The following is a 72089-nucleotide window of genomic DNA, read 5'->3' as shown; positions in this document are numbered from 1 at the left end:
CCTGACCACTGACCACCCGATCCCGACAAGCATAGTCGCCTTTAAAGGCAATCATGTGTTGTGCAGTAGTCCGATTTACCCCCAGATCTTCACGTGCCAGGTGTGTGAGTGTGTGTGAGTGTGTGTGTGTGTGTGGGGGGGGGGGGGGGGGGGGGGGGTGTGACTGCTTGTACTATGCCGATTTTATAGTGCTTGCCCACTGAGATACCATGCCACAGTTCAACATGAATATAATACCTCACTCATACCCCGAGCGGACCAGTCCTTGCTTTGGCCCCTAAATGCCGAGTGCCAGGCAGGGTAACACAAGAATCTTACAAACAAATAACGCATGTTCTTAAAACTGAGAAACGATCAGTGAAAAATTAAAACAGTTTTCACTAATTTAAAGACATAGATCATTAAGAAAGAGAACGGTTGCTTTGTCGAGTACTGTTCAAACAAAACAAAACACCTTCCTTAATCACATGCAAACGTTTTCTGCGAAAAGAAAGAAAAGAAAATGAAATATTTCATAAGCTGTTTTAAAGGACACCAATTTCTGAACCCCTTTCGAACAGTACAAACTATTTGAAAAAATATTTCCTAAATAGCAATTGGAGAACCTGACGGACATGTCCCCTTCCATATTTTCTTAACTGGCCTACATTTCTAAATGCTAAAAATTCAGTTTTTTCGAGATTCACGTTTAACCTCATTTATAACATGTTTGTAAGATATATATTTTCCTCTGCAGTTCGAGAACCTTACTGATAAAAAACCCCGCATTAATCGCCAACATAATTTTTTTAAAAATATTTCCAGTAAATAATGATGAACAAAGATTCCTCTACCTCCCAACTGTTGGATATCATTCTCTACCTGATAAAGAAATAGTGAAAACAAAAGAGGACTTAAAATGCAGCCTTGTCTAACACCACTAAAACACTTGAAATAAGCCGATATGCTGGTTTTCGAAATTTTGACCGAAGATAAAGTTTGGAATAAATTAATATCCTTTATAATGGAATAATGATATAAGAATAGGCAGTCACGTGACTACGAGAAGTCATATATCCCCAGCGTGTGCAGCGTCCGTAAATCACTAGCATGAACACGGGAAAACCTGACTGCCGATTCTTACCGGGATTGTAACCACGTGATCACAACTCAATGACCAAATGTATTGCAAGCAAAATGGATATTTCTTGAAAAGCACACTTTGCAATTTTTGTCATTACTGTAAGCAGGATGGCTTCTTTTCTATTTATAAGAATTAGCACACATGCAGCTATCTTACTTAATTTCGTGATTCTGTTTCAAGTGGCGAGGCCTGAAGTTGCTTCAATCCAAGACACAAAGGGCACAAGCTAAGAATGGAACCACCCTGCCACGTGACAGGACATGTCCAGTTTTCGTATCCCCGCTTGGTGCATTCGAAGAAGACTCGTCCCCCTATCGATGAATGTTATGTGCGAAAATACGACAAACCAATCAAAATGCACGTATGATTTCAAAGAATCCCTCAGAAATAGTTTTTGAATTTACATACGTCTTGCATCTAAAAATATACCCAAGACACAGTTAAATGTGTTCAATCATACTGTATAATTCCGCATGTCCCGATTGCTTTAAATTGCACCTGAAATATATATAATATATGTGGAAATATATGTGAACCATTACGCAAAGAGTTGACAATTGTTTTAGGTATGCCCGTTTGCGCTGAGACGGAACCGGGTCACAAAAATGGCCACGAGAGGGGCACGAGTCGCTATTCGGCTTGTCCCGGAATAACACGAGTTGGTCACGAATGCGCTTGGTGTTGCTTCGCTCTCGTCCCGTCAACGCAGGAGTGTACGGAACCAGTCCAATGTAAGCCTTTTGACCCGCGGCGACAATCATCAAGCGACTGACTTTCTATTATTTTACGCACGCTTCAGTCAACCATCACCTGTGCTTCACCAATACTTGTCGCTGCTTGCGTTCGATTTCAAAACCCTTGACAACCCAGGTGAACGTGACAAAGGTTTAACCCAAGTTAACCTTGGTTGACCAATGTTAGCACACGTTAACTCAGTGTCGTCATACGTCGGTTGACCTACGCTGCCCATACCTACTGAACCCCTGGGTTGCGGTACTCTGGTTAGCCGCCTCCATGTGACGTCATCGTTGTTGGTAATTGGTTTCATTTATTGATTCAATCATGAACATGAACATTAAATAATAATTAAGTAGGTGTTGATAGTACATACGTATTCTGATAGGCTTGAGGGAATTTAACTTTCGATTGTTGATATCGATACTTTAGAATCAATACTGCAACTTTGATGATGTTATTCCATCTGTTTGATGTTCTACGTCTGAATATATCATTACACATGGCTGTTGGGTGTCTCATTTGCAGGCATCCATTATTATTATATCTAAGGTTGTATTTTATTCGTTTTATTTCGAGTACGGTCAATCAATTAATCATTCATTCATTCATTCATTCATTCATTCATTCATTCATTCATTCATTCATTCATTCATTCATTCAATTAATCAATCAATCAATCAATCAATCAATATATCAAAAGATATATACAATTTAGTTTCACATCAAGTGCTGCATGAAATAATATTTACAGGTAAGAAGAACGAAGACAGATAGCATCTTTAACATAATTGGCTAAGTTCGCAAGACAGCTTACATCAGAAGAGTTTAACATTCTAACTAGTGTGTCTTTACGATTATTTCCAGTAATGAAGTCTAAACATGGGACATATTTTGCGCGAATATCTTCATAAATACGGCAAAAAAGAATGAAATGAATTTTATTTTCAACTGCCCTCAACTTGCACAATTGACAAAACCGGAGTGTCTTATCGATGCAATCCCTCCTTCCATAATTCCCAGTTCTCCAATACGTAAAAGGGTAAGCATACGTCACTTTTCTTTTGATATTACATTTAATAGACAGGAATGATAATGGTGTCTTAAATAATGAATACAGTTCTGATTTCGAGCATCCAGACACTTCAGAATACCATGTTTGTGCATGACAGTCCTTAACCCTCAGTATAAACTAGCTTATAAAATATTCAGGATCACCAGCACCTTGAAATTCCCACACATGTCCGAAGCCATGAGAATATAACATATTCTTAATAGCAGAAACCCATGTATTCCTGCCAACGGCATCAAACCAAACTAACATATCGTAACACCGTTGTGGAAATTACGCAATTATTCAACATTACGAAATGCCACGCCTGTCCGAAAATGAGCGTCTGCGAGCCAATGGTATGCTTGAAGCAGGATCGAGTCAACGTGATGTTACAAGACAATTTAAAGGGGCACTGATCTAACGCAATTCCCCGGGACTGGTTGTTGCCTTTGTTATTGTTTTTTCCCAATGAGTACCCGGATGTATAGCAGAAATCTAGACTAGTTCGCGACCTCTGCTGAGCCATTCGTAAGCGCATTATTCACTTTTATGGATACCGGTAGTAATAAGGGCGTATGGTCACATTGATCAACAAAATGAAACACAGTTTTCGAGATAATAAGGAAATGTAGGTATCTTTGTGGGTAGCATCGGTAATGGTGACGAAGTTTTGATAAGTCACTTGCTTGGTAATTTTGCAATTTTCGTTTACACTATTTTGACTTGCAACACAAAGTAAATATTTCACCTGAGCATTGCTTTTTTTATAACGTGTATATTTTTGTACTGTCAAAATGTGTAACATATTTATTAAACGTCTAAATATTCAGTTATTTTACAAAGTGACTGAAAAACATTTCCATCTGTATTATTATGATAACGAATTCCAAATATTTTGATGTTTAATGTCATCACCAAGAGACTGAAAAGGTTACGTTGAAAAGTACATTTCTATGTTGTTTGGCTTCTAATCCTACATAATAATCTGTTGTGATGTCTGTAGGCTCTTTTGATCGTCTTAATCAATCTGAACAGATTTTTTAGTCAAAATGACTGAAATATTTACACATTTTATAAATTGCCTGAGAGAATCACATTTTACCAATTGACGGTAATATATACACGCTTACAAAGGAAAAGACCTGTGAAAACAACGTCTATCGCGCATTGAAAAAAATCCCAACCAAGACGTAGAGAAACAAGAACGAATCGTTTCAAATGAAGGAAAACAAAATGCAAATACCATAATTACAACCTACCAAATTTATGTGTATACATTTTAGGCAGGTTCCTTGTTCGAGGAATGTATCCGTGAATATCCACACAACGGAATAATATCCCACTCGTCTGCAGCTATACAAAGAAACTTATTCGATGTCACGTGTCTCTGTAACAATCAAATATTCTAAAAGATATATATCGTTTCGGGATATTATAACCCGTGTTCGTTTCTCAACTGATCACTTGGATTGTTTCAGGTGTTTCACATAGGTGTCAAGTCTCAAGGGTCGGCTGAGAAAGGCCACGTGACAACTATTTTCATAACGTCCACGGTTCCTAAAAAATCCATTGAGTGATAGATAACAATGATCAATCAATCAACATAGTATTAGTTAACCCTTTGAACAAAGTATGTTGTTTTTACATCGGCACTTCACGCCATGATATGAGTGTATTCCCTTTGTTTTAGTAAACCTAGACATGTAAACACTCACTTTTGACATATCCACTGTGCAATATAACAGTGATTAATCAATCAACGTATTTTCTGTTAATCCTTTGATGACTAGGAACGATCCGTTGATTTACAAAAAAAAGTAAATCAACTGATCATTCATCTCTTGCTGGGCTGCCACGTGCATATTACATAAACACACATTTCATCTCACTTCAAACCTGGATTTAGATTGAATAATTACCCCAGACACAATAAATGCCAAATGGGAACCTTTGTCAGGTAATCTAAGTGGTGCTACCACTAATTGTGCCTGTAATACATTCATTAACTGAGCATCAAGTGCATGACGACAAATACACAAGTGTAGGGTTATACGAGAAAACGTGGATGACAACAAGGGAGTAGTAATCGTATTATCGACGCACTCCGAAATCCGAAAATGCTTTCACTGCATGGATACTTTTTCTTAGTATCAAACTATAACCATCAGGGGTATTTCCAAATGACGACTTCCGATGAGCTCTGCCGCTCTTTTTGTCTGTTTGTTTAGGCTGAAGAAATTAATTAACATGCGCCCTTTGTCGAAATCTTTATAGATCACAGTTAACCAATCAGTGTTTATGCAAAAATGCGTAAAACAAATATTGCCTCCAGCCTCCAAGTTTATTTAGCTGCCCTTGCAGACGGTAGCCCAGTCTCTGGTCACGCTCAGTTGCGTTGCGTATCATCCGGGTACTCACGGGGGAAAAAAACAATAACAAAGGCAACAACCAGTCCGGGGAATTGCGTTAGATCAGTGCCCCTTTAACGTCCACAGAAACACCATTTGGTGTTTATGGCAACGTTGGCAACAGACGATTGCAGCCAGAGACCATCCTCGGAGTGGCAGGCCACGCGTAACTAATAATCGACCAGACAACTGGATTCGAACGACACACCTACGAAATAGATTCCATCCAGCAACAGTGACTGCAAGAAGCATATCTGGCCTTCGACGAATATCTTCACAAACCGTACGTCGTCGCCTCAGATGTGCAGGGATTGTCGCCAGACGTCCCATGTTGACAGGGCACCACCGTCAAGCACGTCTACGGTGGTGCAGTACCAGCTGCTTTACCACATTTGAGGGAATTTATGGCTTCTGAAACCTCTTTAGCAGTTATATCTTGATTTATCAAACTGTCAACACCCTCATCGTTACACACACGACAATTCATGCTATTAACTGGATGCTCTGTGATGACAACTTTGCAGAACGCAACAAAATCCATATCAGTTACATTATCAGTAATTTTCAAAACAGTTTTAAAGTAATTAATCAACTGAGAAACACCAATACTGGGTGCTGTTACGGGTGGCTTTCGTAGGTGAAATTTCCGTTCGGACCAAAATGTTTGTGAATTTCTCCTATTACAGGAGTTAAGAATATTTACAATAGCAGATTCTTCAAATACATCCTTTTTTCGCCGGCATATATCTATGAATCTATTGCGGACTACATGGAGGATTTTTAAAGTATCTATATTTCCATTAATTCTAAACCTGTCTTACAGTTTGTATTTGTAGCGTTTCATATTTTCACATTCTGCAGCAAACCACGGCGAAGAAGCACACCTGCTAATGTTAGTGTTACGACTGTTGCTTACAGCCATACCACTGTCCTGAGCACACTCTTGAATTATAGATGTCAAATGTTCTGCTTTTTGAGAAGAGGTAGTGCACTAGGATATATCTCCAACTGGCATCTCAAGTAATCTGTCTTTCTGAGATAAATAAAAAAGTTCAACGTTCTGAGAACACCATATATATTTCGGTATTGAAACACTTTTTTCTATTAGATCTGCAGGTTCTATCACATTAGGTCTACACTTAAGACTACAAGTAACTGGGAAATGGTCTGATTCAGTACATGTCTGAACAGTAAAGTCTGATGACGAATAAAATATATCAGTTGAAGCAACAAAATAGTCGACAAGGCTGGCCTCAGTGTTTGCAAAACACGTGAATGAACCCTGTGCATCGCTGGTAAAACGCCCATTAAGAAAGTGAATATGGTATGTGAAACAGAGAGCGATATGCTGTTTTCCAAAGTCATTAACATAAGCGTCTCTCGATTTCCTTAGAATTGAGAAGAGGTTACTTTCATAGTTAATGTCACGTAAACATGGAATGTAATCAATATCGTCATCACATAATATATAGTCAGGCAGTAAACCAATGCGTGCGTTAAAGTCTCCTGCCATCATAACATGAACGTCTGGGTAATCTCTTAGTCGCAACCGACACCTCTCACCACGTTCTCTAGCGTCATCCATCAGCACTTGTTGCGTTGCGTTTGCGTTGCTGTCGGACAGCACAGGAAAAGTCCCCGGATACCGAATAGCCAGTGTCTTTATAGAGTTTTGTTTTGCCAAGTACAGCTGATTTTACATTAAAATCCAGAAATTTGACAATAATTGATTTGCCCCAGTTAACACGATGAGTTCTTTCAATAACCACGTCAGCATCAATCTCCATAGTGTTTTTCAGAATTTCTCGCACACAATCCTCACAATCTCTCCAGGTTTCTTGCGGTTTAACTTTCGGTATACCGTAAACAAGAGATTGTTTCGTCGACTTTGATTTTCGAGGTAGTCCAGTTTCGTAGTCAGTGTTTCCACTTCTTTTCTCAAGGATGTATTTTGTTTCTCCAAATGACCTGCAAGTGAAGTTAGCTTTGCAGTCATCGTTGATAATTTGGAAGACAAATCAGTCTGAACTTTTATCAACTTTAGTAGAAACCAACTTTATTTCAGACCGCAGTCTTTCAAAGTCAGATTTATCAATATCTGTCATACCTGTGGACGTTGACTTTCCTTGTTTAGCACCACTGTTTGTTCTTGTCTCAGGACCAGGATTAGGTTCTCCCAGAACACAATAACAGTATCTGGACAACACATTGTAGACACATCTGGGTCAAGTTCAAGTTGTCATTGACGTGGAGTGAAGAAAAGGTGTCGCAAGATGATTCTCCATGTAGAGTTAAACTTCTGTCTGCTAAGGGTTTGTCTGTATATAGTTGAGTAGTTGAGATGTATACATCATCACATGTCCTTCCACAGAGGTGGTTGCGGATGTGGCTCCTGATTTAGTTGTATGTAAAAAAAGGGACTTATAACAGATCCATACATTTTCCTGACACAAAAAGCTTCAAAAGCATCACAGAAAGATAGTGGCGGATAAAAAACACTTCACCCATGATGTAACCGTAACACCTGAAGATCATATAGTTAGCGATAACCTTGTACAGATTACCATGTGGTAAGACAGGTCAATCAATGGCGTCCATTTTGAAGACGGGGAGTAAGGCAAAACTTTGCCTATCTGTTTCACACCTCTAGGTTGGGTGAAGGTTCCAATTCTTCCTCGCCAAATGTCAATCGATATACCCATGTTATGTTTGTATGTTCTGTATAACGTCAAACTTTGTGTATTATAATAATATTCACAAGTCTTGCCCACAACCAGAAACGCCGACCTGTCTCACTCACGCATGTGTACGGTCCTAAGTTATCCTTAAATAACACTGGTTGTATAAAGTCAACCCTGGTTGCCAGAAATGCGGAAAACTCGGTTGCCCCGGCTCACTCGAATTTTAAAATCTAACGTGCGTACTGCGTAGTTGACACACCCAAACCAGTCCATTCTGGACAGGGGTCCACAGTATAGAAAAAATTACGCGTTTCATTTTTCAAATATGTTGTTGAAGTACTGGTGAGTATTGCTGCCCACCTGGCAACCCCATGTGAAAGAATAGACTCGCCCGTACAAGGAGCTGCGCACATATTCCCAAAATGCGATTCCCTACATGCTATTAAATGTTACCAAAACGTGAAAACACACATGTCGTTAGGCATAAACAGTTAAACATCAGGGTACGTATTCATTAAGGTGTTTGAGAGTGTTATACCAATACTTACCCTCGAATCTCAAAAAATCATATTCATAACACATCTTTAATTAACGGTACTCTTAGAAATGGCGTAGATATAACAGCAGTCCCTGTTGGTGACCTTCGTAATCCTTTAAAATGGCTACCATTCACAGGTTCGGATATTTGTAGGGCGACTAAGATTTCGAATTAACAACGGTATGTTTCTTAATTCTGAATCTACGCTTACTGACATTACTTGTCCTGTTTATCGGAGGAAGTTGCTGAAGACCAATTCTAACCCGGATCATCACGGGTGGAGAAAGACGAGTTAATATAATTTATCAGTGATCAAAATGATGTCTGATGCAGTCTTATTTGACTTGTACCATATGTCCACGTGTTCTCGTTTCCACATTGGTGGGTCGGGTAGCCTGGTGGTTAAAGCGTTCGCTCGTCACGCCGAACACCCGGGTTCGATTCCCGACATAGGTAGCCAAATTCTGGTGTCCCCCGCCGTGATATCGCTGGAATATTGCCCAAAGCGGCGTAAAACCATACTCACTCACTCACTCGTTTCCACATTATCGGTTGTCTTGCCTTTGCATGTGTTTGTGACAGGTGCCACCGGTGGGGCAGGATAGGGTCGCATTTATTGCAAACACTGGCATCATCAGTATTTGATAGTGGTTCATAAACACATGTTATTGATGTTATAGGAATTGTAGTATGGATTCCGCTGTCCTCAGAGATTTGTTTTGATAATAGACAGTGTTTTGTCAGTTTAATTATAGGCACGACAACATACTCATACATATACCCCTTACATACACAGACGCACGCACACACAAAAACACACATCCACACACAGACTCACATACGACCTCACACTACCCAGTCACACATACCCATCCAGCTGTTAACTGTTACATCACCTGACATGCTTACAATATGCAATTGGCCGCGACGAAAGATATGAATGAATGAATAGATCACAAAACCATTAATGTCCTTTCAGCTGAAGTTATATCTCTTGGATCGGGCTTTAAATGAAAAATAACATTCATACAATTGTGCATGACATTAACCTAGGAAACAAGGATGTGTTTACCGCCCGCCAGCCAATCACTAACTGCCTGTTAACGGTGCTGTAAGAAACACACACGTGGGTAGACACACCCACCAACATTGGCAATGTGTTAATACCTGATGGCCAAAGTTGCTCCCATGACTCCTTCGGTTTGCAGATCATGTAGTCCTTTCCCAGCAGTCCCAGTTTACGTTACACGTTGTGTCATAGCTAAAATGGATAGAATTATCATTAATCCGCCCGCATGTTATCAGAATTGAGCGTGACACTGTAACTTGATAGTGTCATCATAGTGCTTGACGAGCCACGATCACGCCCGTTGTTAGGTGACGTCCTACTAATGTTGAACACTGACGTCATCTGGTTTATTCTATGACGTTTCCATATTTGTAAAATTGGGTCAGTGACATTTGTTGTGTGGTGATTGCAGTTAATGTTTCAAAACCGATATTGTTGTCTTTGTGTTTTTTATAACAAATTCTATCCAAATTTTGCAATGATAACGGTAATGCTATTTTTCAGGGCATTATCATTTGCAGAAGCCCTCGGTCTTTTCAGGTAATGGAAGACCTCGGGTTTCTGCAAATGATAATGCCCTGAAGAATAGCGTTACCCTTGTATCATATGTTACCGTATTGACATTATTAATCCTACATCCCATGACCCTTTTATCTCTCGTTATTATCCCATCTCGTATTATTTAGCAACTATGACGAATTATTATGTTCTGCGGGCTGTCACGATGAAAATGGTAAAGACATTGGAGATAATTGTGTACTCGTTATTTTCATAACTGATAGACACGTAACTATTGATTAATGTCATTCGGTTCACGGTAACTGTCTTAAAGCCACAAAACCATTTCCAAATTCATGGGAGATCTCTGCCAAATGCAGTCAAGACAATTTGACTAATATTCTTTGGAAATGATGTGTTTTAATGGAACTGAGTGGTTTGTTATAATGATGACAGGAAACGAGGGAAGGTATTTCCGGTCACGTGACGGACTGGTCAGAGCAGCACCATGTACACTCCTTGCCGGGCGCAAGCAACCATATCACAATACCTTCCTGTCAGGAGAAAACATCCTACCAAGCACCGGATTTCCTATTTCGCGGCCTGGCACTCTGTTGTTACTCGTGGTTATCATGGAATTGTCACTGACGCCCCATATTTGTCATTAGACTGTGGTTACAGAACGACCGAAATCACCATGGTGTTAATGACAACGTTCATATATTGATTTCCATTACATGATTGCATTTAAAAGCATTTCATGAAATGTTATGTCGAATTTGTTTACCATATTTAAGGAATTCGTCCAGAGATCTCAGTGCACAAACATCTAGGAATCACTCAAAATCTCTTTCTACCATTTATGTCTGCAATCGGTTTGGCCTAAATATATTCTGTTAAAATCTCGTTCCATATAGATACACTATACTCTTTTCGTGGTCGTCTATTATTGCTTGCAAGGTGGTGCTTAAGTTCAGAGACTTGCGATGACCTGTTCATCGTCAGAAAACCATCCCATTCAGTCTCATGAGGATAACATAATTGCATTGACCATAAATCTATATTCTTCTGACATCATATGTCATTTGAGGAGACCGTCCATCACGGCTTATAAGTGGGAATGGCAATAGGTGAGGTGAAATGGGGCTAAACGTCGCGTCCAGGATTATTGCACTTATATAGTGATGTGCATGCTCGTGTGTGTGTGTGTGCGTGCGTACGCGCGTGCGTGCGTGCGTGCGCGTGTGTGTGTATGTGTGCGCGTGTGTGCGTGTGTGTGCGTGTGTGGCTGCTTTAACTAGTCCGGACTGACGTCGATTTATAGTGCTAGCTCACTGAGATACCGTAGTTTAACATGAATACCCCACTAAGCCACAGAATACTGACTCCGAGCCCACCAGTCCTTTTTTTTGCCCCTTAATGCCGAGCGCCAGACAAGGTAACAACAAGTACCATTTTTTCAACGTCTTTTGGTGTGACGCGGCCGGGTGGAAGCTCAACCACTAGACCACGGAGGCGGTCTGGGAATGGCAACAACCTTAAGACATCACTGTACCAGTACATGTAGCTAGGGTACACACGTTCTCTGACGGCTTATACCACAAATAAAACTTTACGTATTTTGTGAATAGTTCCGGTTACTTAACCTTTGAAATGTTTTTGCAAAATATTCGACATGAAAATAAAACCAATTATTTTGAATGGCTCTGAAACTTGGTGTAGTCCAAATTTTGAGGCCTTAAAACGACTACAATATACTACTTGTAAAAGATTTTGGGGCATTTCACATTTTGGACATTTTACAAAGTACACCTAATGTAATGGCGAATGGTGAATGTGGACGATATCCATCATTTAATGATTCTGTACTCAAATGTATGAAATATTGGTTAACACTTTTTCGCATGCCCGATTTCCGTCTTCCCCCCCAAAAGCCGATGACATGCTATACCTTCAGATGTGCAAAACATATATTTCTGGCCAACATTGGTTTAACAGTCATTATGTTTTAAACCTGGGTTCGGTAATGCTTATAAATGTCATTTTTAAATGAATTAAAACTCAGGCTTTAAGTCATTTCTTCTCAAGAATGGAAAACTACAACAACTGAATGTGAACAAAACATGCATATATACTAAATAAATCATCATTTCACGACAGGAGATTAAGAACGGTAGGGGCAGGACTGCAAATAGATATTGCACGCTGTATAACAATAGGGGTGAGTGAGTGAATTGGATTTTACGCCGATTTTAGCAACATTCCAGCAATATCACTGTGGGGGACACCAGACATATTCTTCAAACATTGTACCCATGCTGGGAATCGAACCTGGGTCTTCGTTTCGACGAGCGAACGCTTTAACCACTAGGCTAATACACCGCCGCTATAACTTGAAGAAAGAAAATAGAATATGCACATTCTACAAATTAAATAGCATCCAAGATGAATTCCATGCTGTCATAACATGTCCACTGTATATAGAGGTAAGCAAAAAATATGTTCCTAAGAAATATTTGGATAACGGTACCTTCGAATCGTTTTGTAATCCGATGTGCGAAAAGCGAACAATTGTGGTAGAAAACTTAGTGAAATTCTGTAAAAATTAGTATTATTACGTAAATATAAATATATAAGACAAATTGCTCATTTACAGCTGCACTTCCTTTGCCTTTTAGCTTGTTTGGTTTGAAAGCTGCATGTAGACCAGTGGCCTTGAATACAATCAACAGAATTGAATTGAAAAATAATTCGTATAATATATAATTCGTAATCCTAATATAATAAATGGAAAAATAATTGTAAAATGATAATAATATTTGTGAAAATTTCGGTCATTTTACACACTGACTGATTTTGCAAATTAACTGCAATTGCAATTATATACCTCTTAATGTTTTTACTGTATAACCACTGGACGTGCTGTCATTGAAGTGTTTATATGGCAGTCTATTTTATTGTTGTACAATGATTGAAATTGTGTTACACTGTTTCTGGTGGGATTCGGTAGACGCTCATTGTTTTAAGTTTTGACAATGATTAGTTGTCAGGCATGTTGTACTGTTTAATGTAAGCAGTTTTGAGGAAGTTACTATATTTAGATGCTAGAGTCATGTGTAAACTTCCTGAATGCAGTGGACTGATGTGGAATATTCTGTAATGTTTAAAGCTGTTAGACTGGTTATAGCAATGTGTAGACATTTATAGAAGCTAGTTAGACTGTATATAAGCGGACAAAAGCACGCCTGCCGTGTATATCACACATTTCGTCTCTCAAGGTTCATAACATCAAGATCAGCTTTCGTGTGAAGATCACTCATCACCCTGGATTCCCTGCCTGGGCCTTTATCGGAAGCTTGACAACTGTCGCCGCTGGGTGAATATACTATTATCACTGACTATTGCTATCAACACTGTATTTTTATATTTGATACTGACCACTGCAATACTATCATATACCTACATTGAACATTGTACTACCACTCTACTTTGTACTGCATATTGTGATTACTGTGCAGTAATTTGTATTGATTAGTACACCTACTTAATTTTATAATAAACTTGTTAATTGTATACCATTTGTTGGATGTTTGTTGGTTTCTTGTTCTTTTTCTTTTAAGGACAGATTTGTGGGTTAATATATTATTTCAATTTGGGAATCGACGCGTAAAACAAGACATATGCTGGATATTGATAAATAAAATGAAAAAGGTTATGATTAACACTATTGATTAGAGACCGATTGTTGTGCATGTCAACGTCACGTCCACGGCAACCATGTCTTGCATCAATCTGTCCCATCTTCTGCCCTGATGTCTCTGTGACAAACATGCTGTCGAACACTCGCAGATCGACAAGGCTGTTGGGACCAGCTGCATCACCACTCTCCACACCGCGACCTCGCTCCTTCATATGACATTATCTATTACACTGCAGGCACGTAACGAACACGAGGTATTGACATTGTCATGCACGAGATGCAGCTGTACAAGCTGTGTATATGCTATGTGCTGATACAGATTTATCAAGACATGTTCATGTATTGAGAAACATTAAGATGCATCGCTATATCAGTTATAATAGAGGGGGCACGGGTGGCCCAGTCCTCTAAGGCACCGCGATTCGCTGTGCAGAGTTGCGTCCCTTGGGTAAGCCAGAAACCTATGATTGTGGGTTCGAATCCCGGTTCGCCCCGATTATGTTTCTAGGTTTATCAGCACCATACCGTTGCTCGTGGGTTTCACCGAAGTGGTAAACGTCAGAGACCTGCATCACTTCGGGCTTTCCTCACACATTAAGCTCACACGCCGCGATATAACTGGAACACTGTTAAAAGCGGCGTTAAACCAAACTCACTCACTCAGTTATAAAAGAACATTTAAGAAAATTTCATGCAATTGGGACAACAAATACCTTCTTAAAACAATATGTTTGTCATTCTGAAGTCGTGTTATAAAGAATTATAACTCATTGAAAACTCACAAACGTTGTCGTCATATGGAGCGTGTTCGAACCCATACATCGTCATGGAGAACATGGTATCGCAACCACCCGATGATGATGGGCGACACCGTTGGTATTTTATGACCAGAGACATCCTGACGACGAGCACATCTCCCGTGGATTGATTCGCTCGCAGTCAATGACGACTCCCATCCCTACCATCGATAAAGACCCAGCACTGATAGAAGATACTGTTGAACATAAACAACATAAATCTCCGTACTCAAGTGTCTGTACTCAAGTGTCTATACTCAAGTGTCAGTAAACTCAAGTGTTCGTACTCAAGTGTCTGTACTCAAGTGTCAGTATACTCAAGTGTCAGTAAACTCAAGTGTTCGTACTCAAGTGTCTGTACTCAAGTTTCAGTAAACTCAAGTGTCTGTACTCAAGTGTCTGTACTCAAGTTTCAGTAAACTCAAGTGTTCGTACTCAAGTGTCAGTAAACTCAAGTGTCAGTAAACTCAAGTGTTCGTACTCAAGTGTCTGTACTCAAGTGTCAGTAAACTCAAGTGTTAGTATACTCAAGTGTCAGTAAACTCAAGTGTTTGTACTCAAGTGTCAGTAAACTCAAGTGTCAGTATACTCAAGTGTCAGTATACTCAAGTGTTCGTACTCAAGTGTCAGTAAACGCAAGTGTCTGTACTCAAGTGTCAGTAAACTCAAGTGTCAGTATACTCAAGTGTCTGTACTCAAGTGTCAGTAAACTCAAGTGTCAGTATACTCAAGTGTCAGTATACTCAAGTGTTCGTACTCCAGTGTCTGTACTCAAGTTTCAGTAAACTCAAGTGTCTGTACTCAAGTGTCTGTACTCAAGTGTCAGTAAACTCAAGTGTTCGTACTCAAGTGTTCGTACTCAAGTGTCAGTATACTCAAGTGTCAGTAAACTCAAGTGTTCGTACTCAAGTGTCTGTATTCAAGTTTCAGTAAACTCAAGTGTTCGTACTCAAGTGTCTGTACTCAAGTGTCAGTAAACTCAAGTGTTCGTACTCAAGTGTTCGTACTCAAGTGTCAGTATACTCAAGTGTCAGTAAACTCAAGTGTTCGTACTCAAGTGTCTGTACTCAAGTTTCAGTAAACTCAAGTGTTCGTACTCAAGTGTCAGTAAACTCAAGTGTTCGTACTCAAGTGTCTGTACTCAAGTTTCAGTTAACTCAAGTGTTCGTACTCAAGTGTCAGTATACTCAAGTGTCAGTAAACTCAAGTGTTCGTACTCAAGTTTCAGTATACTCAAGTGTCAGTAAACTCAAGTGTTCGTACTCAAGTGTCTGTACTCAAGTGTCAGTAAACTCAAGTGTTCGTACTCAAGTGTCTGTACTCAAGTTTCAGTAAACTCAAGTGTTCGTACTCAAGTGTCTGTACTCAAGTGTCAGTAAACTCAAGTGTTCGTACTCAAGTGTCAGTATACTCAAGTGTCAGTAAACTCAAGTGTTCGTACTCAAGTGTCCGTAAACTCAAGTGTTCGTACTCAAGTGTCAGTATACTCAAGTGTCAGTAAACTCAAGTGTTCGTACTCAAGTGTCAGTATACTCAAGTGTCAGTAAACTCAAGTGTTCGTACTCAAGTGTCTGTACTCAAGTGTCCGTAAACTCAAGTGTTCGTACTCAAGTGTCTGTACTCAAGTTTCAGTAAACTCAAGTGTCAGTAAACTCAAGTGTTCGTACTCAAGTGTCTGTACTCAAGTGTCAGTAAACTCAAGTGTTCGTACTCAAGTGTCTGTACTCAAGTTTCAGTAAACTCAAGTGTCAGTAAACTCAAGTGTTCGTACTTAGGTGTCAGAATGTTCAAGTGTCTGTACTCAAGTGTCCGTACTTAGATGTCGGTATACTCAAGTGTCGGTATACACAAGTGTCTGTACTCAAGTGTCGGTAAACTCAAGTGTTCGTACTTAGGTGTCAGAATGCTCAAGTGTCCGTACTCAAGTGTCCGTACTTAGATGTCGGTATACTCAACTGTCGGTATACACAAGTGTCGGTATACACAAGTGTCGGTATACACAAGTGTCCATACTCAAGTGTCGGTATACAGAAGTGTCCTTACTCAAGTGTCAGTATACTCAAATGTCGGTATACACAAGTGTCGGTATACTTAAGTGTCGGTATACACAAGTGTCCATACTCAAGTGTCGGTATACTCAACTGTCGGTATACACAAGTGTCGGTATACTTAAATGTCGGTATACACAAGTGTCCTTACTCAAGTGTCGGTATACACAACTGTCGGTATACACAAGTGTGTTTTCACAAGTGTTGCTATACTGAACTAAAGTGTACCTAGTCAAGTGTCCGCACACAAGTACCCTGACTCAAGTGTGTGTACTCCACTGATGATTAGTTTGCCGAAACACTACAATAGGGCACTCCTCCTCCTCCTCCCCCACCCCCCCCCCCCCCCCCCCCCCCTACTACTACTACAAACGTATACCAGAATCCTATGATTGTGAGTTCGAATCCCGGTTCGCCCCAAAAATGTTTCTAGGTTTGTCAGCACGACATCCCTGCTCATGGGTTTCACCAAAGTGGAAAAACGTTGGAAACCTGCATCACTTCGGCTTACCTCTCACATTCAGCTGACACGCTGCGATATAACTGGAATATTATTCAAAACTCACTCACTTACATATATGTCCAGTACAAACAATGTGTAAATGACAAAAAACATAATCATTTAGTATACTGAAATATAAAATAGGATATTTGATACAAGCAAAAACCAAACGGCTCTGTCCACAGAATATATTATGTTGGAACATGGTTTTGCAATTCAGATTTCGACAGAAAAACGTATTTTGAAACGAATTGACAGACCCGTATCTGAATTTCCACAACACCAGCTGGCGCCACAAGCTAGCGAACCAAAACCATATTGCGGTGCTGTTGAATATTTAATGCCAATAACATTTCCTATGATGCCAGCTTCCGATGAAACAGCCGCGGGTGGACGCAGAAGTTTAACGCCGTAATCAATACACTGTGAGATACTTTCATATCACAGCACTGCCTTCAGCGAACAAGGGTCAGTGTCGACGTTCTGTGACACACATACCTTAGCCAACCGTCAGTGTCACCATGGAAGTAGAACTCACATTCCGTTTGTTTGCTTCTTGGATTCTTCTGTGACGCAAAATCTATTATGTTAAGCGTCTATGAGGAAATATATTTTGCCATGTCGATCCGTGTGATTCTCCCTGTTCCAAGTTTAAACACCACGAAGCTCCACCAACAACACAGATCCATGTTTGTGCAGGTTGTTGAACTAGCTGAATATAATTTTCGTGGAAGCCTTCAAACAGGTTGTTGAACAAGATGGACTTTGTTTGTGTGGAAAACTTACAAAAGGATGTTAAACTTAGCAGGAGCTCCTTCCTGTGAAATCCGTCAAAGAGCGTTATAAATGACGTTCTCGGTCATAACGAATGTTTTCATGAAGGACGTTAAGGGCCTCGCTTTAAGGTAAATCGTTCACTCAACAGGAACTGCGTCCTGTTATGAATCCTTCTTTGGAGAAAAACTATGCGAAACTTCGTTCAAAGGAAATCCTTACCGTGAGACGTTAGAGTAGCAGGGTGTTTTTCCATATGATACGCTTATGATCTCTATAAGCAGCTAGAGATAGTTCTGGAAGGAACACTAAGAGAAACAGAGTCTTAAGGTCTGAGTAACATGATATTGAACGGTGTTGTGACATTCCTGGAACTACAATGTGAGTTTGGTGTTACAACAACGTCTGGAGTATAATGACGGGTTTGTTTCCTCGCCTGTGACCACTCCGCCAGTGGGATGTCGGAGAGCGGATACCTGTGGCTGTTGTTGGTCTGTCTGGAGCTGACGGCACTGTCTGCGACCTGTAGGATGACCTCCTACAACGTCACTATAGGTAGGTACATCACAGGTATTGCCAACACATTTCTATAGTTCGTCATATGTGACATTCTTATGTGGGTGACGTGAAGTAAGTTTGGGTTTAACGTAGTGTTAACTTGAATACCCCACTCAGACACACTTTACTGACTCCGAGCCGACCAGTCCTTGTTTTGTCCCCTTAATGCCGAGTGCCAGACAGGGTAACAGCAGCCACCATATTTTAAGGTCATTTGGCATGACGCAGCCGGGGGTCGAACCAGTGACCTTCCGCTCTCCGGGCAGACACTCAATCTAGACTTGACCACGGAGGTGGGTTTAACGCAAATTGATCTCAGTTATATCATGTTGACGTACTATCTATAAAAATGGTTATGTACGTACGAGCAAAACAACATGTCCCATTTTCCTCGTGGATATGTGTGCAATCAAGCATTGTGAAGAAATTGTCGTGCAACTGCAATAAAGTGAGTGTCTTGTCATTGAGGAGAATAGTGAATGTCTTGTCATAGAGGAAAATAGTCATACTCACAAGCAATAAAGTCTGTTGTGACTGCATACAGTGGACGGGTCTTTTGTCACAGAAGACAGCAGTCAGTGGGTGCCTTTCACAGAAGACAGCAGTCAGTGGGTGTCCTTTCCCAGAAGACAGCAGTCAGTGGGTGTCCTTTCACAGAAGACAGCAGTCAGTGGGTGTCCTTTCACAAAAGACAGCAGTCAGTGGGTGTCCTTTCACAGAAGACAGCAGTCAGTGGGTGTCCTTTCACAGAAGACAGCAGTCAGTGGGTGTCCTTTCACAGAAGACAGCAGTCAGTGGGTGTCCTTTCCCAGAAGACAGCAGTCAGTGGGTGTCCTTTCACAGAAGACAGCAGTCAGTGGGTGTCCTTTCACAAAAGATAGCAGTCAGTGGGTGTCCTTTCACAGAAGACAGCAGTCAGTGGGTGTCCCTTCACAGAAGACAGCAGTCAGTGGGTGTCCTTTCCCAGAAGACAGCAGTCAGTGGGTGTCCTTTCCCAGAAGACAGCAGTCAGTGGGTGTCCTTTCACAGAAGACAGCAGTCAGTGGGTGTCCTTTCACAAAAGATAGCAGTCAGTGGGTGTCCTTTCTCAGAAGACAGCAGTCAGTGGGTGCCTTTCACAAAAGATAGCAGTCAGTGGGTGTCCTTTCCCAGAAGACAGCAGTCAGTGGGTGTCCTTTCACAGAAGACAGCAGTCAGTGGGTGTCCTTTCACAGAAGACAGCAGTCAGTGGGTGTCCTTTCACAGAAGACAGCAGTCAGTGGGTGTCCTTTCACAGAAGACAGCAGTCAGTGGGTGTCCCTTCCCAGAAGACAGCAGTCAGTGGGTGTCCTTTCACAGAAGACAGCAGTCAGTGGGTGTCCTTTCACAGAAGACAGCAGTCAGTGGGTGTCCTTTCCCAGAAGACAGCAGTCAGTGGGTGTCCTTTCACAAAAAGATAGCAGTCAGTAGGTGTCCTTTCACAGAAGACAGCAGTCAGTGGGTGCCTTTCACAAAAGATAGCAGTCAGTGGGTGTCCTTTCCCAGAAGACAGCAGTCAGTGGGTGTCCTTTCCCAGAAGACAGCAGTCAGTGGGTGTCCTTTCCCAGAAGACAGCAGTCAGTGGGTGTCCTTTCACAGAAGACAGCAGTCAGTGGGTGTCCTTTCACAGAAGACAGCAGTCAGTGGGTGCCTTTCACAAAAGATAGCAGTCAGTGGGTGTCCTTTCACAGAAGACAGCAGTCAGTGGGTGTCCTTTCCCAGAAGACAGCAGTCAGTGGGTGTCCTTTCACAGAAGACAGCAGTCAGTGGGTGTCCTTTCACAGAAGACAGCAGTCAGTGGGTGTCCTTTCACAGAAGACAGCAGTCAGTGGGTGTCCTTTCCCAGAAGACAGCAGTCAGTGGGTGTCCTTTCCCAGAAGACAGCAGTCAGTGGGTGTCCTTTCACAGAAGACAGCAGTCAGTGGGTGTCCTTTCACAGAAGACAAGCAGTCAGTGGGTGTCCTTTCCCAGAAGACAGCAGTCAGTGGGTGCCTTTCACAGAAGACAGCAGTCAGTGGGTGGGTGTTCTTTGGAGAAGAAGCACGCAGAGGCCAACTTTTAAAGGACTTCTCATCAGAACATTCTGGCGTTCGTAAATACTGTTCGAAATCATAGCAGGATGTTTCTAATCCACTTGAAAGGGGAGTACTCAAATTACTGCTGAACTAATCTTGATTGAAACCAATGTACCGCGGGACGTCTTGTGCACAATCTTGCAGCAGGAGACAATGCACACATCATTAGTTATCAAGTCTACTTTACAGAGTGGTGGTCTCATTTACAACGTTGCAGAACTCTCTACACGCTGTACTAGTTCTTTGAACAAAATGATTTGAGAAAAAATGCTGAAAGATAGAATATAATTTTCATGTAATTAGTTATGTGCGAAACAATTTTTTTTGTAGAAAGCCACTGGGGGGTGAATGGGCTAAATTTGTTTAAAAGTAAATTCATGTTGCATTTCGCTCAGTGATAAAATACACATGTCTATATGTTTCCGACCACTATTGATGGGCATGTCAAGTGCATTGATCGCTCAAATGATGCACTTAATTCACATGTGGTTTCCTTAATTGCCATAACGCGCCCAACGGGGGAGCCAAAACAATTAATTATAACTTTACAATTATTAGTATTTTATCGATTATTCTAACCTGGCAATATCAAACTGTTGGGTAAATCATATAACTCCTTGATTCCTCACTGGTGGATGTTGAATAGAGGGAAACGCTTTGAATCGTATAGTGGACACAATGTGAGTTGATATTTCTCAAGATACTTTTGCCAAACAAGGGCGGAATTCTCAACCAATTACCACACGCCTCAGCTTGTTTCTATATCCTATATGGACAAATGGCATTTATCACTATCTATCCTTTAATAAAGAGGATAAACCATTCACAAACAAAATATCATCCATACATTTTTGAAGACCCGTGAAGATCCGGGGTAGAATAGGTCTTCAGCATCCGTAAAGACGACTATGCTTGTCGTAAGAGGCGACTAACGTGATCGGGTGGTCAGGTTCGCTAACTTGGTTGATGCATGTCATCGATCCCAATTGCGTGGATCGATGTGCATGATGTCAATCACTGGACTGTCTGGTCCAGACTCGAATATTTACTGACCGCCGTCACATAGCTGGAATAGTGCTGAGTGCGGCGTTAAAAAATAAACAAATAAACAAAATATTAATTTTTTTAAATAATCGGTTATGGTATTACTGACATCATTGAAGATACACTTACAGATCATTTTGAGAAATTGAGCGGATTTCCCTCATCAATGTATATAATGAGCCAAGTTTGGACCAATATCATGGTGTTTATTATATGATGCTTTGTAACATTGTAAGTATGCTGTTCTGTGGTATGTACAAACTAATACCTTTAAGGATTGCATATTATTCTTTAACAGCTGTTTTATTGCATTACGTTGTTTATACCACCTCTGAAAAAACAATAATGTCATTATTGTTGACATTTAAAGGATTATGTCTCAATTTACACAACTATATTGTCGTGACTGACATGTGTCCCAACATGCCCAAGACGACCTAGCAGGAAGTATATTTGCTACCGACAAATAATAAGGGAACTAATTATGCATGCATGAACAGCACGTGATGCACGTGCACACAGAGGCCAAACTGTGTGTATATGGTGGAACTGACAATCACTAAAAATGAATCCAAGGCAGGTTCTCAATGAACAGTCAAAACGGCGAATTGTGGGAACGGTAGAGAGGGGACATCAATATCCAAAGTTGCCCGAATGTTTGGCAAATCAAATGTGTATTTTCCCGACTGCCAGACGGGTACCGTCAAATGTGTCGCCCATCATGGTGGACACACCAGATATGGATCTAGGCGTCCGAAATTTATTTTACATACATTTTTCGTCAATACACGTTCACTATCATGTCCCTTATATTTTGTCGGTAGTATATATCTGATGTTAACGCCTGTGGTTGAATCATTAACCTCATCACATAAATTATTGGAAGCCGTTTTGTTTATATGTATAAAGAACACAATATCGATCCGGTATATGGACTCACAGACATCTCTGGTTCGATCTTATTCTGCTATAAATGTTTTGAGGTCATTAAATCATCTATATACCCAATATTCTTCACATTCGATTAATTATGTTGAGAAATGAACAAAGTGTTTGTATCGTGTTGGTATTGTGTACAAAGGAACCAGCCTCATTAGTGCCACAGGGTTCATCTTTTGTCCCCTCCCCATCTCCACATCGTCCTAAGTACTTGGGTCATTATTGAGATTGCCGGCGGCTCGTTAAGAGTAATGATGTGTTGTAGGGAGAGATAGCGAGCTATTTGTCATCAAGGAAAGCTGTTTTCATCTGTATTAATTTCATGTGCTACAATATTGATTTCAAATATTTTCGTTTAGAATATTACCTCAAAGTTTTGGTCCGAGGTCGTGCTACAAAGTGTGGCATTTGTTATGCGTGGATGAATGGTTATTCGCTGAATCTAACACCTTAATTTTGCATACCATGTATAAAGGGGTAACCTAATGTTAAAAACATAAACCTAATGTTATTTTACAGGCGAACACCCTGAGCATGCGAACACTCCAAAGATATAAGGACTCGTATAAGAAGCTAATATCCATACCGCCGTGTTACAATAAGTGATTGAACGGTTTTGCAATATCTAAGAATATTCGAGAAATACACTTTACTTTGGAGGACCGACCGGTGCATGACAGCTCTAAAGTAACATTATCTGGCCGACAAATACAGCGTGTCTCAATTTCTATTTTTTATGGTCTGATTAACTGTTGTCTGATTAGCTGAGTGTGTAATATGACCCGGTGTGGGCACCAGGTGTAGCGAGTTGACACGTGATACTGTGGTCGAGCACCGCTGTTCAGACAAGCAACATACACTCTTCAAAAAAAGAACGCACCGGTGGTATGTAATTCAATGACACAAAAACATCCGGTATATTTATTGGATGTATTTTATTGGAAAATGTTTCGAATCCCGGTTCGCCCCGATTACGTTTCTAGGTTTGTCAGCACCATACCCATGCTCGTGGGTTTCACTGAAGTGGTAAACGTCTGTGACCTGCATCACTTCGGGCTTTCCTCCCACATTAAGCTGATACGCCGTGATATAACTGGAGAACTGTTCAAAGCGGCTTGTAAACCCAACTCACTCACTCACTCTAAGTTCTTAAGGCAAAATACGGAAGCATCTCATTTACCTCAGAGGAGGAAAGTAGTACGCCACGTTGGTCCTAGACGTTTACGACACGAGCACACAGTTAGGTTTGTAATCGTGGCGATAGGATCCAACATTCGCTGTTGTTTGTTGTTTAACCCAGCAATATTCCAGCTATATAACGGTGGTCTGTAAATGATCGTGTCTGGGCCAGACAATCCAGTGATTGATATCATGAGCATTGATCTACGTGATTGGGATACGATGACATCCAGCAACCAAGTCTGCGGACCTGACCAAGCGATCCCGTTAGTCGCCTTTCACGACAACCATGGGTTGCTGAAGACCAATTCTACCCCGGGTCGTCACGGGGACAACGACATGTAATGCATCACGCCCGGACAGAGAATTGCGGCGCCACTAACCACTGGGGCACACGTGCCCTGTAAGAACCTCGTGTTTTAATAAAGCGATACAACAGCACTCTACAGTGAAACATAGTTTTCAATCATTTTCAGGTGACTCTGAAGTGATGCAGGTCTCAGACGTTGACAACTTTGGTGAAACCCACGAGCACGGGTATGGTGCTGACAAACCTAGAAACATAATCAAGGTGAACCTGATTTCGAACCCACAATCATAGGTTTCTGATGTGCCCAAAGGACGCAACTTTGATGTATACAAGATGTGGGTCTTGTTAATATCATGTCCGCTCAATAATAATTGTACCTGTGCAATCTTAAAGTGTTTTTTCTTTTATTTTCTTTACGGGGGTTTACAAAACAGTCTGGTATTAATCAAATGTGAATAAAATGTGTCGCTAAGAATTTTCAACATCTGGATGCCTTCTAGTATTTTCCAGCCATTAATTGGGTTTTCGGTGATTCATTCATATAATTTTCATCACTTTTTTGCCTGTTACGCCCAATGTAATTTGTTTCGGTGCATAATCGAGACTGATTATTCTCTGGCGTTTAAGTCTTATATTTACTGCTATGAGGGCTAATCAGAGACTCCCTCGTCAGGCATTGGTACATGCGAGAGCCGGACAACATTTACACAGATTAAGGGCCTATCTCAGGAAGATCAACCTCCTCTGCTTAAGTGTATACACAGGTGCGAATAGATTGTGGTGTAAAAGGTTAAGAACAAATGGGACAAATATGTGTAGAGAATTAATAAATGAAGAATACATAAAGGCGATCTTTGGCCCGATGAAGTTATTTTTAAGCCGAACCCTTTAGTTTTAAGGAGGGAAATTGCGCGCTGAAAGTAATGTTTTATCCCCTCAAATGATTAGACTAGATTAACGTATTTTACTTATTTTATTTATTTTACCGTGTTTCCGAACGCGGGTATTAATCTCATATCTCTGCCATTTGATGATAAATCGATTTCGTCAAAATCAAGAGCGATGATATATGATATTCAATGCACGAGAGTGACGATATCTGATTACCCTCTCGAGAGAGTGACGATATCTGATTACCTTCTCGAGAGAGTGACGATATCTGATTACCTTCTCGAGAGAGTGACGATATCTGATTACCGTCTCGAAAAGAGGAAAATATCTGATTACCTTCTCGAGAGAGTGACGATATCTGATTACCATCTCGAGAGAGTGACGATATCTGATTACCCTCTCGAGAAAGTGAAGGTATCTGAACCGTCTCGAGAAAGTGAAGACATCTGACTACCGTCTCGAGAAAGTGACGATATATGTTTACCCTCTCTCTCTCTCTCTCTCTCTCTCTCTCTCTCTCAAGAGAGAGAGAGAGAGAGAGAGAGAGAGTGACGATATCTGATAACCTCCTCTCGATGGCGGCGATATTTGTTATCATCTCTCGGCAGAGATTGGGGATTTATCTCATGCACGTATGAGGATATCTCACTGCATGTAATATAACAAAAGGAATTTATCGCTTATTTAGTTATATCACATTTATCTGACGATATACAATCGCTATTTCACTAGAGGGAAGTTACATGTAACACATGAACCTATCAACCATGTCAATTCCCTTGATGAGATTAACATATTCCATTAACAAATTATTTCTATTTATCTGGTTCTATCAAGTATATGATATCATTGATTCAAGTTCATTTTTATCGTTTTAACCATATATATTAATCAACTAGCCGGCATAATTTCCTTTGATGTTCTCATGGCGATAAATGTCATACTGCAAAATAGGCCTTGATATCTCAGATATTACATATGTTTTATCCGAAATATCACTCCACTTTTGGGGTATCGTTGATTGGTTACTCACCAAATAAACGATAACTATGTCGCCCTCACAAAATATAAATCTAACAATATTTAACAACATTAAAGTCAGGAAAAAATAACAACATTTTAATTGTATTAATACAGTGTATAATAATGTTGACCCAAAATGGTACCTAGTTGATTAGAATCTGCGCCAGAAACATTTAAAGCAAACAGGGCATTGGCTCCAATATATGCTCGTCAGCCATTAGATAAACAAGTTGCATGCGTCACACTCGACAGAGTAGACAACATACCAGCTAGTCCCGCTCGTCGTGCGCGATAACCCGCTGATGTTACAAATTTGTTTAAGTCTTCAATTCATCATCGTAGCCGTGGGGTAGCCTAGTGGTTAAAGCGTTCGCTCGTCACGCCGAAGACCCGGTTCGATTCCCAACAAGGGTACAATGTGTGAAGCTCATTTCTGGTGCCCTTGCCGTCATATTTCTGGAATATTGATAAAACCATACCCACCCACTCTTCAATTCCTCCTCCAGGCACCGTGTTACACCCGTCATGGATGAAAGACAGACCGAGACAGACACAGACCGAGATGACGTCACATCGTAGCAACTGTCGTGTGAATATCACAATTCTCACAGCGATCCTTGACACAGACAACGAATTTCTACTAAGACTAAAAGGTAACAGGGTGCTGTTTGTTTTATTTAAACCAACTAATTAAACATAATAATAATAAATGCTATTGCGACCTCGTAAGGTCAAAAGAAACGTTTCCCACGACATTACAGCCAAGCTTAATAATAGATGTCCTCCTGACAGTCTGATATAGCAGCAAAGTAAATAGGAACATATATGTCGAACTATGTGTCTTCTTGGCCTTACAGTCGATCAGACCCGTGAAGATCGGAGGTAGAATAGGTCCTTAGCAACCCATGCTTGCCGTAAGAGGCGACTAACGGGATCGCTGACTTGGTTGATGCATGTCATCGTATTTCAACTTCGTAGATCGATGCTCTTGATGTCAATCACTGAATTATGTATAGACCGCCATCATAAAACTAACAAACAAAACATCACGCATACAGTGTGGCGACGACATTTTTCAAGTATAACAATACATGTTTTCAAAGATGTTGTGGAGCCAATTCCTTTCCACTGCATATGAATCAGAATTTCTGCTCGGATTGACAAAGTCAAAACAAGGTAATGTAGCCAAGACGTTTAACTTAAGCTGTGTTAAACAACGAAAAGGGATTACAGTAGATCATAAAACTTGATTGTCCTCCTGGCCTTACAGCAGATCATAATATGTGAATATACTCTTGGCCTTACACTCGATCATAATACTTGAATGTCCCCATTGCCTTGCAGTAGATCACAATACTTGATTGTCCTCCGATCCTTTCCTTAAAGTAGTTCATAATACTTGGATGTCCTCCTGGCCTTAAAGACGATCATAATACTTGGATGTCCTCCTGGCCTCACAGATGATCACAATACTTGAATGTCCACCTGGCCTTACAGTAGATCACAATACTTGATTGTCCTCCTTTCCTGAAAGTAGTTCTCAATACTTGGATGGCCCCCTGGCCTTACAGACGATCATAATACTTGGATGTCCCCCTGGCCTTACATACGATCATAATACTTGAATGTCCCCCTGGCCTTACATACGATCATAATACTTGGATGGCCCCCTGGCCTTACAGACGATCATAATACTTGAATGTCCCCCTGGCCTTACATACGATCATAATACTTGGATGGCCCCCTGGCCTTACAGACGATCATAATACTTGAATGTCCCCCTGGCCTTACATACGATCATAATACTTGGATGGCCCCCTGGCCTTACAGACGATCATAATACTTGAATGTCCCCCTGGCCTTACATACGATCATAATACTTGGATGGCCCCCTGGCCTTATAGACGATCATGATACTTGAATGTCCTCCTGGGCTTACAGCAGATCATAATACAAATGTCCATATTTTTATAAAGTGCAGTTCTGTTCTATCGAACATAATACTTGAATGACCTTCTGTGATAACAAGTAACAGTCACACTAGACCCCCCCTCAGCACAGAGTCGGACATAAAACATCCGGTACCATAGCCATAAACGCCGAATGTCTTGTCCCAGCATCACAGTCATGATAATGCATTTTTATGCATTTCCAATCATCTCTGTACCCATATTATATTCCTAGTAACCTCCCTCCGGAGTAACGACCCGCCAGCTGATCTCATCCTCATAGGGCCGTCCTCGACAACGTGCTCACCTCCACGCCTTGGGACAACACTTGGCGACGACGACAGCATCATGACTCTCCCCTGTCCCAGCCAGCACGGCCATGACTCAACAACCTCATCCACGTGGTTGCCGCAGTCGACGTTTCATGACGCATGGGACTTCATGACGTCGTACACAAACGCCATACCACAGGATACCCTGGTGATTCTTTATGAGGAAAACACAGGTAGTGATCACAACAAGTGACTGGTCTCTAACTCTATAGTACATACATCTCCCGGTGCACTCATTAAAAAAACATTAATCAAAGCATTGATGAGTGTTCACTTCCAGCAATTTCTATTGTGAAAATACTTCTCTGTACGTAGTTATTGTTTAGGCGTAGAGGCGCGCCACCCGTTGCAAGATCAGAGCAAACGGTCCCAGCAATCTTCATTATCTTTTACAGCATCATAGATGAAGATCCGGGTACAAGAAATGTCTTCAGCAGACCATGCTTGTCGTAAATGGCGACTAACGGGATCGTGTGGTCAGGTTCGCTGACTTGGTTGATGCATGTCATCGTATTGCGTAGATCGATGCTCATGATGTCAATCACTGGACTGTCTGGCCCTGACTCGATTATTTACAGACCGATGTGCTGCGTTAAACAAAAAACAAACAAACAAAACATAGATACACAGTTCCGAAGTGGTGATAATGTTGGACACACTAACCAGTTTGTTCTTGAAAAGTCGAGCGAATAATCCATTAGTTTGTTCTAGAAAAATCCAGCGAACAATCCATTAGGCCCCGAATCTGAGATCGACAAAACCTTAATTGTGTCATTACAGGAATATAAACTAACGATCCAATACCTTTCAATACGTTCATAAATACAGGATGACCACGTATGTCCAATTAATTTTGAGGCGTTCCTGTCCGTTTGCCATGCATATAACATTCATTATCATCACACCATACGGTTAAAACAGCTATAATATTGTAATGTTTGTTACTGAAATCAAATATGAATAAGGTATTTTCAAATGGGTTCCAATGTTTTTGAACAACTTCTTGGCTCATAAACGATTATTAATCAATAATGAAATAGTCCCGCATCATTAGTGATAATTATTAACTTATATTTTTAGCATATTTTATCAGTAAGATGAGACCATGACAATGTATAAAAATATAAATGATCATATCAACGACTTCCGTGATAATTGCGATAATGATGGCGTTATGATTATAATTATAGTAGTGAGTGAGTGAGTGTGGTTTTACGCCGCTTTTAGCAATATTCCAGCAGTATCACGGCGGGGAACACCAAAAATGGGCTTCACACATTGTACCCATGTCGGGAATCGAACCCGCCCGACGATCGAACACTTTAATCCACTAGGCGACACCCCCCTAGTAGTAGTAGTAGTAGTAGTAGTAGTAGTAGTAGTAGTAGTAGTAGTAGTAGTAGTAGTAGTTATTACCAAGGACACCAATACCCATACAGGAAGACTATCACCGTATCGTATTAAGTTCTTCAAGCTATATATGTTAACCTTTGTTATTTTCCCTAAAAAAGCAGGAAGATTTCTAGGTCAGTTCTTGGAGAAACACCTACCGTCCAGCCTGGATCTGAAGCTGATGATGTACAGCACCGAGACTCTATCCGCAACCACCAGGTGGCGCTCGGAGCTCGCACACATACACAACAGGACCTATGTGAAGGGAATATATGGAATTCTGTTGGGGTCAGAATCTACTCTCCGAGAATATATGCAAGAGGTACTGATGGAGATCACTGAAATATGGCTTTGTATTTCATACACGAGAGCATCAAATAAGAAGATTGTATATTTAATCAATACTCTTAAACAATGCTCGGTGAAACCTTTGGATAACGCAATGACTAAATATACTTATAGAGCAAAACTTGACGATAAATCCAGTGCTTTCTTCCTAACGTCATTGTAATGGCGATACTGTTTGAGACAAACACCCCGGAGAACATTCCACTCTTACACTGTTTAAACTGAATGTAGAAGGGGAAATATAAAAATCGGTTTCCACGTCTATTGAGTTGGCATGTATGCATGTTTATAACCCCCGGGTTGAAGAAATAGGTGGTGAGATGCTAAATCTGTACGTCATATCGGTACAAATCATTAATTCTTAATTCGTTTACCGTATTTCCTCTATAAGGCACCCGGACGTCTTGTATTTTCGCGTATGCCGTTGACCCAGGATCTATTATTGGCCCGTGGTCTGTTCTCTTCATGCTGGCAGAGTGGCACTACTTTACCAAATCCAAAATTTTACAGTTTTACAAAGGGTACATTAGCAGGAAACGGTTATTATTGCGGGTAGAATAGGTCTTCAGCAACCCATGCTTGTCGTAAAAAGCGACTATGCTTGTCGTAAGAGGCGACTAACGGGATCGGGTGGTCAGGCTCGTTGACTTGGTTGATGCATGTCATCGATCCCAATTGCGTGGAACGATGCTCATGATGTCAGACACTGGACTGTCTGGTCGAGTCTCGAACATTTACAGACCGCCGTCATATAGCTGGAATGTTGCTGAGTGCGGCTTTAAACAACAAACAAACAAAAGTTATTATTGAAGGGAGAAATCATTACAAGTTAATGCGATAGGGATAATTGATTACAACAAATAATACACCCGGCCTCTCTTTTGGACAGAGCGTATACCCGGCGTCAATTGGACTGCGTCTTATAGAGTGAGTGAGTGAGTGAGTGAGTTGGATTTAACGCCGCTTTTAACATTATTCCAGTTATATCACGGCGTGTCAGCTTAATGTGGGAGGAAAGCCCGAAGTGATGCAGGTCTCAGACGTTTACCACTTCGGTGAAACCCACGAGCACGGGTATGGTGCTGACAAACCTAGAAACATAATTGGGGCGAACCGGGATTCGAACCCACGCATCTTATAGAGGAAACACGGTATGTCTTATACCTACTATCGCCTACACGATTGTGAACACTATTTCAGATAAACAATTTCGATGCTTTGTTCCCGAGAACCACGGACTTCCGCCACCGGTCATTCTGGTTGGTCATCACACAAACAGTGGACATCCACGTGTTGGAGAAAGTATCTCGTGATCTAGAAAATATGGCCATCATATCACCTGGACTCTCCCCATATGACCATGACATGAATACGTCAATTGAGGTAAGTCCTCATGTACATACCTAGTATGTCTTTAATCATTCATGTTAGTTATGGTGTATTTAATTATGTATATAAATTAAGGTGAACTTTAAAATTTGAACTACGAAAGCTATTCTCTTTTGATTTGATTTATTCCAAACATGTTACGGAATGTTACAGTTTAGTTAATGGCGGTACAATTTCTGTTTCAGTCACTTGTGATGGAAACGACGTTCTCGGGTCTTGGGAAAAACCTCAACGTCTGCGGCAACATGACGTCGGCAGCTGTAGTGTGCGTCATCGCTCATCACTTGGAGTCGGTAAGTCGGTAGTCGGAGGCATTGTGGTAGTCTAGTGGGTAATCATATCAACGACCCGGGTTCGATTCCCACATGGGTACAATGGGTGAAGCCCGTTCTTAGTATACCGAGACGTGATAGGTATGGCATAATGTTAAAATTGGCGAAAAGGCAAATCACGCACTTGCTGACGGTACAACCAAATTCTAAGAGATCCTTACAGTCTAAGTCACAGCGTTATTCCTTAATAATCAATTAACATAACATTTATTTTTTAAATATCGTTAAAAAGCTTTTACTATTTTTGTGATACGAGGGGCGTTCAATACGATTTGCAACTTCAATATAAGACCAAGTCGCAGAATATCTTTTGCACTTTCATTGTGACCACCCTTAGGTGAATGAAGCCATCACATCTAACTTACTGTTGTGTCTGGAACTTGTTATGACACGTGTCAACCTGGTGTTATGACTAAAGTCACACCTGCCACAAGTTGACGTTGCTTGTGTAAACACAAATGCCCAAGTTGCAAAACTTATTGAACGTCCCTCGTCTCTTTGAAGTCGGATATTTGCTCAAATAAATGTACTAAAACTGGCGTGTATTGTATTCTAGGCCTTCCAGACGGCGGAGTCCGAGCGCCTCTACGTGCATGTTGCTGAGGGAGTGGGCGACACCCACCACTACGTCAAACACCCGCTGTCCAAGACACGAGCAGATTTAAACGACTTTCTCTTCCCTAACGTCAAATATGGCTACAACCTACGACATCTGAATATAACGATTCAGCCGGTAAGTGAAGAGTGTTAAAGCCTCCTCAAATAGTATGAGGAGTATTGAACTGAGACTTTATTATGACGTTTACTATTCGTAACAGCGAAACCAACATTTAACTATATTGACATCAGTGTTTACTCTCGGGAAATAATTCAATAACGGAGTCATGTTTATATCTTTAAAAAACCCGACCACATTTGTCTTTTCAACATATTTATGAGAAAGAGAATTTGTGGCTGTCAACTTCTATATTATGAGGAACACAACGTTTCGGAGTATATACTTACTCCTTCATCAGGTGAATTAATACTATATGTAGCAGAGAACAGAATTAACATTTATTCAGGACAAATTTGATGAAATGTTCATGTTGTGATGATACATATGCGCAATATATCAATACATTGATAATATGCTTCGATTTTCACAATGCTGAATGAGCCGTGTTTCTACAAAACGTAAAGACAACTATATATACACACAATAAATATCTAATTGTCACTGAAATTGTAACCAAGTACCTTCACAAATGATAAATGAAGTCATTTCTATTCAAAATCGATAAGGGGCGGTCGGGTAGCCTTGTGGTTAAAGTGTCTCACATCGAAGACCCGGGTTCGATTCCCGACATGGGTACAATGTGTGAAGCCCATTTCTGGTGTCCCCCGCCTGATATTGCTGGAATATTGCTAAAAGCGGCGTAAAACCATACTCACTCAATCCCTCAAAATCCATATATCTATTTTGTAATATTTGATGAAACGTTTAACGTTATTTGACTAGTAGAACATTTAAAAGTGATTTATGATAAAGTAACACTACTCGCACATGTAATGATTTTCACTGCTGTGACATGCTTCGACTTTCCATATAGTTCATCCGTTACTCTATTTTGTTCAATATTTCCTTGGGATGCCCCCTGCATAAAATGGGCATGTGACGTCGACAGGCCTTCTTCTACTTGTGATCATCAACTGTTTACACTGTTCCAATGGCTTTTCCTACACGTTAAACGCAGGACATGCTTACGCTTTTCGCGAACACCTGCAGTCATCACTGATTTTCATTGATCCATGTGTATAATTTTCACCTCTATCTTGCGTTTTACGCCCAATGGAATCTCTTTCGGTGGATAATAGAGACTCATTAATCTCTGGCGTTACCCTTGTATGTTTGTATCGCCAGAGGCCGAACGATACATCCGTCGTTTTAGGCACATGCCTTACTGTCAACCTCAAAGACAACCGGACTGCTCACTATTTTACGGGCCTAAGATATTTTCTGTTGCCGTATTATCAATCTCATTGCATAAGGCCCTCAGACAGACAGTATCGCACGTTTGAAACCCACGTGGTGCCATGCTATTTAATTCAAACATTCTGGGTGTTTAGGTTTAAGAATTTGTCATATTGTTTGCAGGAATATACTTTGTATGTGTAACGGAGGTATGGGTATTGATACCATGATACATTGTCATCATAGTGTACGTGTCTCTTGTGTTATATCACCAGCAGTGATACGAAGAAAGCAAATGCCCTAAATGCTGGCATCTGGGAAAACCAATAAGTTTCACAGATGTCAGATGGACGGTGCTTTGTAGACAGCACCTACTCCATGGTAATGTTCACAGCGTGTGTTTAAAAAAGCACATCATATCTGCCGCGAGACCGTTCCTGGCCCAGTAAGTGTAATATGTGATCTCCCATTGTCAAGTTCTACCAACAGAGTCGGCAGAGGACGAGTTAATTATCGTATTTCCAGGTGGCGAAATTCCCGTTTTCTTGTAAGATTCTTTTGATTTTTATTGGTAATCGTTCCTGAGGAGTGATATAGATTCGCATGGAACGAAGCGTGTTTGGAAGATTTACCTTGCTAATATATGCTTTTGGTAAAAATTGAAAATCGATCCGGCTTTTGTCAACGATGCTGTATCCGGATCAGTGGACATTATACTTATTTCGTCACCCCTGATACACATTATCATTAGCATTGTTCATCAGTCATTAGTTCATTACTACTGCACTTTACATCTATTCCGTGTATTCTGCCATTGTGTAAGGCTTCAAATACCGAAATAATATGAAATGGTAATTAAATACTTGATACATACGAGACTCACATGCCGTGCCTTGCACATGGTGTCTCTGTGTGACTGTGTCTGTGTGTGTATATTTGTGTTTATTTATTTATATAAATGTATATAATTAGTTAGTTCAAAAGGTTTAAAAATACACCACACTTTTATAAAACGTCTTTCAGTACAAATCCGCCGTCAACAAATACAGTAGTGCACGTGTTTATATACATGCACTATATATCGTGACCAAAATAATTAATTGATTGATAATTAAAGACATAACCCTTAACAATAACCCACGAAGTATAGAATCAGGTACATAAAGAACACTCAGCTACATACATGGAAAAACAAACAGCACCGTGCATCTCCACTCTACCTCAGTAACCGTTATAAGAAAAGTAGCGATTAGGCTCTGTATCTACAATTCGCCACTGTAATCAGTTTGGTGTCTCCACTGTTGGTTTTGAATTTATAGAAGCTAGTAAGTAACAGTAAACACAAGATATTTTATGGATGAAAACTTCGTTATTCTCTAATGATGCGACGTTTCGATTTAGATCCTTATACTGTTGTCAATCAAGGGTGACTCTATACCTAAGAGTCGCATGATAAGGGAAAAAGAAGTTGTCATCCATAAAATATTTTCTTTACTGTTGGTGCTTACAGTTTGGCTTAAATCAGCAACGTATTGTCTAGTATCGATCCATAAGCACTCATCCACACACTCGTGTATTATGTTGGGGCAGTGGCCGGGATTCATGGAGCGTGTTGATGATGGGAACGCTACAACCTACCAGGGCATGTGTATTGAGATGCTGAAGGTGCTACAAGAGGCTCTCAACTTCACGTGAGTCTTTGCTTGCCGAGAATGCCTGATTCACAGTACAAACCATTTGTTTGTTGGAAATTGGTATGTCATCGGCCTGTTGAATGTATTTTCAATTTTGCATAAAATATCCCCATAACGAAAGCGACTATCACAGTCAAGGATGATTGATATTTCTATGACTAAATACTATAGAAGTGTCAAGGGTATGTACTGATACATCTTCTCAAACAATCTTTTCGTTTTATCGGTAGATTAAATGCGCAACCCTTGATCAATACGATGACCGAAGTTGTATTTGTTTTCCATCCATTATACATCAATTATGACTTAATCCATAATGCCAATCAATACACGCCTGTGTCTCACCCGTGAGAACAATCATTACGTGACCTAATTCCTGTGAGTGCATTTTCACTACCACTTTTGTGTGGACTTTGTTTCCAACCATCTGTGTGTGTACATTCGTACCTGGCATCTGTGTGTGTACATTCGTACCTGGCATCTGTGTGTGTACATTCTTACCTGGTATCTCTGTGTGTGTACATTGTTACCTTCGATCTCTGTGTGAACATTCTTACCTTCAATCTGTGTGTGTACATTCTTGCCTTCCATCTGTGTGTGTAATTCTTACCTTCCATCTGTGTGTACATTCTTACCTTCAATCTCTGTGTGTACATTCTTACCTTCCATATGTGTGTATACATTCTTACCTTCAATCTGTGTATACATTCTTGCATTCCATCTGTGTGTGTACATTCTTACCTTCCATCTGTGTGTGTACATTCTTACCTTCCATCTGTGTGTGTACATTATTACCTTCCATCTGTGTGTGTACATTCTTACCTTTCATCTGTGTGTGTACATTCTTACCTTCCATCTGTGTGTGTACATTGTTACTTTCCATCTGTGTGTACATTCTTACCTTCCATCTGTGTGTATATTCTTACCTTCCATCTGTGTGTGTACATTGTTACCTTCAATCTGTGTGTGAACATTCTTACTTTCCATCTGTGTGTACATTGTTACCTCTCATCTGTGTGTGTGTACATTATTACCTTCCATCTGTGTATGTACATTGTTACCTTCCATCTGTGTGTGTACATTGTTACTTTCCATCTGTGTGTGTACATTCTTACCTTCAATCTGTGTGTGTACATTGTTTCCTTCCATCTGTGTGTACATTCTTATCTTTCATCTGTGTGTATATTCTTACCTTTAATCTGTGTGTGTACATTGTTACCTTTCATCTGTGTGTATACATTCTTACCTGGCATCTGTGTGTGTACATTGTTACTTTCCATCTGTGTGTGTACATTCTTACCTTCCATCTGTGTGTGTACATTATTACCTTCCATCTGTGTGTACATTCGTACGTTTCATCTGTGTGAGTGTGTACATTATTACCTTCCATCTGTGTGTGTACATTGTTACCTTTCATCTGTGTGTACATTCTTACCTTTCATCTGTGTGTACATTCTTACCTTTAATCTGTGTGTGTACATTCTTACCTTTCATCTGTGTGTGTACATTGTTACTTTCCATCTGTGTGTGTACATTATTACCTTCCATCTGTGTGTGTACATTATTACCTTCCATCTGTGTGTGTACATTCTTACCTTCCATCTGTGTGTGTACATTATTACCTTCCATCTGTGTGTGTACATTCTTACCTTCCATCTGTGTGTGTACATTCTTACCTTCCATCTGTGTGTGTACATTCGTACCTTCCATCTGTGTGTGTACATTCTTACCTTTCATCTGTGTGTGTACATTATTACCTTCCATCTGTGTGTGTACATTATTACCTTTCATCTGTGTGTGTACGTTATTACCTTCCATCTGTGTGTGTACATTATTACCTTCCATCTGTGTGTGTACATTATTACCTTCCATCTGTGTGTACATTCTTACCTTCCATCTGTGTGTGTACATTATTACCTTCCATCTGTGTGTGTACATTATTACCTTCCATCTGTGTGTGTACATTCTTACCTTCCATCTGTGTGTGTACATTATTACCTTCCATCTGTGTGTGTACATTATTACCTTCCATCTGTGTGTGTACATTATTACCTTCCATCTGTGTGTGTACATTCGTACCTTTCATCTGTGTGTGTACATTATTACCTTCCATCTGTGTGTGTACATTCGTACCTTTCATCTGTGTGAGTGTGTACATTATTACCTTCCATCTGTGTGTGTACATTATTACCTTCCATCTGTGTGTGTACATTATTACCTTCCATCTGTGTGTGTACATTCTTACCTTCCATCTGTGTGTGTACATTATTACCTTCCATCTGTGTGAGTACATTCGTACCTTTCATCTGTGTGAGTGTGTACATTATTACCTTCCATCTGTGTGTGTACATTCTTACCTTCCATCTGTGTGTGTACATTCTTACCTTCCATCTGTGTGTGTACATTCTTACCTTCCATCTGTGTGTGTACATTCTTACCTTCCATCTGTGTGTGTACATTATTACCTTCCATCTGTGTGTGTACATTCTTACCTTCCATCTGTGTGTGTACATTCGTACCTTTCATCTGTGTGTGTACATTATTACCTTCCATCTGTGTGTGTACATTCGTACCTTTCATCTGTGTGAGTGTGTACATTATTACCTTCCATCTGTGTGTGTACATTATTACCTTCCATCTGTGTGTGTACATTATTACCTTCCATCTGTGTGTGTACATTCTTACCTTCCATCTGTGTGTGTACATTATTACCTTCCATCTGTGTGAGTACATTCGTACCTTCCATCTGTGTGAGTGTATACATTATTGCCGTCCATCTGTGTGTGTACATTCTTACCTTCAATCTGTGTATGTACATTGTTTCCTTCTATCTGTGTGTACATTCTTACCTTCCATCTGTGTGTACATGCTTACCTTCCATCTGTGTGTGTACATTGTTACCTTTCATCTGTGTGTGTACATTCTTACCTTCCATCTGTGTGTGTACATTCTTACCTTCCATCTGTGTGAGTGTATACATTATTACCGTCCATCTGTGTGAGTACATTATTACCTTCCATCTGTGTGTGTACATTTGTACCTTCAATCTGTGTATGTACATTGTTTCCTTCTATCTGTGTGTACATTCTTACCTTCCATCTGTGTGTACATTATTACCTTCCATCTGTGTGTGTACATTGTTACCTTCCATCTGTGTGTGTACATTCTTACCTTCCATCTGTGTGTGTACATTCTTACCTTCCATCTGTGTGTGTACATTCTTACCTTTCATCTGTGTGAGTGTGTACATTATTACCTTCCATCTGTGTGTGTACATTATTACCTTCCATCTGTGTGTGTACATTCGTACCTTTCATCTGTGAGTGTACATTATTACCTTCCATCTGTGTGTGTACATTCGTACCTTTCATCTGTGTGAGTGTGTACATTATTACCTTCCATCTGTGTGTGTACATTATTACCTTCCATCTGTGTGTGTACATTATTACCTTCCATCTGTGTGTACATTCTTACCTTCCATCTGTGTGTGTACATTATTACCTTCCATCTGTGTGTGTACATTATTACCTTCCATCTGTGTGTGTACATTATTACCTTCAATCTGTGTGTGTACATTCGTACCTTTCATCTGTGTGTGTACATTATTACCTTCCATCTGTGTGTGTACATTCTTACCTTTCATCTGTGTGAGTGTGTACATTATTACCTTCCATCTGTGTGTGTACATTATTACCTTCCATCTGTGTGTGTACATTATTACCTTCCATCTGTGTATGTACATTCTTACCTTCCATCTGTGTGTGTACATTATTACCTTCCATCTGTGTGTGTACATTCGTACCTTTCATCTGTGTGAGTGTATACATTATTACCGTCCATCTGTGTGTGTACATTCCTACCTTCAATCTGTGTATGTACATTGTTTCCTTCTATCTGTGTGTACATTCTTACCTTCCATCTGTGTGTACATTCTTACCTTCCATCTGTGTGTGTACATTGGTACCTTCCATCTGTGTGTGTACATTCTTACCTTCCATCTGTGTGTGTACATTATTACCTTCCATCTGTGTGTGTACATTATTACCTTTCATCTGTGTGTGTACGTTATTACCTTCCATCTGTGTGTGTACATTATTACCTTCCATCTGTGTGTGTACATTATTACCTTCCATCTGTGTGTACATTCTTACCTTCCATCTGTGTGTGTACATTATTACCTTCCATCTGTGTGTGTACATTCGTACCTTTCATCTGTGTGTGTACATTATTACCTTCCATCTGTGTGTGTACATTATTACCTTTCATCTGTGTGTGTACATTATTACCTTCCATCTGTGTGTGTACATTCATACCTGGCATCTGTGTGTGTACATTCTTACCTTCCATCTGTGTGTGTACATTATTACCTTCCATCTGTGTGTGTACATTCTTACCTTCCATCTGTGTGTGTACATTGTTACCCTCCATCTGTGAGGACAATGTTACCTTCCATCTGTGTGTGTACATTATTACCTTCCATCTGTGTGTGTACATTCTTACCTTCCATCTGTGTGTACATTATTACCTTCCATCTGTGTGTGTACATTCTTACCTTCCATCTGTGTGTGTGTGTACATTATTACCTTCCATCTGTGTGTGTACATTGTTACCCTCCATCTGTGAGGACAATGTTATCTACCATTTGTGTGTGTGTGTGTGCAGGTACACGCTGTATGAGAACAAAGACCAGACCTGGGGAGTTGTAGAAAATGGCTCGTGGATCGGCATGGTCGGGGAACTACACCGACGGGTGAGTATTATTAACTGTGTCTTCCCTCTGTTCAACACTGTTGCAGATATAAAACGTTCACTATCCAACGAAAGCTGTTAATACAAATTTCTTCAGTGCATGAAATGAAACAAAATATGCTCCATTCGCCACCTTTCCCCATCTCCCAGGAAGCTGACCTTGCCCTAGCTGACATCACTATCCACTACCAGAGAGACCAGGTCGTTGATTTTGTACTTCCGGCCTTTCGAAGGGAAGTGACTGACATCGTGTACCGGAAGTGGAAGACGGAAGACTTCAACTGGAAGCATCTGACACGTCCTTTCACCCCCCTCGTCGTGCTGTGTATAACAGCAGCACTGGTGTTTGTCATGTTGATGGTGGCGGTCACAGAGAGACTTAACCCTTATTACAGCGGGATGATGGAGAGACAGAGCCCTCTGGACATATCCTGGAAAACCGTCTGGTATCTGCTTGGATCCGTGCTCATGCAAGGTGATGCTACAATAGCCGGCTCTGTACCTTACAACATAATTGTTGTAAATACTACCTAAAACGCACCCCACTCCATATCATTCCCCGCCCCCCTACGCACACAAAAAAAGAAAAGAAAAAAAGAAGATAAAATAAAATGGAATAAAATAAAATAAAATAAATAAATAAATAAATAAATAAATAAATAAATAAATAAATAAATAAATAAATAAATAAATAAATAAATAAATAAATAAGAAGAAAATGTGAAAAAGAAGAGTAAACATAGAAACAACTATACAATGGCGTGGTCCGTATGAATTAAAATCCTATTTAAATAATTATTTCAATACGGGTGTTATAATTTCGTTTATTATTGGGGGTGGGTGCTAGGGTGAAGGGCAGCTTGAGGTAATATGTTGAACACAAACCTACGAAGCAAATAGGTACACGTGTTTTAATTAAGCGTCGTTATTCTTAAAATATCCAAATAATATGTACACCTGCGAAAAAATAATCGTCGGTTTTATGTCAGAAGTTTCTGAGATGATGGTATTATCCTGACAGGTGGAACCCAGGAACCTGGTTCTTGCACCGGCCGAGTCCTCCTGTCGACGTGGTGGATCTTCTGCATCGTGATCGCTGCCACCTACAGTGCCACCCTCATCGTATCCTTCGCCGTGCAGGAGGAAGCAGTCCCGTTCAAGTCGCTGTCGGATCTCGTTGAGAATGAGGAGTACAGATGGGGATTATTTGACGGGTCTATTGCTATGCTAATACTAACCGTAAGTGTAAAACTAATTACAGTGCCTGGTTTCACCAAATTAAGCGACGAATAACAATGAACGTACATAGCTGTTATTTCACACCTGAGACCGCTTCCGGGTTGTCGTGGCCGTGTCAAAAGACGTTAACAGATGGTACTTGTTGTTACCCGGCTTTGTGTTCGGCATCATGGGGATAAACGAGGGACTTTACGGTTCGGATTCAGTACCCACAAAACCTATAATCATGGGTTCGAATCTCTCATCCGTGCCTCTTCATGCTACCTCACCAATACCCCTTAACGGTGCCCCTCTCCATACCCCCCCCCCCCCCCCCCTTACCCCCCTCATCCGTGCCCCCTCACCCATACCTCCTCACCCGTGCCCCTTCACCCATGCCCCCTCACCCGTACCCCCCTTATCAGTGCACCCTCACCCATGTACCCCAATCCGTAACCCTCACCCATGTATCCTCATCCGTGCCCCCTAACATCTGAGACTGACGTCTAAAACGGGAGAATTACAATATATTTATGATGTCCTAGACATTTACACCAGTTAAGATGGATAAGAGCCTCATTTCACCCCTCATTCTGTACATCGAAAATACTTTGGATGGATTTGGATTTGAATAAAAAAGTGTTTTGTAAATAGTTCATTTTTTTTTATATTTTGTATCAGTTAACTCCTCTATCATCTATTGTCTTATATTTCCTGCCAGAACTCAACTCGTCCAGAGTTCCAGAAGGCCCTTGATGGTGTCCGAAAGTTCGCCCAGTCAGACCCGAGTGTCCTCAGTCGAGACATTGAGGTGCAGCTCCACAAGGTCCAGACGGAGAAGTATGCCCTCATCTCGAGCCGGGCAACGCTGGAGTACATGCAGTCGGTGTCACGCCCGCTAGATCTCCGCATAGTCGGGGAGAACCTGTATTCCACCCATGTGGCCCTGGCAGTTCCACCCGACTCCCCATTCCTGCCAGATTTTGAGAGAGTGTGAGTACCCTCCAGGATTAGACACATGTGTCTCCTAGAACCTGAAGTGGTTCTGAATATCAATTGATTGTAATCTTTTAAAGCAAATGATCTGCATAGGTGTTCCTTTGTCATTACATTGATGCACTTATACAGAAATTATTACAAAATAAGGGGCACGGGTGGCCAAGCCGTCTAAGCCGCCGCGATTCGTTGTGCAAAGTTGCGTCCCTTGGGCACGCCAGAAACCTATGATTATGGGTTCGAATCCCGGTTCGCCCCGATAATGTTTCTAGGTTTGTCAGCACCATACCCGTGCTCGTTGGTTTCACCGAAGTGGTAAACGTCTGAGACCTGCATCACTTCGAGCTTCCCTTCGGGCATGCAGCTGACACGCCGTGATATAACTGGAATACTGTTAAAAGCGGCGTCACACCCAACTCACTCACACACTATTACAAAATAAATTATGTCAATACTAAAAAGCACATTAGTCAAAGCATCTCTTTCACTTTTTAGATATAATATAATGTATTGAAGTTCATCCATTTTTATTAAGACGTATTTACAATGTAAGCACACTTCGGGTATTGGTTCCATCGTTTTGTGAATATTTGATAAATTCAAGAAAGAAGATTACTGACAATGAAGAATCTCTATTAGCTCAAATATTATGGAATAATAATTTGGTAACTGTCAATGGAAAATTTCTATATAATGTTTTGTTTGTCAGGGATATATTTTATGACGATGGTAATGTAAAGAGTAAACATGACCTACAAAGTAAGCTTAATTTACAGTCTGATGTAAAGTTCTACAATACAGGATCTATCAAACGAGCAGTAGGTTGTTCATATAGTATGTTCTATCCATTTAGACCTGACTGGGATACGGACAAACTATCTGAAATTGATGGAAAAGAATAAAAGGAGAAATTGGATCTAGGGTTTTTTTAAATCAGGTTTTAAATAGTATTGAAGTTACTTTGCAATATACATTTCTCAACGCTCCTAATACCTGCTAATCTTCGGGCACCCTGCGTCTCCTAACCGTTCCGTTATATTTTGTCATGAGTATATCCTCGTTGATTTCAGGATGTCGACTATGAGTGAGATTGGGTTGCTGGAGACATGGGAAGAACATTGGTGGAACCATAGCTATCTGAAGAACCCGTCAGTCACTCTCGGAGGACAACCTATAACTATTGGCAACTTCCTGAACGCGCTGTGCCTCGTTGCCATCGGTGTGGCTTGTGGCGTTACCGCCCTCCTACTGGAATATGTCATCGAACGGATCAGACGGTGCTACATGGCATCATTTGAAAAGAAAACTGAGGCAGTGACTGCATGTGTGGAAGACCATGTGGTTGATATGACCTAACCACTGCCAATGATGGACGCAGAGACGAACAGACCGACGGAACGGTGTACTTCAGTTATATTGGTTCCTAAATCAGTAATCAACCATTGGAGCCTATTAACCTTAACGGTCTTAACATCTGATTTGACGTGATCAGGAAGGCCCTCGCAAGTGTTGTGGAACTTGGATTTAAACATGTTCCTATTGCCCTAAATGACATACAAAGGTACAACACTATGGTATCAGAAAGATTAGATGACAACAAATTGCGGTTGAGACATTACTCCTTAGTTTATGCTGTCACAAATAGTTGGTGACTGCGAACTGCAAGCACATGGGATTGATATATGAACGATCCTTCAATCATTTAGAAAGCACAAGGACACCTGACATACGTGTGAAGGATTATTTTTATGAAATCCGAAGCTGTTACCCTAAGAATTGGCATAAGGATGACCTGTATATGAAGGCCAAGAGGACTAATTTAAAGATAAACATTTCTCGGAAGGAAGCGGACGGAATATATTTTTATGACATAATTGTTTCTGAAAACATAAACATCTTCTTGTGAGTAACCTGAGGTGGTGAGGTGCGGTGAAATCGGGTGATTGAGTGAGTGAGTATGGTTTTACGCCACTTTTAGTAATATTCCAGCAATATCACGGCGGGGGACACCAGAAATGGGCTTCACACATTGTAGCCACGTCAGGAATCGAACCCGGGTCTTCGGCGTGACTAGCGAACGCTTTAACGACTAGGCTACCCGAACGCCGCGAGGTGAAATCGGGTTTACTGTCAAGATTACTGCACTTACATATCTACGTGCATGCGTGTGTCTGTGTCTGTGTGTATCTGTGAGTGTGTGTACTTGTTCTAGTCCAGACTAATGCCGATTTTTTAGTGCTAGCACACTGATGTACTGTTCCGCAGTTTAACATGAATATCCCACTCAGACAAAGAATACTGACTCCGAGCCGACCAGTCCTTGTTTTAGCCTCTTAATGCAGAGCGCCAGGCAGCGAAACAAGATGTACCATCTTTAAACGTCTTTTCGTATGACGCGGCCGGGCATCGAACCCACGATCTTCCGCCCTCAGGGCAGACGCTCTACCACTAGACCACAGTGGCGGTCATGAGTAACCTGACACCGAAAGGGTCATTTTTAGGATAACCTGCCTGGTCCAGACACGGCATTAAGGTTATCCTGATATCCTGTCATTGAAGCCCGAAGACTGTTACTACTGATACACTGTCATTGAAGAAGCCTGAAGACTGTTTCTACTGATATCCTGTCACTGAAGCCTGGAGAACAGTTTCAACTGATATCCTGTCACTGAAGCCTGAAGACTGTTACTACTGATACACTGTCATTGAAGAAGCCTGAAGAATGTTTCTACTGATATCCTGTCAATGAAGCCCGAAGACAGTTTTTACTGATAAACTGACATTGAAGGCTGAAGAATGTTTTTTACTGATGCATTGTCATTGACGCCTGAAAAATGTTACACTGATACACTGTCATTGGCGCCTGAAGAATGTTACACTGATACACTGTCATTGGCGCCTGAAGAATGTTACACTGATACACTGTCATTGGCGCCTGAAAAATGTAACACTAATACACTGTCATTGGCGCCTGAAGAATGTTACACTGGTGCATTGTCATTGGCGCCTGAAGAATGTTACACTGATATACTGTCATTGGCGCCTGAAGAATGTTACACTGATACACTGTCATTGGCGCCTGAAGAATGTTACACTGGTGCATTGTCATTGGCGCCTGAAGAATGTTACACTGATACACTGTCATTGGCGCCTGAAGAATGTTACACTGATACACTGTCATTGGCGCCTGAAGAATGTTACACTGATACACTGTTATTGGCGCCTGAAGAATGTTACACTGGTGCATTGTCATTGGCGCCTGAAGAATGTTACACTGATATACTGTCATTGGCGCCTGAAGAATGTTGCACTGGTGCATTGTCATTGGCGCCTGAAAAGTGTTACACTGATACACTGTCATTGGCGCCTGAAGAATGTTGCACTGGTGCATTGTCATTGGCGCCTGAAGAATGTTACACTGATACACTGTCATTGGCGCCTGAAGAATGTTACACTGATACACTGTCATTGGCGCCTGAAGAATGTTACACTGATACACTGTTATTGGCGCCTGAAGAATGTTACACTGGTGCATTGTCATTGGCGCCTGAAGAATGTTACACTGATACACTGTCATTGGCGCCTGAAGAATGTTACACTGGTGCATTGTCATTGGCGCCTGAAGAATGTTACACTGATATACTGTCATTGGCGCCTGAAGAATGTTGCACTGGTGCATTGTCATTGGCGCCTGAAAAGTGTTACACTGATACACTGTCATTGGCGCCTGAAGAATGTTACACTGATACACTGTCATTGGCGCCTGAAAAATGTTACACTGATACACTGTCATTGGCGCCTGAAGAATATTACACTGGTGCATTGTCATTGGCGCCTGAAGAATGTTACACTGATACACTGTCATTGGCGCCTGAAGAATGTTACACTGATACACTGTCATTGGCGCCTGAAGAATGTTACACTGATACACTGCCATTGGCGCCTGAAGAATGTTACACTGGTGCATTGTCATTGAGCCCTAGGGCATCACACGAAGTGACTAAACCTACATGGTCTCAAAATGCAATGCCTTTGTATCGACGTGTATTTTCATTAAGAGGACATTGGCTTGGGAAGGACTTGATCAAAAGCCTGATTGAGCCTTGATCAAAGCTTCTATCATATGTAATATCGCACATGTGTTTACATACCCTCTGTGGCCTTCGAATTTATCAATACAAGATCGATTAGGAACATTGATAATGAGAAATTGATCAACATTAGAAATGTCACCAGGAGTGTCTTTCTCATTACAAGATGATATAGCTTATAATGTGAAGGTATTGTTGATGTTATCGTAAAAATAGCCTCGGCTTTATTGGATAGTTAAAAAGAATTAGTAAGTGATCATTCCTTTGCATACAATTACAATGGTATTGATCACAATACAATGCGTCTTATCTGTTTTAGCCCAAGGCTCTGGAATATATGATTCAAGGGAGTGAACAGATTGAATATTGTCGTCTTTGTCGTTGTTTTGTCAGGTGTCGTAAAAAATTCTCGGGAAACAATCGACATAAACAATCGGTCAAAAAAATATATCTCTCAGTTGATTTTATCATATGTTTGATTTTCAGTTAAAAATATCTGAAGGTAGCGACATTATATCAAAGAGATATAACTGTACTGACGCTTAGGCAGACCACAAAGAATGGTTCTACGTGGTTTTATTTTTCAAAATATAATTTGATTTAAAAACTGTATTTTTTATCTTTTTTCACTCAAAATTACCCGGACACGGATACCTTTTTCCAAACAATTGCTGGAATGAGTGATGGTTGAATAGACATGATCAAATTTAACAAACAATTCGTTTTCAATTTCACAAAAAAAATATCAGTGTTCTTTTGCCAGTGGGTATATTTTGGACTTATATAATAGAAAATTGAGTTGTGCACGGTCGGAACTTTGTACAAGTTTAGTTAGTGCAGGACCACATGTCAGGACAGGTCATGCAGGTCGCAAAGCGATTTTAGATAAGACTATCGTAAGCGTGTGTTGACGTATTGAGTTACGATAATTTTATCGCTCAGATCGCTTTGTTGAACGGGTCCCTGATGTCCTCATTTTAATCTTATCATGGTGTTTTGTAATAAATTTCTATAAATTGTCGCTAAGATTTTGTTAGGGGTGTTAATATCACTTTCACTTTAAATTGAGAGAAGCGTCATTAGTACTCGTCAATTTGCAATTTGTTTTCTCTGAACGAAAAGACGCTGATCCACAACTGTGCTCTCGTGGAAGAGGAGCCAAACCCAAACACTTAACAATCGACACCCAGTCACCAAACATCCAACAATCAACACAAAACACGCAACATTCAACATCCTATCACCCAACACCTAACAATCAACACCGCATCACCAAACACTCAACAATCAACACCCCTACACCCCTTTACTAAATACCCAACAATCAACACCCAACACCAAACACTTAACAATCAACACCCCAACGACCCATCACCAAACACCTCACAATCAACAACCCATCACCAAACAATCAACACTCCAACACCCCATCACTAAATACTCAACAATCAACACCCCTACACCCTTTTACTAAATACCCAACAATCAACACCCCATCACCAAACTCTTAACAATCAACACCAAACACTCAACAATCAACACCCCAACGCCCCATCGCCAAACACCTCACGATCAACACCAAACACTCAACAATCAACGCCCCAACACCCCATCACCAAACACCTAACAATCACAACCCCATCACCAAACAACCAACAATCTACACTCCTATACCCCATCATTAAACAACAATCACAACCCAATAGTAAACGGACGCACACACGCTCTCCCCCGCATTACCATACCTCTAATTCCATACCAAGTACATGCATAAACCAAGTGTTTAGGTGTTATCACCAGAGCTTACACCAAAGAGCATGTCAATTCTACCAGAAGACGCAGCATCTGTGGTTTACATAACCGCCTCTCTAAAATTATTTTGCTGTCTGGAAGAGCATGGCAACATGCGCGGGCTCCTTATTTACAGTTTGATCAGAAGATCAAAGTAAGCAGAAACTTAACATAGGATATTTACAGTTGACACAAAGCAAACATTTTCAGTATGAGAGTTTGTTGTAGATAACTATGAAACATAAAAGGCAGATCCCGCTTGAAACCGAATTGATTCTGTTCCAGAGAATGTTTAACCATTACAAACAAACATTAACTCATCCAAACAAACAACACCATTTGGAATGTACAGCTTTGGCAGGGCTATTTAGTCTGTATCACAAACCCTAGAGAATAAATTAAAATTGAGTCCAACTCAAGCCTAGAATGATTTTGCAAGTCCAGACTGCTTCAGCTGGAAATAAGCATTGTTTAGAGTTACATTTAGATTTCACTTTTTAGTTTGTAGATATATACTTTTAAATTAGATAACTATATTTATTGGATTAAATGTCAGTCAAAGGCGTGATCTCCCCTCTCATTCGAGTATTATTTGAAAACATTTGTGACAAATGCCTTTTTTACTTCCCGAGAAATATCTAAGTGCTGTTGTTATGTCATTTATTTGGTAACGCGAGGGCTTGACTTTGATTTTACTCCGCTTTGTACAGTAATTCATTTATACCGTGTCAGCTGTCTGTGAGGAAGGTCAGAGTGACAGGTTCAACGGTTGCCATAATAGTGAAAATACATTGGTGCTGACAAACCAATAGTTATAATCAATTATAACTGTAAATGCATTGTAAATAGAGGCGGTTGGGTAGCCTTGTGGTTAAAGCGTTCACTGGTTACGCCCAAGACCCGGGTTCGATTCCTCATGTGGGTACAATGTGTGAAGTTTATTTCTGGTGTCCCCCGCCGTGATATTGCTGGAATATTGCTAAAAGCGGCGTAAAACCATACTCACTCACTCACTCACTGTCTCTGTATTACGAACTGTTGGTCTTAAACCGCTGTCCCCATCCCTTGCATGGTAGTGATTAGAGTGCAGAGTGACTCGGACAAAGCGTGCGGCTTTTTGCTTCGAAACGGAGAATAAGGGGTATATTTTGCCTCTTAGAAATCCACGTACAGCCTGTCTTGTTTGTGGTGGGGTATAATGAATTGGTTCTCCTGCTGAGAAATTTATTTCCCTCCTAGGTGTATTCAAGGCGAGATACATTATAAGTTGTGGCAGGATGACGAGGGGTACATGGGGTATTATGCGAGTGGCCTAAACCTAACCGAGTGGTGTAAAACCCCATGTACCCCGGTAGATACTACTACACCGAGTTTATCTTACCGACATGTTTTAATCTAATATTGTGAAGGAATTGAAACACATTTAAAATTGATAGAAAACAGCTTTTCGATTGAGCTGAGGTTAACTTGTGCTATGTCACGTCACTTTCATTGTTGGGATATAAAGGATTTATAGTCCTGATCAGAAATCCACATGAAGCCTGTCTTGTTCGTGGCGGGGAATAAGTAATTTTTCTCCCACTAAGAAACACACTTCCCTCCATGTCGGGATACAAGGAATTCATTGCTGAAACATAATAGCATATTATCATAAATTGCTAGACAAGACGTAGCTAATATGTTATTATTTTATCGCATAGGGGAAATTTTGCTTCAATAATATATGCTATTTAAGTCCCTTGATAATATCGAAAACATGTTCAAACTCCATTAATCTGGAAAATACCGATCCTTGCACTAAATGTATGTGAAACCAACAAACAACCAACAAGTTGTATACAATCAACGAATGTATTGCTAAATTAACTAGGTTTACAAATCAATACAAATTACTGCACAGCAATTACAATGGCAGCTAACAATAGAGTGGTAGTACAATATTCAATAGCAATATATAATACGATGTCAGTGGTCGGCATCAAATACCCAAATACATTGGTGATAACAAAAGTCAGAAATAATAATATTTATTCACCCAAAGGCGACAGTGGCCAAGCTTCCGAGAAGAGAATCGGGGACGATGAGCGATCCTCACCTGAAAGCTGGTTCCAAAGCGACGAAATGCATGAGAGACACCTGGAAGTTTCCATACCCTGCCCTCATCAGTATAGCAGCACTGGAACATTACAGAACTTTCCATATGTTATATGTTTCTACCACATCGACCGTCCGCGGTATACTGAACCGGAAGCTTACACACTACATTAGTATCTAAATATTGTAACTTCCTGACGCCTGATCACTCTCCAAACACAATGCACATAGCGTCTACCGAATCTCAACCAGAAACAATGTAACACGATAACAATCATTGCCAAACAAAATATACTGCCATATAACTGACCTAACAATCAAACCCGTATGACAATGTATGAGGTCCACTAAATGGCGCGTATCATCGTAAAGAAAGGGGTAGCGGGTGAACAAGTAGTACGATGGATATATGCTTGGGAACAATTGAGAAGTGTCATTACAATGAAGGGAATTCATTTGCTGTAAAAATCGAATACTTTTTCTTACCACAGGGAGCAATAAGGAATATGCGTACATCCTCTCTACCTGTATCAAACCAAACATGTTTGCCCACATTGTGTGCACCGTCTTCTTGTCTCAAACGCATTTCGTGAGTTGGTTCGACTTGTCCTGGATTACCAGTAAATTGTCTTTGTTAGACGTTTCCGTGATTTTAACATAAATCGATCAATACCAGTGTGTCAGTCGTCACTAGGTACAGGTAATGGAAGCGCTCGTAAAATCCCTTTAGTCAGGCACGTGTTCAGGCGGTAGGGTGTAGTTTTATTCAAATAGAAGTTCGGGTTATGAAGAATTTCTTTGATTTGTGTGTTATTACATATAGACGAAATATCTGAATACATTTCTATAGAAGAAATATGCCCAAACCATACATCAGTGCCATCAAACTGTTCACTTGCCTCTAAAACCTGAAGGCGTGTTCATTCCTCTCTTGTACTGGATTCCAAAGCTCCATAAAAATCCGTAAAAAAAGAGAGATGCATTGCTGGGTCTAGCAAATGTACCCCCAAATACTTGTCTCAACGTTAAGCAATGAGTGACATCCCCATGGGCACTAACTGTGCTTCCCTTAAAACAAGATAATTTTGCCAAAACGTTTGACTTGAACTTTAGGCATCCCGATGATCCGCTATCGTCAAATAACCATCAAATAGCTAGTTCCCTTCTGCGGATTTACTGACCTGGACTAGAAATAATGGAGACAAGTGAGAATGCCACATCTGTTTCATATTTAGATCTATGCATTAGCTCCACACCGTTTGAGGTACAATCGAACATGTTCTTTCTGCCAAGATTTCACAGAGCGTCATTCGACTTTTGCTCAAAATTTGTTTGATCAAGGTTGCAACATTCATGGCCTTAGCAAAGTTTTCGCACTGTTTTATAATAGATATGTGGAGGATAGTCCAATTTTGACGAATCAGTGACAAAAATTATGTCTGATGCAATTCCTTATTTTGACTTGTTCCATATGTTCCCGCGTCGTGAACAGCTGTCTTGCCTTTGCACGTGTTTGTGACGGGTGCCAGCGATGCGGCAGGATACGCTGTCTGCTTTTGGTTTGGCAGAGGTTTCTTATGAATATGCGAAGACTTTTGTCTCTTTTAATGTTTGTTTGTATGTTGTTTAACGCCGCCCTCAGCAACATTCAAGCTATATGACGGCGGTCTGTAAATATTCGAGACTTGACCAGACAGTCCAGTGACTGACATCATGAGCATCGTTCCACGCAACTGGGATCGATGACATGCATCAACCAAGTCAGCGAGCCTGACCACCCGATCCCGTTAGTTGCCTCTTTCGACAAGCATGGCCGCCTTTTATGGCAAGCATGGGTTGCTGAAGACCTTTTCTAACCCGGATCTTCACGTTCTTACCATATTTGAACAATAATTGTATGTAAATGTAAATTTTGCAAGATGTGAAGTAATATTCTAGATTGTTTTCACGGGGCAGATTTCTTTGTGTATGTATGGTGAAAATGAAACTCAACCAGGACGCTAAAGAATTCTTCATTCTGATTGGTGAAAATAATAAAATACTTCAAAATTAGCACTGCTTTTCACACGAAAACGTGCGTGAGAATACATCGATATATCGACAGCCAGCCATCGATACATGTTAGAATGGTAATCACATTAGACCCATGTATCGGCACATTATCAAATGTTGTTGTCACTCTCTGGCACACTGCGCAGGCTTTAGGTCACATTTGATCAAACATGATGAAACCTATATCAGAACACACACAATTAAACAATACATACCCCGGGGGATGATGGCATTGGCATATTATAAAAATCAACGCCATGGATACATTTTAATGAAACCCGTAGACATTAAGTTTTAAATTTCTGAATTTTCACTAACAGGGTACATTCATCACATGCATCACTTCAGTCTTTCCTCCCACATCAGACTGACACGCCGTGATGTGAATGGAATACTGTTCAAAGCGGCGTTAAACCCAACTCACTCACTCATTCTTGATGTACATGCCATGAATAAACGCGATCATATTCATTGATTATGTATTAAAAGAGTCGCCGATATGATGTCGAACATAGAATGCAAATGACATACTGCGATTCTGACAAAGTTAACAAAGGGTCCAAACAATATGAAACGTCCACGCAAGAGAATCGCCTGCAAAGATTCCTTTAGGCGTAAAAAGGCAAAATAGCGATGAAGATTATGTGAATATCAGTCAAAATACCAGGTGTCAGAAATGTATAACTTGATAATTAAAATCAATTTCAATGTCATTAATTTCCGAAATAGATGGCATGACATATAACAAATTGACAAATTGTATACATTTGAAAAATAGTATGTAGGCGACGTTAGAGTTGATGGTTCTCTTTCCAAACGTATTTAGTGAGAAAATGCAATTATTGATCTCAACTTTGTCCGTACCTCATGAGATACTCATGTTATTTGACAAGACAGATAAATGCGATATATCCATAAGAAATCGGAGTTAATTGAACGATTCCGACTATATTATGTGTGTGTGTGTACTTTTCTAATCTTCATTTTAAACTTACACAAATTTAAAAACATAGCAGGTTTATCTCCAAATCTAACAGTTGAAAGGCGTTTCTTTGTTAAAATCGACAAATGTATTCAACAGCGATGGGATTATAAAAAATATACGCCATGGATACTCTTTAATGAAACCCGCATACATTAAATTTTCAAATTCTGAATTTTCGTAGTTTTACATGTCTTTGCTTAAAGTAAATGAGAAAGTAAATATCCAGTGTATCCAATTTCATAAGAAAAACCCAGCCTTTAAAATAATCTACATCCACGATCAGACAAGAAAAAATATCGCATTCAGAAAAATACTCGTCATTGTGTTTTTAATTCTGTGTAATTGCCATTCATTCTCCGTTTTATAGTTTAGTATTGTCCAAAGATGAATTGCTGTTATAAAGCTCTAAAATACATCGCTTTTGTGCGACGATTTAGCCTCGTCGCTTCTCATTATGTTTTCAATTTGCTTTTATGTCCTACAATATATCGAACTGCCTTTGTTGAAGACGATGAACACATACTCCGCAGTACATCATGGGGTTGTAAACATGGTAGTATTAGCTCTAATCAATGCAATGGAGGAGTTTAGTGCATTTAATCACACAACCGTATGGCTCTTATATATCTATTTTCGCCTTCCATCAGTAAAGATGTTATCATTTTTATAATTGATTAACTAATGTTCTATTTGAAACAACAATATGGGCTGTTAGATGCGATTATTTTGATTTCAGTACTGTACACTGAATTGCAGACAGTTAAAGAATCGTGCCAAGACATAATGGCATGGTGTGTGCCTTCCCATATGAAGGTGGATGGAAGCGGTCCATATTTAATTTCAAAAGATATTGTCATTATAACAATGGTGATGTTAGTTATCATTTTAAGTCAGGCTGGAGAGGCAGATCCTAATATATTCCTTCTAGCTTTACCCCATCCCCACCCCGGATTCCACCCTTACCTCATCCAACCCAAACTACTCCACCCACAATTCCACCCTTACCCTATTCTGCCCAAACTACTCCTCCCACAATTCCACCTTTACCCTATTCTGCCCAAACTACTCCACCCACAATTCCACCCTTACCCTATTCTGCACAAACTACTCCACCCACAATTCCACCCTTACCCTATTCTGCCCAAACTACTCCTCCCACAATTTCACCCTTACCCTATTCTGCCCAAACTACTCCACCCACAATTCCACCTTTACCCTATTCTGCCCAAACTACTCCACCCACAATTCCACCCTTACCCTATTCTGCCCAAACTACTCCACCCACAATTCCACCCTTACCCTATTCTGCCCAAACTACTCCACCCACAATTTCATCCTTATCCTATTCTTCCCAAACTACTCCACCCACAATTCCACCCTTACCCTATTCTGCCCAAACTACTCCATCCACAATTTCACCCTTACCCTGTTCTCTCCAAACTACTCCACCCACAATTCCACCCTTACCCTATTCTGCACAAACTACTCCACCCACAATTTCACCCTTACCCTATTCTGCCCAAACTACTCCACCCACAATTCCACCCTTACCCTATTCCTCCCAAACTACTCCACCCACAATTCCACCCTTAACCCTATTCTGCCCAAACTACTCCACCCACAATTTCACCCTTACCCTATTCTGCCCAAACTACTCCACCCACAATTCCACCTTTACCCTATTCCTCCCAAACTACTCCACCCACAATTCCCCACTTACCCTATTCTGCACAAACTACTCCACCCAAAATTTCATCCTTATCCTATTCTTCCCAAACTACTCCACCCACAATTCCACCCTTACCCTATTCTGCCCAAACTACTCCATCCACAATTTCGCCCTTACCCTGTTCTCTCCAAACTACTCCACCCACAATTCCACCCTTACCCTATTCTGCCCAAACTACTCCACCCACAATTCCACCCTTACCCTATTCTGCACAAACTACTCCACCCACAATTCCCCACTTACCCTATTCTGCACAAACTACTCCACCCACAATTCCACCTTTACCCTATTCTGCACAAACTACTCCACCCACAATTCCACCCTTACCCTATTCTGCCCAAAACTACTCCACCCACAATTCCACCCTTACCCTATTCTTCCCAAACTACTCCACCCACAATTCCACCCTTACCCTATTCTTCCCAAACTACTCCACCCACAATTCCCCACTTACCCTATTCTGCACAAACTACTCCACCCACAATTCCACCTCTACCCTATTCTGCCCAAACTACTCCACCCACAATTCCACCTTTACCCTATTCTGCCCAAACTACTCCACCCACAATTCCACCTTTACCCTATTCTCTCCAAACTACTCCACCCACAATTCCAACCTTACCCTATTCTGCCCAAACTACTCCACCCACAATTCCACCTTTACCCTATTCTGCACAAACTACTCCACCAACAATTCCACCCTTACCCTATTCTGCCCAAACTACTCCACCCACAATTCCACCCTAACCCTATTCTCTCCAAACTACTCCACCCACAATTCCACCCTTACCCTATTCTGCACAAACTACTCCACCCACAATTCCACCCTTACCCTATTCTGCCCAAACTACTCCATCCACAATTCCACCCTTACCCTATTCTGCCCAAACTACTCCACCCACAATTTCACCCTTACCCTATTCTTCCCAAACTACTCCACCCACAATTCCACCCTTACCCTATTCTGCCCAAACTACTCCACCCACAATTTCACCCTTACCCTATTCTGCACAAACTACTCCACCCACAATTTCACCCTTACCCTATTCTGCCCAAACTACTCCACCCACAATTCCACCTTTACCCTATTCTGCACAAACTACTCCACCCACAATTCCACCCTTACCCTATTCTGCACAAACTACTCCACCCACAATTCCCCACTTACCCTATTCTGCACAAACTACTCCACCCACAATTCCACCTTTACCCTATTCTGCCCAAACTACTCCACCCACAATTCCACCCTTACCCTATTCTCTCCAAACTACTCCACCCACAATTCCACCCTTATCCTATTCTGCCCAAACTACTCCACCCACAATTCCACCTTTACCCTATTCTGCACAAACTACTCCACCCACAATTCCATCCTTACCCTATTCTGCCCAAACTACTCCACCCACAATTCCACCCTTACCCTATTCTTCCAAAACTACTCCTCCCACAATTCCCCACTTACCCTATTCTGCACAAACTACTCCACCCACAATTCCACCCTTACCCTATTCTGACCAAACTACTCCACCCACAATTCCACCCTTACCCTATTCTGCACAAACTACTCCACCCACAATTCCACCCTTACCCTATTCTGCCCAAACTACTCCACCCACAATTCCACCCTTACCCTATTCTCTCCAAACTACTCCACCCACAATTCCACCCTTATCCTATTCTGCCCAAACTACTCCACCCACAATTCCACCTTTACCCTATTCTGCACAAACTACTCCACCCACAATTCCATCCTTACCCTATTCTGCCCAAACTACTCCACCCACAATTCCACCCTTACCCTATTCTTCCAAAACTACTCCTCCCACAATTCCCCACTTACCCTATTCTGCACAAACTACTCCACCCACAATTCCACCCTTACCCTATTCTGACCAAACTACTCCACCCACAATTCCACCCTTACCCTATTCTGCACAAACTACTCCACCCACAATTCCACCCTTACCCTATTCTGCCCAAACTACTCCACCCACAATTCCACCCTTACCCTATTCTGCCCAAACTACTCCACCCACAATTTCACCCTTACCCTATTCTGCCCAAACTACTCCACCCACAATTCCACCTTTACCCTATTCTGCCCAAACTACTCCACCCACAATTCCACCCTTACCCTATTCTGCCCAAACTACTCCACCCACAATTTCACCCTTACCCTATTCTGCCCAAACTACTCCACCCACAATTCCACCTTTACCCTATTCTGCCCAAACTACTCCACCCACAATTCCACCCTTACCCTATTCTGCCCAAACTACTCCACCCACAATTTCACCCTTACCCTATTCTGCCCAAACTACTCCACCCACAATTCCACCTTTACCCTATTCTGCCCAAACTACTCCACCCACAATTCCACCTTTACATCCTGTCACGTCATGTATTCCATCAGTATCACACCCCGCATTGCCTGTTCTCGAAATCGGATGGCGAGTTTCTGAACGAGTTTCACTAATTGTGTGCCCAAATAGTTAAACGGCAATTTGTAGCCAGAATGAACGTTACGTCAGATGTCTGCAAACGGTTCTTTACAACTTCAAAATATATACATCTCTTCTAGATTCACTTACTGTTATACTATCCACCGTATAGTAACGGTAATAATAACGGTAGACAAACAGTAGTACCACTTTCGTTATTTGAACACACTTGCATGTATGTGGACTGGTAAGCGAGACATATGTAAGGATTAATGTAAGGAACATTCTCGTGTTCTTGCAATTTTGGCATATTTAGCTGGTTTCCGAAGCTCGAGATCGAGGAAACAAGAAAATGTCCCTTACCGTATTCCATAGAAATGTTTAAGGACTCATTTTCATCAGATGATCATGTGTATATTGACTTACTTGTCTGTCGGGGATGCAAATACAGCCTGGTGGGTTTGATTGGAGTAACAATGAACATTTGAACTTTTGACATCGTGACAATAACCTTGGGTTTCATGTCTTCCTACCCCTAGCAGAGGTGGAGTGGCCTGGTGTTTTAAATGTTCGCTCGTCACGCCGAAGTCCTGGTTCGTTTCCATCATGGGTACAATATGTAAAATCCATTTCTGGTTTTCCTGCGATGATATTGCTTTAGTAACTCTTATGTCTAAACTTTCATGAATGGTATCTCGTAGCATATCAATATATTCATATATTGAAGAGACCCGTAAAGATCCGGGGTAGTCTTCAGCAACCCATGCTTGCCGTAAAAGGCGACTATACTTGTCGTAAGGGGTGACTAACGGGATCGGATGGTCAGGCTCGCTGACTTGGTTGAGGCATGTCACCGTATCCCAATTGCTTAGATCGATGCTCATGATGTCAGTCACTGGATTGTCAGGTCCAGGCCCGATTATTTACAGACCCACGTCATGTAGCTTGAATATTGCTGAGTGCGGCATTAAACAACAAACAAACAAACAAACATATAATGATGAGAATTCTGTGACAAGCTTTTTTGTCGTTCCTTTTTAAAATATTGTTCCAATATTCTTGAAGTGAGTGAGTATGGTTTTACGCCGCTTTCAGCAGTAGTTCAGCAATATCACGGCGGGGAACACCAGAAATGGACTTCACACATTGTACCCATGTCGACAATCTTTAGCGTCTCTTCAGCGTGACGACCGAACATTTGACCAGTGGGCTACCTCACCTCCCCCAAATATGTTTGAACTTTACTTTGTAGAAACATCATCTTTTGGAAGACAAACGTCGAAATTAATTATGTGCACGTGTGTTTCCAAAAACATGTCATCATTAGCACACTGATTGATATGAAGCGCTAGGCAATTTACTTGTCATACTTCCCTGAAATGTGTTAATTAGAAACTCAAATCACTATTCATACGGATGAGATTATGATGCGCTCGTAAGATGGTCGTTTCCAATTTCAGTTGTTCATGTATGTAATCGTAGCGGATCGACAACGTAAGACGAATGACGGAATCCCAGTGCGACACCCATGTCACTAGGTTAACATTTAATATATGTAACATTTATCATACATGAAAGTTAGGATGCATTACAGACACAGGCATCAATCGGTGTTAAGTTCTCCTTGGAACTAATCGAAACGTCACAAGACAGATCTTACAAACGTATGTTTGTGTAATGACATCGCTTGGGAAATGGAGCTTAAAATGTCTTCTTGGTCAGTGCACAAGCCTGATTGTAAAATGAATGGACGTGCGTGCGTGCTGCAACCTGAGTAGGACTACTCCAACCTTTGCGAGATTGTATTGGATCCAAGAAATCTTTTCACTGATTACTGAAGTATCTTTTTTTATCGAATCCCATTTTTTAAAAAAAATATAGGCGACAATATTCTTTCCGTAATGATAAGATAACTGCCAAAAGCAGAGTCGAAAGTTCGATTCCGACTATGAGTATGTGTTTGTGAAACACTATCAAATTGTTATGATACCTGCGTATCCTGCCATACGCTGGCACCCGTCACAAACACACGCAAAGGCAAATCAATTGTTCACCTTGAAAAAAATGGTTTGGTACAAGTTAAAATAGGGAATGTATAGGACTTAATTTTGGTTACAGGTGCGACAAATTTGGAAATGTCATCGAAATGTCTATCATAAAACGTTTTGAAAGCTTTAGTGAGGCCTTGAATGTTGTTCAAGAAGAGCAAGAGTCGTATGACCTCTTAGAAATCGTGGTAGAAAGAGCATGCTCGATGTTACCTCAAAATGTTTAAAATGTAGACACCAAATTCTGGAGCTGCAGAAATATAACATAACATAAAAGGAAAGTTGACTGTGGGAAAACTGTCATCCCGCTTGTCATACACTCATGTGGAGAATGTTTTGTCACTCTGAATCTTTATGCATAGACCCAAATATGAAACAGATGAGTAGGTTGCATTGGTCTCGTATATTTCTAATTCAGTTGGTAAATCTGTGACTGAACGATATCAGATAATCGAAAGGCCTGAAGCGTAAGTTAAACTTCTTGGCCAAATTGCCTCATTTTGATTTTGCCAAACCGAGCAGAAATCTAATTCTTATGCATAAAGACACCAATTAGCAAGAAGGAGAGGACACTTAGTGTCTACCTCTTTCCTAAATGTGATTACATATTGTTTTTTCTCAGTAAACTTCAGATGACATTTTCTTTCCTGTTTGACAATTTTTTCCTGAACCTCTGAAGATAGAAATGATAAAAAACATTAGTCGGGAAACACGTACGATTCGGAAAAACGCACCCAGTGCATTAACAAAAGGGCCATGGAGCAGCACGTACTGCACGGGCAGCGGCACCATGAACGGTATTAAAGTGCAGTGTTTTTGATTGCCTGGCATCTGCGTCAAACGAACAGTGACAGTTCAACAATATGCCAAGATTAACAGAAGTGCAAAGAAACAACGTTATAGGCCGCTAGCAGACAGGGGAATCCCGATCAGCTGTAGCCAGGGTTTTCAATGTAGCGCCCAGAACCATCACAAGGCTATGGGATCGGTTTCAACAGCACGGGTCAACACGTGATCGGCCAAGGTCGGGACGACCAAGAGTAACCATCCCCGCCCAAGATCGCTACATCCGACTGCGCCACCTTCGTGAAAGGACGACCACAGCCACCTCAACCCCATCCCAATACCCGGACTCGGCAGAATCTCCAATCAGACCGTACGAAACCGTTTATAATTACGTCTCCGAGCATGACGCCCTGTTCGACGAGTCATATTGAGTTGACAACATCGTCAACAACAACTGCAATGGTGTCGTCAACACAGGACATGGCCTCAATTGCGATGGAGAGATGTCTGGTTCAGCGACGAATCAAGATTTCTCCTCCGTCGAAGAGATGTATGGAAGAGCACGGGTCCACAGACGTCTGGGAGAACGTTAGGCCGGAAAATGCGTACAGGAGGTGGACAGGTTTGGTGGGGGTAGCGCTATGGTGTGGGCGGCTATCTCTCATCATGGCAGGACAGGTTTGGTCCATATCCAGGGCAATCTTACGGCTGAACGATACATCAACGAAATTCTCCTACCACACGTCCTCCCAATCTCAGCCAACGACAACGGTGTATTTCAGCAGGACAACGCTTGACCGCAAACAGCCCGGATCACGAGAGCCTGTCTACACACCAACAACAACGTTGATGTTCTCCCCTGGCCGGATTTGAACCCAATAGAGCACCTGTGGGATGAATTGGATAGAATGCTACACCGACGTCAACCACAACCCAAGACGTTGCAGCAGTTGGCTTTTGCGTTGCAGGTCGAGTGGGCTACCATTTTGCATACTCGTCTCTTCCGTGGGCCGGAGATGTCAGGCCGCTATCGATTCCAACGGGGGACATACGCGTTATTGATGGTAGCTGACCTTCACCTTGGACGTTTCCTATCTACCGATAACTGAGATGACTACAATCACCAAGTGTTCTCTCCACAACATTTTGGATCAATACCTAATAATGCTCCTCGTGTGAATGCATATTCCTACCTCACACAAATCTGGCTTTGCGTTTCTTTTCTTTATTTGAAGAGTATAACATCCACCTTCCTAGTCTTTTAATCTGTCAGCTAACGACATATCATGTGAATTTACCTGAACTATATCGTGAGTAAGTAAGTGTCAGAACCTGAGGCAACGTATAGAGCTGCGTATCACATTCAGAACATACATTCATATGAAGTTGAAAATATCCATTTACATAGATCGGGTCCTATCACCTGACTTGTGTTCTGAAGAACGGTATAAACGCCCTATAGTTTCTCTTTCTATTAATTTGTAATAATCTTATATTTGGTATCCTACTGTACAGCTAGCAACCAATATATAATGTACTTTAGTTCATGAGAAACATTACACATAAAAAATAGTTAGGAAATTTTGACACTTAAATATTTTACCGCAATCACAGGCACATACTATCGACCAATTGCAACACCATCAGTGCATCCAAGGCCAATGTTGCAAGAATTTGGCTGTTCCAGAGATACAATTGGTAAATTGATGGATCGGTTCAAACAGACAGTTCGGACTTCTGATAGACCTAGAAGAGGCACACCACGCGTCACAAGTCAGCGGTGACCGATGCCGTTTTTACGGTGACGTCATCAGAGGCCACGGCATTAGCGAATTGTGTGAGTCGACGGACAGTTACAAGAAAGAAGATAACGTGCTTCTGGTATCGACGGCATTGACCACAAGACATCGTCAGGTAATATTACAATGGGCCAGACGTGTGAGGTGTTCGCAATAACGCGATTGGCGAAGGGACTTCTACTAGGACGAGGGAAGGCTCTGCCTCTCCAAGAAGATTCTACACACGTTGGGGGAACGCACAGCTCGATGCTTTATTCAGATAAATACAAACAACAAAACCCTTTCCCTATTCACAAGAAACCTAAAAAAATGTGTCTTGCGGAGATGGCAGCGTCATTTGTGACGATACGACAACCAGACTTGTCACTGTTAATGGTAATCTAACTGCTCGGAGATACATTGATTACGTCCTAAGACCAATTATGCCCTCATTCCTATAACAACATCCACAGGGAATCTGTTTTCATCAGGATAACGTCTCGGTCAGATGTTGAGCAGTCAGTACCATTCCTCGGAAAGGACGATACGCTCGGATTCCAGCAGCACGAAGTCGTTGTACTACTGTACGTTGGCGAATGAGATGTCCCAACGCTGTTGCTGCCGTCGCCGTCGCCGTTACGAATCTGTTTCGCAGGTGAATGAGCCGTATCTGACCGTCTTCCAGTGGTGTTGTCACTGGGAGTCGTCCGGTTCTAGGCCTGTCCTGTGTCCTCCCTGTCTGCCTGTACCGATGACTCAACCTGGCTACTGTCAATGGTGTACAACCAAACCTTCTGGCAATTTGGAAATGGGTTCTCTCTCTCTCTCTCTCTCTCTCTCTCTCTCTCTCTCTCTCTCTCTCTCTCTCTCTCTCTCTCTCTCTCTCTCTCTCTCTCTCTCTCTGCACGTGCAGTTTATGCCATAGGCAGGAAACCTGTTTCACCATTTTTTTTCACCACACGAGCGCCGTCAAAGGTGGCGCGTTCGGGTGAGGTGTTTTTTGGTACCTGTTCCTGGGCAGTCATATTCCGCATACCCACTTTCCACTAGTTATCGCTGATTTTAGGAAAATTACAAATTGCCAACCTATACTTTCTTTTGCCGCTTAGTTTATTTTGGTTTGATACAAGTATTTTCACACAAAATTTATTTTGGTCGTCTGCGTGCGTATATATATTTGTGCGAGCGCGCGCGTGTACGGTTGTGTGGTTGTGGGTGCGGATGTGGGTGTAGGTTAGGGTGTGGGTGTGGGTGTGGGTGTGGGTGTGGGTGTGGGTTATATCTTAATATAAGAAAAAGATTCTACCTTGAGTAAGCGACACTATTTTCGGGTCAGTTTTATATACCCTCTGATTTAATTAATAATGACCGATTTGTTGGACTTACAGCCTTGACATGTCTTTATTGAGGTATTATCTAAACATTGCATAAAATAAATCTTCATTTCAATCTGTAGACGTTCCTGAAGTATGACACACGCCACACTCTCTTACAACCTTAATTAAGAGAGGAGAGCACAAAATGTTCTCCAAACTACAAACAAACAAGCAGCTGAAAGTCATTTGTCAAAGTTTTAGCGAAATTATATTTCAACCTTAACATGGTAAAAGCCGGAGAAATCACTCGAATATGTTGATTCTCATGATTTCTCCATTACGTAAATTAGGTTTAAGAGGTAAAGCGTGAATATGAAGGAGGGAGAATCACTATATCAAATCAATACTCGTCATCATCCTATGAAGGGGGCGGTCGGGTAGCCTAGTGGTTAAAGCGTTCGCTCGTCACACCGAAGACCCGGGTTCGATTCCCGACATGGGTACAATGTGTGAAGCCCATTTCTGGTGTCCCCCACCGTAATATTGCTGGAATATTGCTAAAAGCGGGGTAAAACCATACTCACTTACTCACTCATCCTATGATGCACTGAAAGTATAATTCTGTACAGTTTGTTTTTATATTTTAGCGCTGATAGTTTCACAAGTTTAAATGATCTCAGTATGTTGTAAAAAAACGAAAAAAGCAAAATGAAAATTGACAACGAAAAAGCTCACAAACATTTTATTAAATTAACAGTAATTAAGTCATCACCTTTATTTAAAGAAATACACGTTTGTATCAACTAGTATCCAACAAAGGTGGCAACACACACGATTCGTATGATTATAATATCACATACGGAGATGAAAGTGTTATCTACGGAGATGAACATTTAGCCTGTGGCACTAATACGCTCCCATTGATAGGGTTCAGCGTTTAGTCATTGTTGATCCATCGGCACCAGACCGTACTCGTCAGTTTCCTTTCAGGGGCTATGTTCATGATACATAACATCAAGATATTGAAATAGCCTCAATTTTTACGAATCAGTGACAAAAATTACGTCCGATGCAATTCCCTATTCTGACTTGTACCATATGTTCCCGTGTTTTTGGTACGGTGAAGAACTGACTTGCCTTTGTATGTGTTTGTAACGGGTGCCACGGCCGAGGCAGGATACGCTCACCTTTTCACGGACACCTCGTTTCATCACTATTTGATAGTGCTTCATAAATATAAACATAAATTGTCAATGCGAGAGAATAACTAGTCCTGATTACCCGATTCAAATTAAATAACAGATTCAAATTTGGCGAAAAGGGCAAAATAGCTGCGAAATTATATGAATGGACTAGTGAAAAGACGTGCTAAACGTAGTCGGACTCGTAAATCGACTCTACTTTTAGCGGAGATTTGTTATGAATATGGAAAGGGTTCTGTCGCTTTTTTTTCAAAACCGACTTCGAAAAAATGTAATTCCCTGCATCTCGTCCAAGAAGGTCCCGAACTGCATCTTTCCATGGCATCCAAATCAACAGCATCACCATTGCTTCTGGAGCCATTCCATAGTTGTTGTAAACAAAACCTACTTTTTGAGAAAGTGATCAAAATTAATTTAGAATTACATTCATCAAGGAAAAACGACCTGGGGTGTCTAACTGTTTCAAACGACACATTATTGTTTTTATTGATTGTTCTTCCTGATTTAAATAATTATATAAAAAGTTAACGGCAGAGGATATTCAAGTCTCGATTCCATTGGGCGAAAAAGGCAAAACAGTAGTGAAAATTATATGCATGGATCAGTGAAAATCAGTGATGACACCAGGTGTTAGCAAAGAGGGTAAACATGTCCTGCTGCACCTACCGCTCACACACTGTGCATAAACAGTTAAGTGTCTGTTGCCTGACGCTGCACTGATGTACTGCAATACGTTAAGAGCCCGTTTAGAAAAATACAGACCTTACTTGGGCCCTGTCACTATCAAAAATTATGCTACAAACAATTTCAACTTATTTCTTTTCCATATATTTCTGTTTGTATAATGTGTTTTATCATGTATTGAGTGAAGAAAAACTATTATTTATCTCAGAATATTTATTCGATACATCACTCAGTTATATTTTAGTTTACCTCAATGCCCCAATGGTTTTCAGATGAAGATCATGAACACAGACACAGACACAGACACAGACACACACACACAGACACACACACACACACACACACATTCAAAGGCACGTCAACACACACACACACACACACACACACACACACACACACACATTCAAAGGCACGTCACCACGAGAAATCTACTTCTAATGTATATATAGATATATATTATGTTATATATACATTAGTTGGAGATATTATACATCTAATATATATATATATATATATATATATATACATTAGATGTAGATGCTTGTTTTGACGTGCCTTTGAATGTGTGTGTGTGTCTGTGTCTGTGTTTTGACTTGCCTTTAAATGTGTGTGTCTGTGTCTGTGCCTGTGTCTGTGTCTGTGTCTGTGTTTAAACGTGCCTTTGAATGTTTGTGTGTGTCTGCGTCTGTGTTTTGACTTGCCTTTAAATGTGTGTGTGTGTGTGTGTGTGTCTGTGTCTGTGTTTAAACGTGCCTTTGAATGTGTGTCTTTATCTGTGTCTGTGTCTGTGTCTGTATCTGTGTTTTGACGTGCCTTTGAATGTGTTTGTGCAGGGTGCCGTAGGTGCCGTCGCTAAGCTTCTCATCACTGTTTGATAGTGATTATGAAAAAATGCCCATAATAAAGTCGGAATCGTACAATCGACTCTCCTTTTTATGAATATGGAAAGGGTTGTGTCGCTTTAATCTGTCATTTCAAATAACATCAGTCTCATCGAGGTACGGACAAAGTTGAGATTAATAATTACATTTCCTCACGAAATACATATGGAAAGAGAACCATCAACTCTAATATCGTCTACATATTATTTTGAAATGTATACAATTTAAATACATATATGTCATGCCATTTATTACGGAAACTATTTACATTAGAATTGATTTTTTTAATCAAGTTATAGATTTCTGACACCTGGTGTTTTGACTGATATTCACATAATCTTCACCGCTATTTTGCCTTTTTACGCCTAATGGAATCTTTGCAGGCGATTCTCTTGCGTGGACGTTTCATATTGTTTGGACCCTTTGTTAACTTTATCTGAATCGCAGTATGTCATTTGCATTCTATGAATGTTCGACATCATATCGGCGATCTTTAAATACATAATGAACGAATGTAGATGGGTTGTGGTGGTGACACGTGGTCCTCACACAAATGAGGTGAAGTTAGACAACGTCGGTCTCGGAGAGTTGGTGGATGGGTGACTCTTGAGTGTGTCTAGGGCTTCGGTCCTGCCTCACACTATGTTGTGTCCTTAGGCAATTGATTTTGTTCGAAGTTGACTGTTAACCTTCTAGCGCCTCACAGGCAGCTTGGGTTGTATACTCGCCATGGAGCTGAGAATGAAAATCGCTCTATGAGCATCCGCTTGGTGAATGGAATTTGGCGCATTATAACTGCACTTATTATTTTTGTTTAGGTATGGCATGAGTGAGTGTGTTGGTTTTAACAGCGTGTCAGTTTGATGTGGGAGGAAAGTCTGAAGTGATGCGTGTCTCAGAAATGCAGCCCTTCAGAGAAACCCATGGGCACGGGTATGGTGCTGACAAACCTAGGAACATAATCGGAGAGAGCAGGGATTTCAACACACGACCATAAGTTTCTGGTGTCCCCAAGGGACGCAACTCTTCACAGCCAAGTGCGACGCCTCAGACGACCGGGTCTATCATGGCTCATATGAACGTCATCATGAACGCTGCTTAGCCTTAGATTATCACATTAGGATTACTGTTTTCTTCCGATATCAACAGTGATAACTTCATAAGGAAAGTGTGAATTTATTTCGCAAGCACGTAACGCATACAAGAACGATGTTGTAATCGCAGAACGTCTGTCTCATTTAAGGGAATTTATTACACTATATAACTATAAAGTCAAGTCTGTCACAAACGTTGTTAAAATAATAAGAATAATTATGATTTATCTTATTTTCATTTGTTTTAAATATTTATTTCAAGAGTAATAGGAAAATATAATAGTCCAAAGCAACATAAAGATTTCTATGGTAGTATTAAGCTTAAGTTCCTTTTCGCGAACACGTGGTGTGATCACGGATTTTCAGTGATCTATGCTTAACAGCTATATTGACCGCCTCCGTGGTCTAGTGGTAGAGCGTCCGCCCGGAGAGCGGAAGGTCCGGGGTTCGATCCCCGACCGCGTCATACCAAAAGACGTTCAAAGATGGTACTTGTTGTTACCCTGTCTGGCGCTCGGCAATAAGGGGATAAAACAAGGACTGGTCGGCTTGGAGTCAGTATACTGTGTCTGAGTGGGGTATTCATGTTAAACTGCAGCATGGTATCTCAGTGAGCTAGCACTATAAATCGGCATCAGTCCGGACTAGTACAAGCAGCCATACAAACACACACACACGTACATGCACGTCGCTATATAAGTGCAATAATCTTGGACGCGACGTTAAACCCAATTTCACCTCACCTCACCTAACAGCTATATTGCATTTATCGCCATATAGAATCTGTGTAGGTGCATAATCGAGACTGGTATTCTGGTGTTGACGTTATATGTATATTTTTAACTGAATATACGACGGGGTTCGCAGCTAAACTTTCAGGCCGCGTTTAACAAATTGATGTGAATTGAAAGATACTACAATGCGAATGATGCTAAATTTGTATGAGGCGAAAGTGTTTTAAGTCTCTGCGTATACTAAATATAGGACTTTACATATTTCATGCGCCTGTTATTCTCATCGATAAACAGTTTTTTAATTATTGCGTACGAACGATTAAACACCACTAAACATCAGACTCACAAAGTTCTCAATGCGTGTCCTCATCACAACAATGTATTGTGTTGTTTTTGTGCAATCTAGGGCCTAAGGCTTACCGTGATGAAAATGAATCAATTATTTCCTTCATAATCACCAACACTGAAGACACGTTCAATAAAATATGGTATGAACATTTCGAATAATATCCTATTGTTGAATAACTCATATTTCTAAAAAGAATAATTAATCAAATCTCCAGGGTATTCAAACATGAAAGAAACATAACAAATATGAAGTGAATATAATAACATATGTCAAAGTTTATTATACAAAAAAACCACACATTTATTTACGAAAAGGCTATCTATTTAAACAATTTAGAAACGAGGATAACAATTTGTCGTCTGTCTAACTTACTTCAGGGCGGAAGTAAATTAATACTAAACATTTAATAAGATTTTTCCAAACTTGTATGCTGCAAATAAGTCCATTTTTCATGATTAGCTATGCCGTATCAATATTAGTAGCTATAAAATGAATGTCATTTCAGTATTATTTTCGGAAAGACAAATTGCTGTACATCATATAACAAAGCAAAACGTCCAGGGTTTTTATATCTTCGACTTCGACTGACATTTCTCATATCTTAATAACATTAATCACTATTATTATAGCCATTATTTTAACATAAACATTGTAATACAAGATAGCGTGTATCCATTATTGTTATTCAAAACATTGGGAGAAAATATTTTTGCTTATTTTCGCGATACAATACATCAATACACGAGCTGCTAACACTGCTCGTCCGCGTATCGCTGCCAGGATAGAGTAACTCATTGCAATACCCAGCGATGTTCGTTTTGTATGAAAAAAATGAATCCGAGGCTTTCCATATTCACAAAACATAGGATAAGGACTGCCAAAAAAATATTATATATTTTTTTCACTTTCAGAGATAAGTGTGGGAATTGTGAAAAATGTATAGTGACTTTGGTGATTATATACAAATGTATTACAGACAGACAATTGTTTGAAACGCCACTAAAATATCCAACATTACAGCAGATCATGTAGCAACCCTCAGATGAATAGTAATTAGTAATAATTTAAAATCGTGGTCTTCGACGTGGTCACCAATCAAAATTCACATTCAACAACAGCCACTGTGTACATCCAATCATCATTTAAGATCGGTTTGGGGCTCCCACTCAATTCAATAGAAATCTCTGCTAAAAGCAGAATCGATTGCGACTGTTTCATGAGCATGTGTTCATAAATCACTATTAAAAAAAGTGATAATACCAGGTGTTTGCGAAAAGGTGAGCATATCCCGCCCACAAACACATGCAAAGGCATGTCAATTGTTCACCCGAAAAAACACGGGAACATTTGGTACAAGTCAAAGTAGCGAATTGCATCGGACATCAGTTTTGTTACTGATGCGTCACATTTGGAAATGTCATGCATATGTCTACTATAAAACTTTTTGAAAGATTTACCGAGGCCTTGAATGTTGTCGCCTTGATCAAACGACTGCTTAGCAAGAAGCGTATGACGCTCTTTGAAATCTTGGAGGAAAGTGCATGCTCGATTGTATCTCAAAAGTTGTGAAATGTAACACCAAAGTTTGTAGCTGCTTGAATATTGCTCGACATGAAGGGAAAGTTGACTACTGGAAAGTTGAAGGCACCAATCTGTCATACAGTCTTGTCGAGAGTTTTTTGACATTCCGACTCTTTATGCATAGATCTAAATATGAAACAGCCGAAGCCGTCTCACAGGTTTCCTTTGTTTCTAGTTCAGGTGGGTAAATCAGTGGAAGGGAATTCGCTATTTGAGGGGACCACAATTGGTGCCCATGGGGATGCCTACTTCTCGAACTGTTTAACCCCCATATTTTACACAGATGTTATCAACGAAGAAGTCTAACATTTCACATATTGTTTTCTCAGTAAACTTCAGATGGCATTTGCTTTCATTTTGGATAAATTGTCCTGAACCTCTGAATATAGATACGTAACTGTATCTGTGTTCACCACGTTTTGTAACAAAAGCCCCAATGATCAAGAGATGCCGTTTTGTCTTAAGTTTGTCATGTGGGATAGTGGTGTGCAAAGTTGAAAAATCAAATGTTTTGACAGAATGGAACTTGGATCCTTTCTGAGACTGCAAAATGTCAAACACATCCTGTGAGTTTTTGAGAATCCACATGGTATTAATTCCAGTTGTAATCCATACTTTCTGTGAAAATAAAGAAAGTCTTTTCTTGATTGTAATAATGATTATGATTAGTCTTTGAGACAGGGATTTAGAGGTACATTTGCTCGACCGGGCAATATATTTCTCTTTGTACGGATTTATAGACTATAAGTTGTATTGGTCCTGACATTGTGCTGTTAAAGAGGGCCCTGCATCGTCTGCGTGTGCTTGACCTGGTTCTCCTCCTCGTCTCGTGCACGTCAACCTACACTTCCTCACTCACGTACACGTAAACGTCCTCGTCCACTTCCACGCCCTCGTCGTTGGAGCCCTCCTCGTCCTCATTCTTGTCCACATCCACTTCAACGTCCACTTCAACTTCTTCATCCTCGTCCACGTTCTCGTCCACGTTCTCGCCCAGATCCACATCCTCGTCCTCGCCCTCGTCCTCGTCCTCGATCTCGTTCTCGTCCACGTCCTCGCCCTCGCACTCCCGCACGTCCTCCTGCTCATCCACGTCCTCCTTCTCGTCCTTCTCCAACAGGTAGTCATCCTACATTGTATTATTTTCTGGTAAATCAAGAAATGAAATTAGTAAACATTAAATCATGTAAGTGTGCGTTGGTCCTTAAATATTGATGCAATTGTACATATTTTAATGAACATGATACCATACAAATAACAACCACTATAAATAATATTACTTCGACAATACGTTTTTAAACAAGTCCGACCGACTCCCTTATCTGAACGTCCGTGCGGGTTCCTGATGTCCTGTTCAACATTAATGTTATCTATAACACAGTTCACCTGAAGGTGTAATGGCATTTATTCAGCATAAGATAACCTATGCGGTTTTTACTGGTGCTCTCGTCTTACAAAGAGCCCTGCAGAGTCTAGTGTAATCAAGTGTACTCATTTCCCCATTGCCCTGAAAGCAGACAGCAGGGTAGACATGAGACGAACGTAACATGGCGTACATTTAAGTAATAACCTCACCACTATTCCTACTACTTCTTGTGTTAACTAGTTAATCGCTGAGGAAATGAGACTTCGATACTGGACAATTAAAGTTAGACGTCTTCGCGTTTTAAATTGTGATATATTGTTACGGTTTGCTGCGCTATCTGTGGTGTGAAGGTCACAAGTACATTGTTTATAATATGTATTAGTGTTTCATGAGTACAATGGGTTTGAATCCCGTTTAGAGCCGATTATGTTTCTAGGTTTGTGAACGCCATACAAATGCTCCTGGGTTTCACCAAAGACTTGCCCCACTTCGGGCTTTCTTCCCACGTCAAGCTTACACGCCGTGATATTACTGGAATACTGTTCAAAGTGGCTTTAAACTCATGACTATAATTCCTTTATAGTGCTCCATGGGCGCAATGCCTTTATTGTGTTCCGTGATCACAATACCTCAATATTGGTTCATTACTATACAACGCCTTTATAGTAACTCTTAATCACATTTGCGTCAAGACTGCACTGCGTTTATAGCGTGTCATAACTACAATACCTTTATAGTGCGTCATAACTATACTATCTTTATAGTGCGCC

At 40.8% G+C, this 72089-nt stretch overlaps 2 protein-coding genes across 2 annotated transcripts; one reads left to right on the top strand and one right to left on the bottom strand.

The window, feature by feature from the left end:
• Window positions 1–18385: 18385 nt before the first annotated feature.
• On the top strand, window positions 18386–45106 carry LOC139443500 (glutamate receptor-like). The gene is made up of 13 exons (XM_071224486.1): window positions 18386–18482; window positions 26471–26617; window positions 28149–28418; window positions 29757–29959; window positions 31186–31368; window positions 31560–31667; window positions 32263–32439; window positions 35251–35351; window positions 40017–40104; window positions 40254–40578; window positions 41125–41342; window positions 42043–42314; window positions 43388–45106. The coding sequence occupies exons 1-13, from the start codon at window positions 18386–18388 to the stop codon at window positions 43671–43673; spliced, it is 2475 nt and encodes an 824-aa protein (XP_071080587.1). The 3' UTR covers window positions 43674–45106.
• A 161-nt stretch (window positions 45107–45267) lies between these two features.
• Window positions 45268–46290, bottom strand: LOC139443834 (protein FAM186A-like). Its single transcript, XM_071224737.1, has one exon. It carries the CDS (start codon window positions 46288–46290, stop codon window positions 45268–45270), a length of 1023 nt encoding a protein of 340 aa, XP_071080838.1.
• Window positions 46291–72089: the final 25799 nt, after the last annotated feature.

Source organism: Haliotis cracherodii, unplaced genomic scaffold (assembly GCF_022045235.1).
Source record: "Haliotis cracherodii isolate W230 unplaced genomic scaffold, xgHalCrac1.p SCAF_5, whole genome shotgun sequence".
Taxonomy (NCBI): domain Eukaryota; kingdom Metazoa; phylum Mollusca; class Gastropoda; order Lepetellida; family Haliotidae; genus Haliotis; species Haliotis cracherodii.
This window is presented reverse-complemented; position numbering and strand designations above follow the sequence as displayed.

What these genes read in the sequence shown, in the direction of transcription:
- LOC139443500 (XM_071224486.1), top strand. Translation starts at nt 18,386, where the DNA reads ATGTCGGAGAGCGGATACCTGTGGCTGTTGTTGGTCTGTCTGGAGCTG. An exon ending in ATTTCTACTAAGACTAAAAG is followed by an intron (nt 26,618 to 28,148) that starts GTAACAGGGTGC and finishes TTATATTCCTAG; the next exon opens with TAACCTCCCTCCGGAGTAAC. An exon ending in TCGGGGAACTACACCGACGG is followed by an intron (nt 40,105 to 40,253) that starts GTGAGTATTATT and finishes CCCATCTCCCAG; the next exon opens with GAAGCTGACCTTGCCCTAGC.
- LOC139443834 (XM_071224737.1), bottom strand. Translation starts at nt 46,290, where the DNA reads ATGACAATGCACCAGTGTAACATTCTTCAGGCGCCAATGGCAGTGTAT.